A 72,089-nucleotide genomic window follows, 5' to 3' on the forward strand; every position below is an offset into this window, starting at 1 on the left:
AAACCTGAAGGTCATTTAAAAAAAACAACAATAACATATTTAATTATAATTTGTGTCCAGTCCTTGTTTGTTGGTTCTGTTTATGTCATATATTTTTTTTCATAACAGACTTTTTCCTTGTTGCCAGAAGTATTGTAAAGGAGTCCGGCTCATTGGCCTTTTCAACATCTCATGGAAGTTAAACAATTAAGTCAGTGCGGAAAACACATTTACTTTGCTTTTACATTTTAAAACCATGAAAAGATGCCAAAAATATCTTTAGCGCTGTTTTGTTGTAATCCCAGTAGAAATAGCTCTGACAGGCATTCAATAACTGACCACTTTAACTTTTTTCAGGTTGGTGTGAAGTTACCCTAAGGTGCCACAGCAGCCGTACATGACGCAACAAATGTGCTCTCTTCTCTCAATCATGTTGCCTAAAACTATATTATATTCCACACAAGGATACTATTTCATAATAATGAAAAATGAGATTTTTTGTGCCTCAATTTGTGTCAGTCAGATAAATCATCTACATTTTTAGCCATTTGGCTTCTTGGTTCAAATTTCCAAAAAGTAATTTTTAAACAGGAAATGGAATGCTAAGTAGACAAGCAGAGGTGCACACAATTCAGCTGTTTTCTTGCCGGGGAGTTATTGGAGCATATCCCTGCAGGCAGAGCAGTAAGTGGGTTGGGACACCATATACTAATCATCAGACAGGAACAAAAGAACGAACACAGAGAAATAAAAAAAGCAGAGCTACCTTGACCTCTAATGACCTAAGAAAAATGGCAGTATCTAGGTCTTTCTAACTATTGGTGTGGCATTACCGGACAGTGAAATTGGCAGTGCTATTATCTCCAAGGGGCTCACTTAACATCCCTGCACTGCACAGACTGTTGAACCTCATTCTGGCAGTGGAAAAAAGAATCATGAAATGGGACAAAGAATGAAGCGCCACTAAAAACTTTTTAATCAGAGTTCTTAAAGAAAGAGAAAGACTTGGAACTTACAGGCAGAGCGGCTGTGGATATGGCCAATCAAGCACAAAATCACAGAGAAATATGTTTCCAGAATGCTACTTGATTAACTGACAAAGAAACATTTAGCTGAAAGCTTCAGAAATGTTTCCAAAATGGTCCAGGGTCTTTAAATTGTTGCTGGCTAATTGGCGACAACAAGCTCTGATGGATGGCTTCCACAAAGATTCTTAATTACAATGTGTTTCATATTTGGGTTTTTTAACATAGGAACTTTGTCTTTGATAACAGCCCAGCATACACTTGGCATTCTCACAAGAAGCCTAATGAGCCACTTACCTGAAATGTGCTGTAATTAACACATGTGCCGCCACAGAATGAGTATGGGAGTGTTTCATCTTTAAGGCCCAGATGTTGAATCAAAGAAAGACAAAACCAAAAACATTCTCATATCTCTAATGTGTTCATCCACATGCGAACAGTCCTGCATGAAGAAAGCATTTTTCTCTTGTCATGTTGCAATGCTGATACCTGCATAATTTCCTATCCATGCAGATATCTCAAAAAAAAAACCTAAACTATTTCATCCGAACTTCCTAACATGACCGGTCAGTGTCATTTAGACAATATGTCATTTATGTTGAAGGAAAATAGTGTTTTCTGGTTAGGACTGATGATGGCATTGTTATGAATGCTTTGTTACATTACAAGCTTATGTTCCGTAACAAGCTGCAGATGTAGCCTTTAGTTCAGTCTTTACAGGACTCTCCAAGGGGAACAATAACATTGATGCTAGCCAATCACATGCTCACATTGAAACAGGCAATTTCCCTCAAAGAAATACTGTTGGCTTTGTTAATGCCACTTGCACAAACCTGAACACTCAAGTCACTATTTTTATCATGTAAAAATAACTGCTGTGAAGAAATGTACCCTTAAAGTTGTCTAAATTAAAAGTTTCCATTCCCGCAGTCTTCTATAAAAGACTGTAAGATTTCACTTTACTATCTTGCAGATAATTTACATATAAAATCCCAGGATTTGAATTTCTTTACAACACCAAACAATATTGGGCCAAAAGATCCAGAAACAACAACCTCACTCTCTGAAGCAGAGATTGAGTACCTTGAGAATGCAAGACAATTTCCCTTCCTCTTCCGCACCAGTAACTGTGCACCCTGATGTCGCTCTGTCGATCCTCTCGGAAGAACCTCTCTGCTCAAGTTGAAGCTTACAGAATCACTCCGTGAAAAAAAAAAAAATCTGCATACGCTTAACTTTAATACTTCCAGCACATTTCCTCCCTTGCATTTCAACCCCAAACTCAGCAGCGTCACATCACTCCTAAAAGGCTCTCTGCGGGGGCCAAGTGCATTTCATATTTATACCTAGTGAGAGTGTTTCGACAACATTTTACAGGCAGAGATTTCCCCATAGCCATCTCACAAAACGCTGCAACCTTTTGAACATTCAAGTCAGGGCTGGGTTAGGTGCCTGCTGTCAATTTTATTTATAAACCTCAGCGGACTCTTCTTCCATTCCGACAAGCACTCCGGCAGCTCTCAAGATGCAAACACAACCTACGAGACATCCTCAAAGGCAAAAAGGTAAACACGGGCCCGCAACAGCACTTAATACAATCACCGGGTAAAGAAACACATGCCTCAGCAACATCCCACTACAAGGATATTTTGCAGTGTGTAAAAATGTGTCTCTCGATGAAAGCGATGGAGGTGCATTGTTTTTTTTTTTGTTTTGAGAATAACATTCCAGAAATTACCTCCTGTCCAAACCTCTCATGCTATTAGCTCCTCATGCAGAAGACAAGCGTGTTATTCCGGGGCATGATGGCTCCCCCGGTGGTGCATCTGACAATAGGTTGAGATGCTAAAGTGATGGTTGCATGTGTGAGCACGCTAAAGGACCAATGAAAAGAGATGCCCTGGAGTGTGCCAGAGGAGGGTCTTCTCCTAATGACACAATGAGGCCAGTTGTGTGTTCTCAAGTAATTTGTAAGTTGTACTTCAAGCAGTAGGGAGGAATTTTCATTTAAAAAAACCAAAGGTCTTCAAAGTAGATCTGGTTTTATACATTTGCATTGTATTTTTCAGGCTTTTTAGTCTGCATTTATTACCATTGTTCTGGTGTTGTGTTGTCTTGCCTAAAACCATTTGATTTATATAGCTTTTCAGGACATTCAAAGCTTCAGAATTTGTTCTGGTATAATTTCGTGTCTCTCAGTCTTTGGAGAGCCCAGATTCTAAGCAACATTTCATGTTTTGTCTGTCCAGTGATTTCATAAGTTAATCATTTTAAATCACCTTTATGTTCAAACTGAAGTAGTTTCTACAAGTTGTAAAGGGCAGACATTATGCAAAATTGACTTTTTGATCTTTTAACCATGTTCTAACATTGTTCCCTCATCAAAAACATACCTGGAGAAGCATTTAGCTTCATTTGCGCTAATCAAAAACAGTCCTCTCTGCAGCGCCGCGATTAGTGACGTTTCTTTGATAACTGATGTAGCTCTGACATATTACACAAACTGCAGTGTTGGAAAATAGCAGAAATCCCAATGTAATTTTGTTTGTTATAAGGCCGTGGTTTATTTTTTAGTTCTGAAACATGTGATGCCAAACTAAAGGTACTCAAGAGCATGTTTAAAGGCCAAAAACAATCGAAATAATACGCAATATTTTCACTTCTTACTTGAGAAACTATTTGGGTCACGACTTTTTTCCTTCTACTTGAGCAATATTATATGAAAGTAATATTACTCTTACTTGAGTACACATTTTGACTACTCTACCCACCTCAGGATCATGATGATGTACAGTATTGATACAGCTCAAATAAATGTTTAGTTTTGATTCTAGTGGGTTTGAATCCCCCATATTTAAAACAACCAGAATTTTGGTGAGGAAAAAAGCGAAATAGTTTAAAAATTACAATTTAACAGTTGGCAATAGTCAAGTGAGGTGCACACTGGATACCCTAACCCTAACCCTAACCCAGTTTGAAGAGATGATGAGCTTAATCCCATGGTGTTTGATCAAATGTAACTAAGCTATTTTTCACTGTCACATTTCTTCTCGTTTAATCCACACGGTACGCTTGACGATCCCATTGGCGTCATCTATCATCATCATGTCGTATTACTGGGCTCCTCTGACCACTGAGCAGCCACCCTCTCGAGAAGGCTGCCTCCGACGAACATCTGTCAATCAAACATTCACACAGGCTTTTGGCAGTTCCACCTGCAACCTAGCATAAAGCTACTTCATGGATCTTGTACACCAGAATCATGCATGGACTGGTGATATGAACTCATGGGAACACACAGCACTCTCCATATGATTCTATCTTCTGCCCTGCTGGAGTGACAGTATTTCTGGATGACCTCTTGTATTATTCAAAAATAGACCATTTTGCCCCCCAGGGAAAACTGTGTCATTAAATGATCAAAATACACCTTCAATTCTCCACAAATACCAAGCATTAAAGTAAATTAGACAGTTTTAGTTAGACTCCTTGAGATGCTTTAAAACTGCGAAATGCACGACTCCTTGTTGTTTCATCTCTGCACAAAACATCTGTGTCATTTTTTTTTTAATGAATATTAAGGGATACTTTCAGAATACATGTATTTTATAGGCAGCTTATTTCCACTAGAATGTGCTTTATTAATTCTTAAAACACTAAACTCATAGGTATACTCTTTCTACCACCTGCTGCTTGTCATGGAGATGTTATTGCCTGGGCCTGGAATGCTCCACAGGGCATTGCATTTATTATCTTTTTCCAGAATGGGTGATAATTATTGCCAACCTTGATAAACAAGCATTCCTACTGTGAGTGAGGTGGTCTCTCCAAAGATTTGGGGTCTCATTTATAAAACTTTACATGGAAGTTGTACTAAACGTTTTCATACACACAAGACACAAACTTAACCATAAACATTCTCAAACTTCATTCAGCGTTTTTCAAAAGAACTGCTCATTTCCCCATCACGTTGTATTTTGTAGATCAAAAACTTAACTCGGAAAGTCACGTATGTTATTTTACGTCCGTTTTATGAATAAGACTCTTGATCTGTAACTTGACCTGATGGCGCCACCTGCTTGTCTCCGTGGCGATAAATAAGTTTAAATCCATACGCTGTAAACATGTCTATGGAGACGAGCAGGTCTAGTGACAGCAGTTTACTCTTGTTATGGTTTGGGGGTGCTACCACACAGCTTCTGAGGTGCTGAAGGCTGTTGTGAGGGCAAATCAATGAACAGTCATCAAAATACAAAGAGGTTGTGACTAAAGCAGTCCACTTTGCACAAAAATCTAAACCTGTCAGCGTACCTGGATTGACTGAGTCCTTGAAACATCGATATGACAGACAGACAGAGGAGCAGAGGGTGACTGAATGCCCTGAAGAAGTCCCACTCTGGATGGACAGCAGATTTAGGAGTGAGTGAATCATGGTGTAGTCTGGTCCAGACACTGAGAACAGAGATATTAATTGGGGTCACATCCCTGGGACTTCCTCCTGCTTCAAGTGTAATTTTTTTAAGTGATTTGCCCAAAGACTTGGTTATAATAAGTTTCCATTCCTATTTCTTGGTTATAATGATAAAATACTGTGATGGCAAATACCTAAATAAGACTTTCATTCTCCTGTTCAGTTTTTCAATGTTGTCTTTGACATTTGAGAGCATTTATTATTAAAGGTGCCTTTTGACTTTTTTTGTGTTGACATTTTGATGCATCTCACTCCCGATCAGGAAGAAAAGAAACTCTGCATAATAAGTGTATAAACATGAGGCCTGAAAAAAAATCCTGTCTGCATTTTCCAGTTCACTCTGCTTTTGCCTGCTCTGAAAGCATGAGTGCAGCAGTCTGAAAGCACCGAAGGAGGCGAGGGAGTTTGGAGCTGAAATAAAGTTTGCCCCTATGCAGAAAGGCCACCGTAAAAGTTGGATTTATAATATAACATGCTGCAAAATTAAAATCTCCAGACCAAGCTGACTGGATGGGACAAACATGCAGTCATTAAACCACTACTGAAAAAGCCTAATCTTGATACTGATCTCCTGGTAAAATACAGACCTATTTCAAATCTTCCATTTGTCTGAAAAAAATCTTGAAATAGTCAGAGTTAAACAGGTTTGTCCCCACCTACATGACAATAATTAATTTGAGGTTTTCAGGTCAGGGTTCAGAGCCCACCACAGCACTGAAACTGTTAACATCACTGAAACTGTTAACATCACTGAAACTGTTAACATCACTGAAACTATTAACATCGCTGAAACTGTTAACATCGCTGAAACTATTAACATCACTGAAACTGTTAACATCGCTGAAACTGTTAACATCACTGACTGTTAACATCACTGAAACTATTAACATCGCTGAAACTGTTAACATCGCTGAAACTGTTAACATCGCTGAAACTGTTAACATCGCTGAAACTATTAACATCACTGAAACTGTTAACATCAATGAAACTGTTAACATCACTGAAACTATTAACATCACTGACTGTTAACATCACTGAAACTATTAACATCACTGAAACTGTTAACATCACTGAAACGGTTAACATCACAAATGATTTGTAATTAGCTGCTGCCAATGGACTGGTCTCAATCCTGGTTCTGTTGGACCTCAACATTCTACTGCAGAGGTTAGAATGTGATGTAGGTGTCGGAGGGACAGTCCTCAGCTGGTTTAAATCCTATTTATCAGATAGGTACTAGTTTGTTAATGTAAACCAGAGCTCCTCACCTTGGGTTAAGTACTCGGTCCAATTCTGTTTACTCTTTACATGCTGCCGTCAGGTAACATTATCAGAAACATGGCATTAACTTCCACTGCTATGCAGAAGACACTCAGCTGTATTTATCAATGAAACCCGATCAGAGCGATCAAGTAGACAGACTTAGTGCTTGTGTGAAGGATTTAAAAACCTGGATGGTACTTAATTATATGTTATTTGAAATAATCTGGTGCATTTTAGAGTATGTTTGTTGTTATTAGTTAGAATATCCACCATCCACCAAAAACGCCAAACTACAGACAAAGATGAGCAAATTACCTTCAGACACAAAGGACTGCATGAGGACAGGCCTGTGCGATCTGTTACACAGGTGGTATTTTGGGTAACATACACTGTACTGTGCTTCACACAGAAGCATAGCTTACAAATTTATTTCAGTAGTCAGTAGTAGTAATTTAATGGTGTAGGTTTTTACTTCAAAGCATGTGTAGCGTAACACTAGGCTTTATAATCATATACCAGCCTCTAAATTAGGGACAATAAAAAACTTTAGGAGACATTACACAAACTGTGAACAGAGCCCCTCTTGTCCAGGAACAGTTTTAGCTTCAGCTCAGCCCAGCCTGGGACAAAACATCCACAGCAGGCTTATTCTATTTCTGTTAGGCCACTGCATTTGATATCCTGTCAACACTTGATAAAGAGACTTACATTTTGTAGTAAAGTGGCACAATTTGAATAAAATCCATTGAATAAAATAAAATCCCTTTCTGGTCTGCATTTATGTCCTAAACATTGATACTGCCCATATTTAACTGTTTCATCTAACCACCAGCAGGTAGCCTAAATAAAAAAAAAAACTTAACAAATAATATTTCTAATAAATAATATTTTGATAATGTTGCTAAAGTACCAATTTCCAAACTAAACTATATCAATAGTTTGAGTAATATTTTTTTTGACTAGACTAATATTTTACATTTTGTCAGAATGTCTGCCTTGAAGTAACCAATTCACAATTTCTTATTTATGGGTGATGTGGGCTCTTTTCAAAAATACATTGGCCGAGTCGAGAATTCAGTTTTTGGTGATGTATTCTGTGCAATTTTTTTTTAAAACAACAACAACAACAACAACAACAACCTCAAAACCCTTGAGCTATTTACAAAGTAAAAAAGGACAAACAAATATTTACAAGTTGACAAGGTTTTTCTGCTGTCAGGGTGTTGCCCACTCGGCGACCACACGTCATCTCTCTTGGCAGCAAAAATGGCCCTGCTTTTATGCTGTTATACATTACATAACCCAAGCAAAATACAGTTTCCAAAAAGAACACAATTTTTTCCCAAAGTAATACATAAAAATATCTCCCAGATAAATCAAAACATTCCTTCACTGAATGGACACCTCTACTAAGAGTAAATAACAAAATGCCAAATAATAAATAGCTGTGATCACATGACCATTCATACGGCGCGCAACTGTACGCCCCGTACCTTTGCCTCTGTTTGGCCAATCAGCGGGAGCTATGGGAGCGTATGCAGAGGTGGAAAGGAGCGAGGAGTAGGCTCTCGGCACCCTGGGTCCCACCCATGGAGGTCCAACCCATGGAGGTCCCACCCATGGAGGTCCAACCCATGGAGGTCCCACCCATGGAGGTCCCACCGAACTGGAGAACACAGTGCCGGGGTTGACTAAGCAGCTCCGTCACATTGGGATAATTCAGAAATTAATCAAAGCATCCATGGACTTGAAGAACAGAATCAATATGTCTAAAGACAAAAGTAGAAACACTATTTTGATGGATCTGTCTGCACTAACCATGTATCTATTATGGCACTATCCCACTCTTTTCCAATTTAAATGTAAACTTTTCATTTCAATTCAATTTATTTTTGGAACGCCCAACATCACAACAGCAGTTGCCTCAGAGGGCGACAGAGAAAAACAGATTAAACAATGTTCATAGGGACTTGGGCCATGTCCCAGCATCCTGTGTCCTTAGACAAAATGTCCCAGGGTCCGTGTCCTTAGACCCTGCTTCTCGGCCAGGAAAAACTACCAAACCACTTTGGGAAAAAATATAAACCTGGAGGAATTCCACCGTGATGGAGAGATCCGACTCCTTCAGACAGACAGGCGGACGCGAGATAGACAGTGGAGCTGGATCCACTCAGAACCAGTTCTTCCAGGCAGATGAAGAACCGTCCATATGGAGTAGAGACCGTTTCTCCAGGCAGTTGAGCAGCATCTGGATCCACAGGTCATCGATGTGCCTGTTTCACTCCCAGCGGGGAAGTGGGAAAAGAAGAAGAAAAGGCAATGAACAGATTGCAAGTGAAATTAAATATCAGATATTGTTTGATATGTTTGATAGAAAAAGTATTCGGAAGCAGAGGTAAGTCAGTAAGAATGCATTTTTTGGAAGTTTTGTAAACATGGATATATTAAAGGAGGTATGGACGATTTTTCGGCGATTTGAAAACGCAGGCGGAAGTGCGCATGCGCACTCCCCCGTGTGGACTGATACAACACACACGTGCGTTTGATTATTAGCGCGACGGATCTCATCGCATCGCTCGTCTCCCGTAGATTTCTGTCCACTTCTGCGTCAGCTCGAACTGTCTTTCTCCGTCTTCATTTTGCCCCGTACACTGAGGGAACTATATTATGATAGATCCATGCGCTTAGGCACGCGGAAACGTGGGGACGAGCCTGACGCGGCTGCAGGTGAGCGATAGGTGCGTTTTATGATTGATACGTGGCAGGACAAATGATTTATCCACGCCACGAGGAAATATGATAAAAAAAAATGCTGAAAAAAATCGTCCATTCCACCTTTAAATTAAAGATGTAACCAACACAAAATAAATCCAAACCTGAGCCTAAACAAATCCCAGGACTGTCCTATGATTAAACAGAAAACCAAGATCAAACAGGATTGACTCATTTAGCATAAAAACATAATAAACCAACTTATCTAACAGAACTATCAAGACTTGAGGTCTGAAATATAAAGGAAATTAAATACAATGTACAATATTTGGCCTAATCTCCATGAACAGATAGTGTTCAATCAATGTTTCTTGAAAGACAATAGAACTATATTAGTTTGCACTTCATTAGTAACATAACTGGAGGGAGTTACTGCTCTCACTGAGGACCCAAAAAGGCAGTTTCATTGTTAGTTTTAGTTTTAATTAGACATGTTTATTCTAGCACTGGTTTGTCTGGTAGTATCTTGCATTACTACGCTCTTCTTCTAACCTGGCCGTGGTGGTTTGACTATTTTTTTTATCTTTTTACTAGTTTTACATTTGGCGGTGGTTTTACTCCAAGAGCTTCCCTCTTTTTTTATCCTGGCCTTTTCAGCTCCACCTTTACTCTTCTTTTCCTTCTTAAACAATCATGCACGCTCCACTGCAACTCTGTGTAACTAGGATATTTTGTATTTTCATTTTTAATGTTCATGTTTTGATATGTAGTTAAATGTTAATGTAGGACCACACCTATATAACACAGGCACCTTTTAATAGACTTCTCCAGTCACTTTTGGGCTAGCGCTACGACTCCCTTTTGGGTGAAAACAAACTTCAATTGTTAAAATGTTATCGTTTTGCTCCAAAATACTACAATATTTTGATACTGGCGACTCAGCAACCATGGGCGGAGAAGTTGGTGAATATTTTAATTCAAAGCCGATATCCGATTGGGATCGTTATGAGAAAGAACTGCGAGAAATAGGGGTCGAGAGATCCGTTTAGCTTACCGGAATCCTTTTGGCCAAATGTGGCCAAAGGTGTCGTATCCCAACAACTGCAACTTTTTCAGCAGAGACAGAAGCTGCCGTCTCTCACTGATCTCTTGTAAGTTGATAAACATTTGAAACGGCTTCTGAATGACAAGGAGAACATATACTTAAATCTAGGAGCGCCTTTTCGCAACTCTCACACGTCAAATGACACATTTCTACCAACTCATTCGAATTAGCAATCACTTTGGGATTGGGCTGCACTGGCTGGCAAAAGGTGCTGGTGTTAAACCGTTTTGGGTTCGGATACAGGTCCCATATGGGCAAAACAATCCCATTTGACCTGCAGTGTCAACATAGCCAGAGTCTGTCCTCCCAGCCATCGGTCTGCAGTTCGAGCTGCCATGGATCATCAGCTCCATCTCACTCAATAAATAATTGTTATTTGCACATTTTTGTGGTTGCGTGGTACTTGGAAAAAAATGTGCACTAGAATTCCACTGGATCCGTATGCGTATGTGGAATTAACTTCCGGATTGGGAGTGCAATCAAAGAAGTATCAAATCCGATAGGAAGACTTTGTGGTCTGGGGTGGCAAAGGGGGTAGGCCAGAGATTTATGACACCCCTAGATCCACCACTGGATGTGCTTTGCACGTGAACCGGTTTCAGCTTTGCACATTAGATTGGATTACATTATAAATAAACATGACAGCACAGCTCTACTTTAGTCTCCCGAGAAGCAAGATAAGATGTTTGTTTCTGTTAGTTTGGGGCAAATCTAGGGAGCTTGTCCCACAGTTAAATCGATGTAAGAAGACCTGGCTGTCACTTGTGCCCCAGTGTGTTGAGTGTGTATGTAAAGTGATCAGCTCTGCGCAGTGTATTCGAACTGCGTGGATGCCATGTGTTTGTGTAATGATTGTGTAGCCTCCTCATACTGTAGCCTTGTGAGTGTAGATGTATTGTACTGATTGCGGTAGTTTAGCCTTCAGGGGTTGGAGCCATATTTGTTTAATATCTTTATTTGTGTTGTTTGTTCTACTAATATACTGTTCAATCAAACTCAAAGATGCTATAGTACCACATTATCCAAACAGAGCACTTTGCCCTCAAAATGCTGGCCTTTTGGTCCCAAGAGTCTCTAAAAGCACAGTAGGAGGTAGAGCGTTTAGCTACCAAGCTCCTGCATTATGGAATCAGCTCCTGTCCATGTTGAAGAGGCCGACACAGTCTCTTCGTTTGAGACCAGGCTTAAAACTTTCCAAGTGCAAGGGCGGTTAGTGCTCTTGCCACCCAAGAAGGAGATCATGGGTTTGATTCCCGGACCAGACCAACATCACATGATCTCTCTGGGTGGAGTCTGCATGTCCTCCCTGTGTTACTGTGGGTTCTCTCCGGGTTCTCCGGCTTCCTCCCACCATCCAAAGACATGCTTGTGTTAGGTAAATTGGCAACTCTAAATTGGCCAATTAGCATATTCTGCTACATACACTTAAAACATTTTATCTGGTTCGTCCAATGGCAATCTATCTATGTCCTCCATCCATCCATTTTCTACCGCTTGTTCCCTTTCGGGGTCGCGGGTGACTGGAGCCTATCCCAGTGACTATGTCCTTAAATAAATAAATAAACAGTTTCCCAGCTTCGCTGCCCAAGGAGCAACCACTGGGGGAAGTATGGCAGCTTGAGCACTATCCTCGGCTTTCTTCCACTTTCCCAATAAACAATATTTAATATTTTAGTTTACCTGTAGTCTGTTAATTGCTATTTTTTTTCTTCTTCCACTGCCAGAAGAAAGTGATACTATTTCAGACACTGCTCCTCCAGTGCCGACTGTTAGATGTCCCATCTCATGGCCCTGACTTGTAGATCTGGATGCTCCGCAAATGCCTGGAGGAACGCTCTCTACTCTAGATGAACGGTTTATCATCTGCTTGGATTAACTGTCTTGCTAGATAAACCCTCTCTCCTCCTGAGTAGTTCTGGCTCCACAGTCAATCTGCAAATGGAAGCGCATCAGTCCTGAACCATCTGCAGCCTGTCTGTCCGCGGGAGTAGGATCTGTCCTTCACTGTGGTTCTCCTGAGCTTTCTTCTTTTCCCACAGGGTTTATTAATTTTGATTTATATTTATTTGGTCGGGACAGTGCATGTTAATGAACATACATGAAACACATAATGTAAACACACCGGATCAGCCGTGGGCTAATTTGCATCCGTTCCGTCCCGCATTCACTCTCACAACACACTCTTATTCATACACATGTTTTTAGTGGTAGGGGAAACCGGAGTACACGGCGTGAACCTACGCAGACACGGATAGAACATGCATACTCAACACAGAAAGGCCCTATACCACATGGGAATCAGTCCCGGGACCTTCTTTTGTAATTTTCCTCTCCAAGAAGGAGGGTCTGAAGACCAGGAATGCTGGAACAGTTATCAATTTTCTAAATTCCTGTGAACACTGTTTAATCTGCATCTTTATTTCCCTATCATACAACTGCTATATATGTTGACAGTGGCAGTATTTAGTAAACAAAGTATCATGGTCCACTATTGGTCGAACATGCTGCTATACTGTATAAATGTGTGTGCTTTACCAATATAGGAATGCATCTTTTATGAATAAATAATAATAAACTACTATTGACAGAGCAGATTAAAGAACCAATCTACAAAGGATAGGATTTTGCGGGCACAATAAACATTTAAGCTCTGAAAAAATTAACTATAGGATTTTTTAGAAGCAACATTGATGCGCATTGTATACACAGTATAGAGATTGTAATGCACGTGGACCACTGGCAATTGCACATAAACTTATGTTTCATCATCAATAATGCACGATCAACACAGCAGCATCTCGGTCCCACTGGATTCCCAAAGGTTAATGGCATACATGCAATAATGGGCAGGTATGCCCGAAGTCAAATGATAGACCCTAACAGATAAGAAGGTCTTACTTTTGTGAAAAAATAAGAGCTTGAGGTGTGCTTGAGCACAAGAATACAGCTCAGACATTTGGTTTAAATAAAGAAGGGCCATGGAGGATTTATGAGATGATGGCTTGGAGTAACAGCTCTATGCTTCAGAGATCAATAATGTAAGACGGACCAGGAGACCGGAGTGTGTATAGAAAATGCAGGACGACTCTATTACATAATATTTGTACAGTTTAAGTCCATATCCAGTTAAGTATATTCAGTTAAACTTATAAAGAAGCATTCTAGCGTTCTAGTTAAAAAAAATAGATAGAATGTATAATGAACACCAAAAAGGTAATTCAAATCTTCGAATCAGATCTGATCTGGGTCCGGGAGGCGAGAGCAGCAGTCTCAATATTCAAAATATATAATACAATTAAAATAGCCATAGAATCAACAAGGTGATCCTTCTGACCCGATAACTATGTATATGCCTCTAATAACCAGCCTGTTTTACAGTGGTGGCAAATTACACACGTTCCGAATTGCCACAAGCAATATTGCTTGACAGATTCCTGTGTGTTGTAGATGTGTTTTGGCTCAGACTCATCCCTGACACATACTTTGCCTGTCTGAGCAGTCATACAGATGTCAGCTTCCCTCACGTTGTCCATAACACACATGGATTGGTGCGCCTGGTTGGGCTGATCCCCATTTTCTCTCAGACTCATGTGTCAAACAAACAGAGGAAAGCTATTAACTTTTGAGTTTTTCCACCACCTTTGAAAATATGTGTAGAAAATGCAACCACATTGTCACATATCAGAATGTCAAGCATATTTTATATTTGATATTCCATACACGTTGTTAACATTAAGTAGCATGTCCTTTTTGTAGCTTATTCACCATTCTGCTTATTCTTTTATTGTTGTCATCTTTGCTTTGACCTCTGGTTTTATTTGTGTATGCTATATTCACAATAATAAAAAATAAATCTTTTCTTAACAACCAATTTGCACCATGGAGTGAGATGACATATTTTACAATAAATTGACAACTCTTCAATCACTCCATAAAAGGAAGGGACCTGCCGTGCATTTAGGAACAATGGCTCCATTCCTTTGTAAGTGGCATGTTTGAATGTTTTTAGAATTTAGATTTTGTTTACATTTATGGAAAGTACATATGTTGACTGAAAATTCTTATTTCAACGGAAGAATGAATGGTCTATATGAGATTTCTATCCAATATGATACCTCAGAATTTTAAGTGTTAAAAGCCAGTGCAGCCATCCATGTGTTTACAAGAAATCAATGCGTTTCTGACAGAGATTATGAGATGAGATGAGACTGGGTTCTGCTGCTCCTGATCTCTACTCCCCAGACTAATGCAGCGGATAAGGCTCAAATCCATCACTCGTTTAATTGGCTCAAGCTGGATCTCCAAGAGTGATATCATTCTCCACGGAGTATGTACCGTTTACAGTGTAGTCTTCAATCTGCTCCCTTATCTTAGGCAATCTGTGGAATGTTGTCTCTGTTGACATTTGATAAACGCGAATTTGTCTGTTTTTATGAAAATAAATAAGAAATGAAATAAAATGGTAACAATACTGTATAACACTTACTCCTACTGTTGAGAGACATACACTAGCAAAGTGCATCCTGTACAATCCATCCTGTGTTTTGGCTGGAGTGAGAAAGTTGAAGTAGCTTACTTGATTGAATTGAAGAACATGCTGTACATAACATTTGTGTTTTAAGAGATTAAAATATGACATCAATATATGACTCACTCACTCATGATCAACACTGAGTGGAATACAATCGTGGCTGACAAGACAAACCTGCAGTGACACATTATGGTATGAGTAAGATGTCAAATAAATCTATACACTCAATCTACTTCCACTATCACAGTTCTTTTTTAGGCCCGAGCCCCAGCAGGGCGGAGGGCCTAAAAAGTTGCAACGCCCCTGGCAAGTACAGTGAACTAGCCCATGCCGAAGGCATGGATCATGCATACTTACTCCTGCTATGACAGAAATAGTCAACAATGAGTGAATGGGCGTAGCCCATTCACTCATTGTTGACAACAGCAGCGCGAAGCGCTGCATTCCTCCAAAAACCCTCCTGGCATCGTCCCGTACGCGAGAATCCATGCCGCAGGCATGGGCCATGCTTGTATCTGCTCAAATCAATGGAAGTCTATGGGGAGTGGGCGGGGCATCCCGACGGAATAGGGAGTGACGAGCGCGTAAGCGCTCGTAATGATGATTCCACCCCATGGCGGCATCGGGAAGGCTTAGAGCTTTCAAACGATGTATAATTTGTTGTTATAGTGGAAACGGCTATATTGTTTTTGCTAAAAATATTATTATTAGGCCCGAGCGCCACAAGCTGGCGAGAGGCCTATCAATCTCGTAAGGCCGTGCGAAGCACGGCTGCGAAAGTGCGCACGAAATCGAGCGCGAAGCGCTCGCCCACTTCCAAACACTCACTAACGCACTCCTTCACTCATGCACGCCCCGTGCATACTAATTAGTAGTAGGAAAATGGAACATTACCGTTGTAAACGGGCAAAGCCCGTGCAAAAGTGCGCACTAAACGAGCACTTTACATTGAGATGACGACCGCGAAGCGGTCGTCATCCCCATATAAAGCACTCATTTGCGCTAAGTAGCTCACGAATACGTTCCCCATCTCTTGCATGTTCCGTGCATATAAGCATGTAATGCAAAAATTGAACATTATTACTGTATAGAGGGCCAAAAACACAAAGTGGGCGGAGCCCACTCAAAATTAACGAAAGTACCCGTCAGTGACCAGGGACCCACACCATGAGGTAGGAAAGCGCGAGCGCTTTCCGAAAATGTATAGTTTATGATATTTGAAAAATGGGAAACATTGTTTTCGCATCGGAATATTATTCTTTCTTCTTTCTTCTTTCTTCTTCTCGGGACCAACCCCCCTATTTTTCACCCAGTGAACATTGACGAAAAGTCACAAAAATGTTCACATCTCTAAAAATCGTGCCTCTCTACATTCTGGCTATTTCCCTTTTCTAAAATAAAAAAAAATTGTCGCAAATGTACCAAAAATGCATTGAGAGATGGGAAATGACCCAAAAAAAATCTGATCGTAGAATCATGAAATTTGGCGCAGAGGTAGATGGTGACAAGAGAAGTAAAAAATATTATTACGGCAACGCCGTCCGCCCAACCAAATGTCGGCCATATTGCTTCAAAAATGGCTAAACATGACTTCGGAGTTTTTCCAAACGTCGTACTTTTACGAACTCCTCCCAGGGCGTTGGCCCTAAAAAGCTGAAATTTGGTGAAAATGCTACTGAGGAGTGGGACATCAAAAGTTATCCAAATTACATTGATACCTCTCACGGTCTCTGTGCGGCGAAGCCGCAAACTGTAGCTAGAATTTCAGAAATCTCCCATATTTAAAATTTCTGCCGTTTGCGCAGATAAAGTCCGAATTGCGTCAAATTAGAATCAGTTGTTAAACTCTTTGCCCTAAACCTACTTGAAGTGAAATAAATTCATTTGGCGCCACAGCGCCCCCTACAGATTTTATATGGAGGTTAAATGACTCAATTTTGGCATCCCCATCAAAAAAGTCAATGAGACCCATGTCATAATTGTTATGGCGTTGCCGTAACGATGACCGAAACCTTTCATGTTATTCCAATGGGGAAATCGCCAGAACATGTTTACACTTTAGACTTTCACAAACTCCTCTTAGGGCGTTAGCCCTATCAACATGAAATTTGGTGAGACTCATCTTCAGGACCATCAAAAGTTATCCACATTTTCATTCAAAGAGTCACGGTGTCTGTGCGGCAAAGCCGCACATTTTGCCAAGAATTCAAAATAAAATAGCTTTTTGATGGTAAAACAAAGGAGAGAAGATGTGACAGCGTCACAGATTCAGCAGTAGGCGTAATAAAAGGACAATTGGGGCGCGTTAGCGCCCCCTCCGCTTGCGGCGTGGCGGCGGTGTGGCGGCGGCGTGGCGAGGGCCGATCATTGCCGCTTGCGGCTATATTTTTTCTTGTTCTTCTTCAGCGCTTTGATCTCTAATTTGACCCCCTGAACATGCTCAAAAACTCACCAAACTTTGCCCAAAATTCAGAATCGGCGAAAAATTTTGTTTTTTCTGGGCCATTTTTTTTTGCGTTAAAAAATGGCGCGACAGCGCCACCGACAAAAGTCAAAATACATTGCGCCTATGGAAGACGCCCCGGGGTCAACTTTGTCGTAGAGCTACGAAATTCGGGACATGCATTCCTCTTGTGAGGACAAAAAAAAAAATATTATTGTGGCCACGCCCCCAGACTTACCCTATGGCCACCATCTTCCTTTGAAAATGAAAACACGCTGAGTTAGCCATTTTGTTCACGTCAAACTTTGACGAACTCCTCCTAGGGCGTTTTGCCCACCAACTTCAAAATTGGTGTACGTCCTCTGGACAAGTGGGGCATCTAAAGTTATCCAAATTTTTGGGATACCTTTTACGGTCTGTGTGCGGCGCAGCCGCAAAGTTGGACAACTTATTTTGAGATATTGCAATTCTAAAAATTGCTCCCATTTGATCAAAACAAGTCCGATTAGGACCAAATTTGAATCAGTTGTTAAACTTTCAAGTTTGGACCAGTTTAGGGTGACAAAATTGAAATGGGCGCGATAGCGCCCCCTACAGAGTTGCCTTTGAGTGAACATTGATGGACAAAAACTGGTTTTACACAAATGTTCTAAACTTTGCCCAAAATTCTATTTTGGGGTCCCGAGCAAAAGGCCAATCAAACTTATGCCTTAATTTTTACGGCGTAGCCATAGCCATGACGGAAACCTCCCATGTTATCCCTATGGGAAAATCGCTAAATCTCTCGAATATCCACATTTTTCTGTTTCACACTTTAACGAACTCCTCCTAGGGCGTTTTGCCCACCAACCTCAAAATCGGTGTACGTCCCCTAGACAAGTGGGGCATCTAAAGTTATCCAAATTTTAAGGATAACTTTTACGGTCTCTGTGCGACGGAGCCGCAAACATTTCCCTGAATTCTGACTATTTGGCCTTCAGAGTGGCCTATAAACAATAAAGTTTTTCCAAATTACATGATATTTTGCACAAAATTCTAATTTGCCATCCTGATCATAAAAGTATGAGAGCCAAAGTCATATTTTGTACGGCGTAACCGTAGCGATGACAGAAACATCCCATGTTATCCTTATGGGAAAATCGCAAAATTGCTCAAATCACCAAATTTTTACGCTTCACACTTTAACAAACTCCTCCTAGGGCGATTTTCCGATCAAATTCATATTTGGGGAGAATCATCTACACAAGCGGGGCATCAAAACTTATCCATATTTTGATTCTAAGTGCTACGGTCTCTGTGCCGTGGAGCTGCAAATATACTGCCACAGATGGGAAAAACGCTAAATCCTTGAAATGTTCACATTTACGCTTCACACTTTAACAAACTCCTCCGTGGGCAATAGCTCGATCAAGCTTTACTTTTGTCAATATCATCTACACAAGTGGGGCATCAAAAGTTATCCATATTTATATTCTAAGTGCTACGGTCTCTGTGCGGCGGAGCAGCAAATTTGACTGACACTTGTGTTCGTTTACCCTGGATTGGCCATGACCAATGTGTCGCCGTCTGTCAAGTTCTTTTTTAATTCAAAACACAATAAGGGCGCCATCTTTATCAAGTCGAAAGCGCAGAGTCGGAAGGCTGGCGGCCCGTGAGGGCCGTTGGATGCCGCTTGCGGCTTTAATTTGTTGTTTTAGTGGAAACGGCTATATTGTTTTTGCTAAAAATATATATATTTTTTTTTATTAGGCCCAAGCCCCAGCAGGGCGGAGGGCCTATTGCTCTCGCAATGCTCTTCTTCAGCGCTTTGAGCTCTAATTTGACCCCCTGAACAAGCTCAAAAACTCACCAAACTTTGCCCAAAATTCAGAATCGGCGAAAAATTTTGTTTCTTCTGGGCCATTTTTTTTTTCGTTAAAAAATGTCGCGACAGCACCACCGACAAAAGTCAAAATACATTGCGCCTATGGGAGACGCCCCGAGGTCAACTTTGTCGTAGAGCTACGACATTCGGAACACGCATTTCTCTCGTGAGGACAAAAAAAAAAATATTATTGTGGCCACGCCCCCAGACTTACCCTATGCCCGCCATCTTCCTTTGAAAATGAAAACACGCTGAGTTAGCCATTTTTTTCACGTCAAACTTTGACGAACTCCTCCTAGGGCGTTTTGCCCACCGACTTCAAAATTGGTGTACGTCCTCTGGACAAGTGGGGCATCTAAAGTTATCCAAATTTTTGGGATACCTTTCACGGTCTGTGTGCGGCGCAGCCGCAAAGTTGGACAACTTATTTTGAGATATTGCAATTCTAAAAATTGCTCCCATTTGATCAAAACGAGTCCGATTAGGACCAAATTTGAATCAGTTGTTAAACTTTCAAGTTTGGACCAGTTTAGGATGACAAAATTGAAATGGGCGCAATAGCGCCCCCTACAGAGTTGCCTTTAAATTAACATTGAAGGTCAAAAATTAGTTTTACCAAAATTTTCTAAACTTTACCCAAAATTCTATTTTGGCGTCCCGATCAAAAAAGCCAATCAGACAAATGCCTTAATTTTTACGGCGTAGTCGTAGCGATGACATAAACCTCCCATGTTATCCCTATGGGAAAACCGCAAAATCTCTCAAATTACCACATTTTTATGTTTTACACTTTAACGAACTCCTCCTAGTGCGTTTTGCCCACCAACCTCAAAATCGGTGTACGTCCTCTAGACAAGTGGGGCATCTAAAGTTATCCAAATTTTAAGGATAACTTTTACGGTTTCTGTGCGACGGAGCCGCAAACGTTTCCCAGAATTCTGACTATTTGGCCTTCAGAGTGGCCTATAAACAATAGAGTTTTTCCAAATGACATGATATTTTGAACAAAATTCTAATTTGCCATCCTGATCATAAAAGTATGAGAGCCAAAGTCATATTTTGTACGGCGTAACCGTAGCGATGACAGAAACATCCCATGTTATCCTTATGGGAAAATCGCAAAATCGCTCAAATCACCACATTTTTACGCTTCACACTTTAAGGAACTCCTCCTAGGGCGATTGTCCGATCAAACTCATATTTGGGGAAAATCATCTACACAAGCGGGGCATTAAAAGTTATCCATATTTTGATTCTAAGTGCTACGGTCTCTGTGTGGCAGAACCGCAAATATATGTCACAAATGGGAAAACAGCGAAATCTCTAAAATGACCACATTTTCACGCTTCACACTTTAACAAACTCCTCCTAGGGCGATTGCCCGATCAAGCTCATATTTGGGGGAAATCATTTACACAAGGGAAGCATCAAAAGTTAGTCATATTTTGATTTTAAGTGGTACGGTCTCTGTGCCGTGGAGCTGCAAATATACTGTCACAAATGGGAAAACGCCAAATCTTTGAACTGTTCAAATTTATGCTTCACACTTTAACAAACTCCTCCGTGGGCAATAGCCCGATCAAGCTTTACTTTGGGAAATATCATCTACACAAGCGGGGTATCAAAAGTTATCCACATTTATATTCTAAGTGCTACGGTCTCTGTGCGGCGGAGCAGCACATTTGACTGACACTTGTGTTCATTTGCACTGGATTGGCCATGTCCAATGTGTCTCCGTCTGTCAAGTTCTTTTTTAATTCAACACACAATAAGGGCGCCATCTTTATCAAGTCGAAAGCGCAGAGTCGGAAGGCCGGCGGCCCGCGAGGGCGGTTGGATGCCACTTGCGGCTTTAATTTGTTTTTGTCTTCGTATGTAACTGTCACGACCCCGTTCTTTTGATTGTGTAGTTTGGTTTGGGTGGGGACCTTTAAGACATGAGTTTGTGGTGGCCCCTCTTCGCTCAATACCAACACCATACAGCACCATTTTACCGCACTATATTCTCCTACAACGCACGCGCATTCGCACGCACACGCACACACGCACGCACACACGCACACGCGCACACAGAGTTTTAGTCATTGTTGCGGCCCAGAGCCAAGTTGTGACAGTAACTCCACACAATGTCATGTCAGCCTTGAACAGGACTTCCACAGGTACAGTGACAATCAAATTAGCATTTTTCTCTTATATCTTTGTTTTTTAGTGGTGAAAGAGCCAAAGACACACACGTTTAAGGATTTCAACATGAAAGTTTACTAAGGTTTTCATCTCACAGAGATATTTTTACATTACAGTTCATCTGTATTCCAGTCATCATTTACATCAGATTTAGAACAGAATGACAGATAATCCCAATAATGGAAAAAGAAATGCTGTATGGGAGGAAGAATAAAGGAATGAGGGAGGTAGCACATCCATTGTAAATAACAAACCGAACAAATACAAAACATGAAAAGGCAATATAGACGTCATATTAAAATTGACATTACCACACAGAAATGGATGGTAAAAGCCATAATATGAGACACTGAGATTAAAACAAAACAAACAAACAAATAAACATCAAATTAATTTAGCTAAGATTTCAAGAAGATCTATTTATAGACTGAAATCAATTGATACAACTACTGCTAATAACCTCAGGTTTTATTATTTGAATGGAAATATAAAGTACTTTGTCAATATTGACATGATGTATGTGTTTTTATGAACAAACCTTATCTATATAACATAAATGTTTCATGTTACAGAAAATCTAACTTCTAAAAAAGTTGTAACTAACTTACCAGCCTTTAGACACTTCAAACATTAAAAACAATTACCTTCCACATCATTTTTTACACATTCAATACATGTTTATGAATAAATAACAGTTAATTTATCTTATCTTTTACGCTATGATCCCACAGTCGTGTGGCTTAATCAATAAATGTGTAATTTACTGGTAACATTTAAAACAACTAAACAACATTAATTTAACACACTTTATAGAAAATAAATAAAAATATACATTCTTCAAGTCTTTAATTACAAATACATGATTTATAACTGTAGATGCAAAGGACAAATAAATAGGATAAGGCAAAGTATTTTGACAAAAGCACTATCTGGTCTTTTGCATCTAACACAACAGAATGTCTGTTGTGTCCCTTTGAGAGTAATGTAAAGAGCAGCGGTTCAGCCTGAGAGTCGATGAGGAGCTGTAGCAGCAGAGCTAATGCTTTAACGTTACAACCAACAATGAATTCATCATTATATCAGAAAACCATAGACTGGGTTTAGGCAGCTATATGGCAAATGTAGTATACTCTCAAAATAAAGAATAAAAAACATCTCAATTTGATCTAAATGTAGGTTCCTCTGAGATGCCTCCACTGTCATTTTTGGAGCTCAAAACAAACAGTGGCTACAAATTCATAGATAAAACTATAAAAACAGCCCCAAAGGTGACGTGAAGTGGAACTAGAAAACAATGTCCCTGTGAGTTCAGACCTGTGAAAACAGAAGAAGACAATAGAATTAGATTGTTTTCAATATGATTTCACTGGCAGTCCAATACGCTCTAGTTTTAATCTTTGTATCTGTGTTCAACAAAGGGACAATGAAATTAAAATCCAGGCCGAATGTTTCACTTACTGGACATCATTGGTATGCGAATGGGCCCACTGCTGGTTCCATCTCCTCCTTCGGTCAGTGCTTTAATCTCTATGAGGTAGTCGTCCCCAGATGGGACATGTAACTCTACCCTGGGTTTTCTGGTCTCTAGAACCAAAGTTTTACTGTTCCAGTTTGGACGATACACAACCTGAACAAAGTATTGTTTGGTTATATTCCCAAAAGATAAACAATATACTGTGATTTCAGATTATGACATCAATGAATGGAGAAAACTGTCTTTGCCTCGCACTCGTATGGAGAGTTTATCAAAGCTGCATCTTTGCAGAATGAATATTTGTAGAGGTTTAATCATATACAGGCTGTTTCCTCTAGTATGCTAAATTGATGTGGTACAATGCATGACTGTCACAGCTGAGGGGCACTGTATTACTTTGGGCTATGATGTTTTCATTTTATCACCTGGGCCAGATCTTTTAATTTTGAAAGGCCAGACTGGGCCAATCCATAATGTGACACCAGAGTGCTGGCTCTATCTATCTACTGCAATGAGAGTCATTCACATGGCTGACAGCTCCAAGCCGCTATTTGTTTCTCTACTATGCTTTCTCAGGCACACTCACCTTGTATCCAGTCACCTCAGACTCATTTTCCAGCGCCTTGACGTGTTCCCAATTTAGAAAGATCTTGGAGTTGGTCAGGTTCCACTCAATGTTCCCCGGAGGCTGACTTGGTGCTGTGTGTAATTACACAGAAACAGATTTTACAAATGAAAGCATAAATTAAAGTCATCAATAGTAAGCGGAAGACTAACCCCGCAGTCAGGCTTGATTTAATCACAGTGTGGAGGCAAGACACATTTTACTACAAGTGCCAGGCTTCCAGAGCAAGTGTAGACATAGCCAGGTAACAAAAGGTATTTAATGGTAACAGAAAATGCAAGTTATACATTTGCTTTTTAATTTTGTGAAAATGCCTGTCAATCCCGGGAGCAGAGCTGAGAGCTGCTTCAGGGGAAGGCTTGATGACTATGATTTTTTGTTTACTTAATATAATGTATTATTAGTGTAATGATGCTCTACGTTCAGGATTTGTTTTTTGTTTGAAAGTGTATTTGATAAATCGCAATAAAAGGTAAATAATAAGTAAATAGTCACTTAACCACACAACCTTAAATGTGTCCTTAAACCTTAAAAGTAAAGCCTGTATTCTATTGTGAGGACTTACGTGGCTTCTTGGTGGTTGTGTGTAAAGCAGCGCTCCCGGGTCCCAGTCCTGCACTGTTCTGGGCTCTGACTGAGATCAGATAGACTGTACTAGGCTTCAGAGCGGAGAGGCGAGCCGTGGTGTTGATCACCCTCACTCTCTCTGCATCTTTTACCTCGGAGCCTTCCTCCCAGAACACGACCTACGGCAAAGACACACACATTAACTGACTGCTGTTAAATATAATGAAAGCCAATGGTGTACAAAACTCATGAACGTGGCAATGGTAAAGTTGAGGCTGGATAGCGCCAGGAATGTTCGGTGTAAAGGTGCCCGGTACGGTGTGAGATGGATCGCCACAGAAGAGGAATAGTGAGCTTATTGATAGAAATGATTCTGGGGTTTAGCAAGACGGGAAAAGAAATATCCTGAATGTAGAGATTCAAGTGGCAAAAATAGCAACAACTAAATTTGTAATGTGCCAAAAGACTAGAATTATAACAATGTTTAATTACAATAACTTAAAGGTGCACTGTGTAACTTTTCTGGAGGATGGTCCACCACCTGCTTGTCTCCATGGATACGTTATTGCTTGTTCAACTGTATGGCATTAAACAATGGAGACAGGCAGGTTATAGGTCAGCTCTGTGGAGAAGTGACCTCATTCTCAGTAAAAATAAAATAGCAAATAAACAACAAATAAATGACTAAATGGAACGTCCCAAGCAGAAGAGCAATATTATCTTCATGTAAACCAGCGGTGGCGGACCACACAGACGTTATGTCCCCATATCAAAATATACATTTATTTTATGACCCAGTAACATTATCATCTAAAATAACACGCCAAGGTTTGCACACTAAATAGTGACTTTTAACGAGGCTTTGACTCGTGTGGTCCAGTGTTTTTAGCGGGCTAATGCTAACGGCTATAGGAAAAATACAGGGGAAAGGCTGCAGAGTGCCTGAAATGATACAGGACAATCCGAGCTAAGTGATCAACAGCATGAGAATCGAACGACGCATCTAATTCGTGAAAAATGTCTATGGTAGACCCTCTTTCAGAAAAGTTACATTGTGCGTGATGAAATTTACTCCGACCAGATCAAATGTTACAAAAAAGAATGACATAATAATCACAGACTCAAAGCCTGAATAGTCCTTTAAGCCCCTTGCTGTTATGCCCTGATGAGCACTGAGGCAGTAGGTGATGCTCTATCAGTAATACTATAGAAGGGGTTCACCACAATCTGTATTCAGGAAGAGATCATTTATGACCCCAACATGAGACAGAAAATGTCAACCAGATGGTTTGAGAGCAGCTACTTATCCAATTGGCTGCACACAGGCTTTCAGGGATATTGCTTGGAAAAGGCAGATTAGCGACAGGGCCTGGAGCTGCTGATAACCGATGCATCTGAAACTGTTTTCTTTTTCTTATTTTTTTTCTCCACCAGCGGTTTAATTATAGCAATTTATTGGAGAAGAGAGGGAGAGAAAACGTGAGCTTACAGTTTGCAGCCTCACCTCTGCTAAGACTACACACACACACACACACACACACCTTCAAAAGACTTTCAAGGTGGGACTCAAAAGATGTAGACAAACTTTATATTGGCTAAGCATTTCTAATAAACAAAATGTGCAAATGAAAATCTGTTACATTTATACTTGGGATTGTCATTAAAGTATTACATTTCAAAGCATCTTCTGACTGGTGCACTAAACTCAAGGGCTGTCCAAGGTGCAAGATAGTTAAGTCACTATCACTACACATTTACTGTACTGTAAAGACTCCTTTAAGAATACATTTGGTGTGCTTAATGTGTGAAATATAACAAATACCTTAACCCTTTCCAAAGATGGAAATGAAATGAAGATTTCCTTTATCACTTTTATTTTTGGAAAAGCTTAGCTATACTAATGTTTTAGCTGCTCATGCACAGTCCAAGTGACTCGACTTGGGTGACTTAGAAAGCTGGAGACACATAATTTATACATTTGTTCTGTAGTTGTGAACTGCAGGTCACACTTTAATTCACCTAAACGACTCTATGTCCATAACAAAGCAGTATTGAGTATGTGACAGGCGTATTGTTTGGATCCTCTGATTCGCCCAAACCACAGGGTCAAATCAATGGGGGTTAGGTTACAGCAACAGCAGTGAAGCTGTCCAATCAAACATACATAGAGAAGAGGCCAAGACAAACATCATCAGAATTCAGAAGTGATTCTGGCTGAGCAGCCCAGTGTTTTATTGATAGGTGTTAGCATTATGCATTTCAGGTACATCAAAACTAGTGGTCAAAATGTCATAAATCTCAGTAAATATATGCTAAAATATGTCTTGTTTAAACACTGTTTACATTCACAATTGGTTATAGTACATTCTGTGTGTTTTTTACAGAAAAGGTATGCCAATAATATATAGCTGATGGTGATGAATAGGTTTATTAAAACTGAAAGGCTGACAGTGAAATATAAGCACACAAACTACGCAACCACAGCCGAAGCTGAGCTACATTGCTTTGTGTGCTTGTTTATTGTTGTCTTGCTCCATGTTGTGGCCTAACAAAGCCCTCACCCGCTAAAAGGTAAAGGTCAGACCACCTGAGCACTGCCCACCATGTAATGGACGAGAGGCTTATCCATGGGTGGTATTCTTATCTAAGTCGCTCCAGAACAAATCCCAAGTGAGAGTTTGTTGTGAGGAAAGTGCTGTATGTTGTTCACACTTCTTATTTGTATGTGTCTTTAATAACTGTGTTCATGGCAGACTGTAAAGCTCTTTGGGAGACTGGCCTCCCTACCAACAGACCTCTTCATTCCTCTAGATTCCTCTGTGAAAAATCTACAGCTCAAACACACACAGTGCTGACATTTTTCAGTGTTGTCGCTATGGGCAGGCATATTTAAGTCAATGCCAGCTTATTGTACTGTCACCCACGCTAAGATTAATGTCAACTGCATGTTTTAATGGTCCCAGTCACTATATTATTTAATGGTATGTGTTACCTCATATGTAATGATCTTCTCAGGGCTAGAGCCGCTGGGAATGGACTCCCAGAACACCTCGATCTCTGAGGACGACACAGAGCGAGCCCAAACTCTGGAAGGGGCTTCAGACGGCTCTGAGGGAGAAGCATAGATGATACATTTTTACTGTTAACAATGAGCATATTCCTCATTCACATGTCCTACTCACCTTCCTCTGCAGACAGCACAGTGACGGTGCGGCTGAAGGGCCCCTCCCCTCGGCTGTTGAACACACCCACTCTCACCTCGTACTGAGACAGGGGCAGCAGGCTGTCATTCCTGTACACATATCTCGATGCATCTGGGGAGGCCATCACAGACTGTATCCAGGTGTTACTGCCCAAAGGTCGAAACGCCACAATGTATCCAAAATCCTCCCCGCTCTGTTGTTCCTCTGGAACCAGCTGAGAGAAACACACAAAAGGTCTCTGACCCAAACTGTGTGCACAAATGTAATTAGAAAACTCTATAAAGTCTTGCAGCAACTGTGTTTTATGTCTGAGCAACTCCAGAGAAGAGAGAGCAGGACAGCTAGCGCTGAATCACATCCAAAACGCATCAAACTGTCACCTACTGGTAGATTTATAACTGTGAAATTTACAGTAACGGGAGAGTCAGCAGGCAGCAAATCACAAATACTCCAATTAAAAAGCACTACACGGGAACAGAGAAAAACAGACTCTCTGAACCACTTCAACAAACATTGGTCAGATTGATTGCAAATTATGTTTACTATTCATAGAAAACCCCCACATGCTCAACACAGCATTAGATTATTGTTCATTAACAGAAAATAATTAAAATGATGTCATTTTCTGACTTTAATATTTGAATACAGAGATTAAAAACTATTATTGCAATAAGCCTATACAGATAGATAATGTGTGTTCTAAGTTCTCTCTTACCTCCCACACAATCACCAGTTCTCCTCGGGCTCCTCCACCACCACTCACACTCAGTGGCGCCACCTTTGGAGCTGCACAGACACAGACACAGCATACACCGAGTAAGATTTGGATTTGGTTTACACAGCGCAGGTTACATACTCAGCCCGGAATTAGTGCAGTGTTGACAAAGGCATCAGCGCCATGTACCGCACAGCTTTTACTCCTCATGTCAACCCGACGCGTGCAGCTCTACAGGAGACTTGTTCCAGGGCGATTCAGCAACATGGATAGAATTACAGGGATAACTGTACACTGTAGCAGTCAGATGGTGTGCAGGCTTATGTCAGGATCACGTATACTACTTTCTAATACTATAAAATACATTCTCCTGCATTTAACACAGAGTTTTTCACTGTATATCTTTCAACATTTCCTCCAATGTTCTTTTTGACCTTGAAGTCTCATAGAATTTCAAAACAATGTTAAGACGTACTGATCCCATCTTGCCTAGAACATGATTGTGTAAAAGAGGAAAAACTATGTAGCATCTTGTCTATTACTTAGTTGTTGGATACATACCTGCAGCTTTAGTTCGGATCTGTTTGGAAGGCATGCTGGGCTCACCGATGCCCACACTGTTGATTGCAACCACCCTGAACTCATACTCCACCCAGGGGCTTAGGTCCTTCACTGTTGCCTGCAGAATGTGTCCAGGAACTGGCTCTGGAACTGTAGAAAGAGAGTCAAACAAAGTTTCTTAAGTCAAATGAATCTGTTAACTGTTGCCTAGGCCACCTAACATGGCTTTTAATTAAGGCCTACTTCTTCTGCAGTTTACTTAAATACATGTAAGAACATTTTTTTCCCATCATGTTTCCATGTTAGGCTTGGAAAAATCTGAAAAATAAATACATCAAATATGTATTAATTTAGTTTAAAAAAAAAAACATGTATATCTTATTCAGTATTTGAGTAAACTAGAAATTGGCATAAACATACATTTCCCCCCTGCATATAGATGGAGTTAAACGTTGGTATGTATGTGCTACTTTAAAGGCGCAATGGACGATTTTTTGGCGATTTGAGAACGCAAGCGGAAGTGCGCATGCGCACTCCCCGTGCGGACTGATACAACACACACGTGCGTTTGTTTATTAGTGCGACGGATCACATCAAATCTCTCGTCTCCCGTAGATTTCCGTCTTCTTCTGCGTCAGCTCGAACTGTCTTTCTCTGTCTTCATTTTGCCCCGTACACTGAGGGAACTATATTATGATAGATCAATGCGCTTAGACACGCGGAAATGTGGGACAAGCCGCACGCGGCTGCAGTTGAGCGGTAGGTGCGTTTTATGATTGATACGTGGCAGGACTAATCGGCAGTCCACGCCACGAGGAAATGAGACTCAGATTTATGCCCAAAAAATCGTCCATTCAACTTTTGGGCTGATTTTGATGTCCCTATGGGAGAGTGTATCGAGAAAACAGCCTTTGAAATTACATTGTCACAAATCAATCTATGGATTTGATTAAATCAAATAACAAAGCATCTTGCATATTGGACAATCCCGTTCCAGGTGAATGCTTATTTTCAACAAAAAACAAAAATGGCTTCGCCTTATTCCGCCCCACCCACTTTTCCCTCTTTTTCCCACGTGATTCCCACTTCATGGTCCATCTTCTAAAGGGTGTGTTCATACTTGCTACCACATCACATCAACACTGGGACTAAATCAGGAACTGAACCTGGACTAAAGCAGAACTAAACCCCAACTAGAGCATGACCAAAACCAAGACTACACCACCTTTGAGCTGCTGAGCTGCTCTTGTACCTGTGCGAACGCTCTGCCAGCCGATGGAGAAGGGTGTTCTGGCCTGCACCATGTAAGTTGTAACTGGGCTGTGGTTGTCTGGCCCGGCTCCCCAAAGCAGCTGCACTGTAGAGTCTGTGATGTCGCTCACCACCAGGCTCTCCGGCGCTCCTGGAGGTCCTGTATTTACCACAAACAGACACAGACTTAGCGATCCCAAGGCCACCCTACAGAAGGTGTGGTGCAATTTAATACACGGCTAACAAAGTGCATTCAGGGCTAATGGAGACCTAAGAGTTTCTATGGGGATTATCGATCCACTGCGGTCAGAGGAACACAAGCTCTACTCTTTTCACCTACAATGCTAATTATTGATAGATTTAAGATTAAAATAATTAGACTGAACTATAATTCTGCTGTTTTTTATGTTCTGAGTTCAATTGATAAAATGTATGTGTTGAAGCTGTTTTCAGTTTTGCCAATTCAATTTTTGCCAAAGTTAATATTTTGTGATTGTCAAGTAAAAGTTAAGGTCAAGGTGGTGGGGTGGGGCAGCAGGATTGTTAACCTGCATGTTTGCGGCACAAATCCAATAAACCCACCCAAATGCATCTTTGCTTTGGACAAATTTTTTTCATTTTGCTGCGTCCTTGACAATGCCGCTGTGGCCTTTTGATTTGTTTGGCTTCTGTTACATTAAGTTCTTGCAGACAAATTGCCAGTACAGCAGGAGATGCTCTCACAGGTTATGTGAGGTAATCTTGTTTTGAAAAACAACAAAAACAAGGTTCTTGTTAAAACCTTTTTAAACGTTCGCCCCGCTTTATTCCCTCAGAAAGCTGTGTACTTCAGCCAGAAAGGCAAAAGCATAGTGAACATATAAGAGCAGATGAATCATGATTTAACAAAAGCATTGGATAATATAATGAGCAGGGCTATCACAAAACAAGGCTAAGGTTTTCATTTGAGATCTGAATGAAATTAGGTACAGCAACAACACCAGATGATGTGCAATGAGCGCTTTACTTCCTGTGGAATGGCTGCACAAATTTGTGATCTGGATTAGACCATGACTTACATAAAACACTTTGGAAGGGGCCATAAACAAGTTAGATAGGTATAAATCAAAACTTTTGATTGTTTGTGTATATATACTCAGCCAGTATAAGTATAAAGTCTAAATCTATTTTTTTCTGATTCTGATAATTTTTTCAAACATTATACCTTATTGAGTTATAACCTATGCAGTGATCCTAACGCATCATAACTGCAATCAACGCGGTGAGTCAAAAGACACGACAAGTCTGTTACTAAAAAGGAAACCTGTTACATCCCTGTTACTGACTTTTAAGAGTTCTTAATAACAAGAATATGCAATTGTGATATTTTGTAAAGTACCGGTAGTTAAGTTTAAGAAATGAAGATTCACTGTATCTGAGCCTCACCCTTTACACAAAACATTATATTTTAGATTTACCTCAGCTCTAGGTGTTCATAAATATTTAAAATTGATTTTCAGTTTCAAAGATCCCATCTACACAGTCAGTGCGCATCTTGAAAAGTTATTCAGAGACTTATTTTTACATGAAGCAGTTCCGTGATCTTGAAGTGTGAAGAGTTGCCTACTTTACCTCAGAATAAAGTAAAACGGCCCAGTCAAAAACTTTTTCAGTAACTCCTGTCAAAGTCCAACTTATTCGGTCATATCTCACCCACGCTGCTCTCGTCTAATGTTGGATTTGCGAGCTATATCCACCTGTATCCTATGAGTGGTGTGCATTTGTGACTTTCTTTATCAAAAGGTACACAATCCCCCAAAGTGTGCACATGATAGAATAAATAAATAATAAGGCATACCTCTGACAATCACGTCTGCAGCAGCTGAAACTGTGTCCAGCTCTGTGTGAACCATGCAGACGTACTTCCCAGAATGCTTCAGCTGAATGTTCCTCACCATAAGGTCACCGGCAAATCCCTGAGGACACAAAGGGGGGAAAAAATGTCAAGAGAAGTGCAAGACGTTCCTCTTTTTGCTCATAGAAAAAAGTCAGTCAGATAAAAAAGTCAGTCGGATAAAGCAATGGCGAAACAGCAGCTTGAGCAAAACAAATGAATTCAGGTTTGCATTGTGTGGAAGTGAACAGAAAAATGCGTTGTTTTTGAGACACTTCTTCGATCAGTCTTGTGTTCACACGCTCAGATAAATAGCACAATTTGAAGCTTTTCCTTTAGCCATTCGTGTTTGTGTAGTTGCACAAAACGCCGACGTTTGGGGTGAGGGTAAGCAGCGTTGTGATTACGTTGCCGGTGGAAATGTCAGTGTTCTACAGCAGTTTCGCAGGGCCAGGCACACTGACAGAGAGGCATACATCTTGTAATGGCTCTGATTTGTTGAGGGAGATATTGATTGATTTGTGTGTACACTGAGTTCAGCTCCGGGCCTGAAAATGTCATTGCTGTTTATAGGTTGCTCCTCTGACTAGACACAATGACATACGTTGCCGTGCGGGGGTTAAAGACTTGGAAATATGAGTTCACGTCTGCCGTAAACGGTGAATCAGGCGGTGGAGCGGACGTCTGTTAACTAAAAATTAGCTGGAGATGATCCTGGAATGACCTTGTCTCTGTGACTGACTGATTGGTGGGGTCTGAGGCATTGGTGCTTGCTATAGCTAACGTACTTAATCATTTCATTATTTAACCCTCCTTTAAAAATGTAGCAGTTTCTTAGTTTTACTCGTCCAAACACCTGTGTGTCAAAAAAAAAAAGGCCCAAATAAAAATATGCTGTATTTCCCATTTAAACAATACAAAGTGGTTTTAGTTTGTGCAGGTATTATCATCCCAAATCACCCAGGAATCATATTTTTTTTAGTCTTTTAGTTTTGGTGTCATTTTGAGAAATTAGCAAAACATTTGTTCTTGTTTTCTGGTTTCTTTTCTTTCCTTGTTGCCAGGAAACGTCAAAAGTATCATTTTCACAATTTAAAAAAGGCAGAGAATAAAAGGTTGGTGGATGAAACTAAAAATGCTAAAAATAAGAATTATTAGGTCTAAAGTAAGAATGTATTACAAAGAAGTATGTATTTTTTGCATACTGTATATTCAGTATTTACTATGTGATCAACGACCCTCGCAATGTCCCTCTAAAAACATAAGAAGATTCCACAGTTGTTTACCGCAATGACATGGGTGAAAACATGTGTTATAATGGAAGTCAAAAGTTTGAAAAATTACATTAAGAGGAGAGTGACTGTATTCCTAGACAGCGCATAACATATTTGTTTGCCTTTTTGATGCAATAAATACAAAAGACCTTAATTCATAAACACCTGGAACAAATATAATCATCCTATGACAGTAAAGATGGAAAAGCCAGAAAATGGTGCCAGGAAGGCCTGAGGGTTACATTATTCTGGTGACATTTTATTACACAGAACTGTATTTTTTTTAGTTTCTCAATAGAAGGATTAGCACATGAATACACTCCTAAAAGTTTCCCGTGGGCGAATGTTCTAAAATATTTTTCCAGCTAAAAGGAACCATGCCAACTCTCCTCTTCTTTCTCTGTAATCAGCCGCAACCACTGAAATGTTGCAGGTCAAAAATTCAGCTGTGAATGTGGCGTGCCGCCGCCTCAAATCACAATGTAGCAGTGCCGAGCTGCATTACACCTACCCCTCCAATCAGCTCAAAGTGCTCCTGCCGGCTGAAATCAACAGGCTTGCCGTTGAAGAACCACTTAAAACTTGGGCTCAGAGACAGGTCGCTGGACACTTCACACGGCAACACCAGACTCTGTCCCAGTGTGGCATCCAGGCTCAATGGAGGAACAATTATCTTTGTTGGCTCTGAAAAAAGATAGAGAAAGGGATAATCTTTGGTCCAAGTAGTGCTAAAGATCTGCAAGACGAAGCTAAATTAATGAGGTAATAAGGTCTAATTTGGCCGAGATAGTAAGTCTATCAGGGTAATTAAGTGTGCTTAAACAACTTGTCTTCGGAGGCCGGTGGAACTCATAAGTCAATCATGAATATTTAAAGAGAGCATTAGCAAAGACACATTTAACCAGTCAAATCGGGAAATGCAACAGCAGCTATTTTTATATTAAACACTGGTGACAGAATATTCTTCAGCTCCAGTCGAGATCCCTGACGCTGCCACGGGAACAATAACTCACAGCTGACACAAGCACAGATGACTTATACATCTGTCAAAGCTGCGTAAAACCACCGCGAATTTCATTATTCATTTCATGCTTGACTAAGTATTTTTCACTTTTAAAGTTTCAATCCAGAGCCATACTATATATCTAACAGCGGTGCGAGCCTGTGCACAATACTGGATGTCAAAAATGGCAGCGAGATATTTTCTGTGCACAATTAGTCACTGGCACGTTCTGTTTGATAAATGAGGCACGTGGAGCAGGATTGAAGCAACATGCACACATCGAATGTTTGTGTAGTGTAAGGGATATGATAGATTTGACTCTACGCCAAGTGCAGCACTCATTCCTATGACATTGTATGCCCTTTCTGTAAAAAAAAAAAAAAAAAAAAAAAAAAAATTATTAAATACAACTTTTTTTGTATAATAATAATAATAATAATAATAATAATAATAATAATAATAATAATAATAATAATAATAGTATAATAATATCATTGTAATAGCTGAACTGGTGTGTCATACCTTTACATAGGTCCAATATGGATTTCTTTGGCCGATACTAATATCCACGGCAAGGTCCACAAATTGAAATTTAGTTCAAGTATACATGTTCTCAGATATTAAACCATAGTATAATTCTTTGTAGTTTTCATGATGATCGTGTAAACTATATATGTAAGAACAACATATGTTTTATTGTATTTCTTATCTAATTATGAGTTTTTGTACCCATTTTACACGGCTGTGCATATTACCCCCCACATAACAACACTTACCCTTGACCACTACAGTTCCCGTGTTGCTGGCTGACCCAAAGTGGTTCCTGGCCACGCAGGTGTACCTCCCTGCATCAGCCTGTGTGATGTTAACGATCCGAAGGGTCCCATCCTCCATGAGCGTCAGTCTGGAGAGCAAGACAAGGCTGAAATGGCAAATCTCCTTTGAACTCTGCCAATCTTTAAACGTTAATTGGACAATATGTGATAATAAGAAGCAAATTAACTACGTCTTTCATTGGAGCTGGCCACATCGCTGTAGTCATTTGAACTTTTTACCTCCCATTTGTGGCAGTTTCAATAGTGCCTCTAAAATCTATTCTGAAAGACTATTTGCACGCCTCAGTAGATAACAATTATCTTAAGTGAAGTGAAGCAGAAGAGATTTGCTGTGGGGTCATCACAGTATTGACAGCACAATGGCTAAAACACACATATTCATTAAAAACACAACCGCAGATAGGAAAGAGTGGACAATGATGGGACCAGCAGAGGATAGGAGAGATACCACTGGTAAAGGTCTTATACCTGCAGCTCTATCGCTTTGGAACACAAGGGCATAAATAATACTATGGAGAGACTGTAGGCCTCACGGGAAACTAAAAAACAATGTAATAGTGTGCACAAGGCATGAGGGTACACCAGTAGTCGAATGGGACTCATTGTACATTAAACACAAGCTAAGGTATTTGATGTACTAGATTTGTTTATTGTACTTAGCTTGACTTGATTGATATTGTGAAAGACATTGATTCATTACCCTAACTTTCCACTGTCAGTCAGTGCATGATGGTATGACCGATATGCTGTAAGCACTTGAGCTTTTCTGAATACAACTTGTGTGTTATCTGTATTCTGAACAAACAAGTGGTTAGTTGTGTTCTGCTTTTCCCTTGCCATAAGTATCTATCTTTGCCATTGATAACTTATTAAGAAACATGGAACACCAGGCTGATAATGCCCTTATATGTGACCTTTGGGTTTAAATCAAACGGTGTAATGCAGCGAGCAGCCGCCTTAGAAATCAAACAATTTCACACCAGCTCCAGGAATAAATATGTATCCAGCCGAGTTGAGTGGAGACCCAGAGAGCATGTCTGACACTTGGTGCTTTGTGCTGATTTATTGACAAAAATATCAAACACTGAGTGATGGAGGCACACTGAGAACATGACCCGAAGGCCAATCAGCTGCAAAACATAAAGGACTATCTGCTTTACAGACAAAATGCACACTGCAAATTGCTTTTCTTGGACAAACACTAAGCCTTGCAAACGACTGGGTAATCTTTCAGGTTTTCCTTTTGAGCAGAGACGGAGAGTATGATGAATAATCCATCCTGCTGGTCACAAGTTTGGTTCCAGGTGTAAGTCTATGGAAATGGAAACGACTGATGTGGAATTGTATCCACGCAAGCCTTTCTGGCCTTTTCTTATATCTGGAAATCTTATAAATTACTATTCAAGATCAACTAAACCGCTGTAACTCAAATAACAATAATTATTATGATGTCAGATTGTATTGATGAACCACTGTATGAAAAAATGAATAATATAAATCTGATTTATAGCATGATATTGTTTCTTTCCTTAAAAGGGACTAATTAAGTGAAATGTAACACAATAAACAACTTGATCCTATAAGCCTAATTCTGGTATATTTGAGCTGAATCAGATCCCACTGTGCAGTTAATTAAAAGCAATAAAAAGCAATAAAACAGAGTTGTAATACAAATATTTGATAGCATAGCACGCCATTATACAGACTTATTGTATTTTGATCTTTTACAGGCTGCTCACAGGCAGTAAACTATGTTTTGTTTGATTCTTGAAAAACTCTCTTTAACTTTATGGCCATAAGAGCTTATGAAAGCAAAACTTCACTGGAGGCAAATGCAAACAATTCTATTTTTTGAATTAACTGTATGTTTAATCTCAACAATTCCTGCTTTGTACAAGAAATTCTTAATTGGGGTTTAAAGGGGCTAAATCTCATTGCAATGACTTTGTGCTTCTACTCAGCTCTGCTCTCTGAGAACAGGGCAGGATGTCTGTATAGAGTAAAAATACATAACTGTGGAAAGTAACAATTTACAAAAGTGTATAAATTACTGTACTTAAGCCTGAGAGGCCTTCGGAAATGAAAATACCTATACATTGAGGGTTTTCTTAGTCTGTAGGTAATCTTGGTGTTAGAATGAAGCTAAGACTTTATGCTTTCTCTCTTATGTTAAAAAAGCCAATATATTTTACAAAGAAGTAAATTAGAGTCAAACACAACCCAAAGGATGGAAAAAACTACATTTGATTTTGATCTTTTCATAATTTACAGTGTAAATAGAAAAAATCCAGGCATCCTGTGCCAATTTGGTGCCCAATTGCCACCATGTGCCATGTGGCATTGGTCGGCATCAGCAGATTCTGTCAGCACAAATAATTATTATGAGGTAAGAAGCAAACACAGGCAAATTTGGCCAGTTTTCCACATAAAATGGTTTGTTTCCACATGAATACTTTACATGGTGGAACATTTTTTATTGCATTTTTTCTTACTTTTAAGTGTGCGAACTACAGGAGAAGTTTCAAATTGAAATCTTTAAATTTAAGATTTTGTCCTATTTCCCATGTTGTGTCTCACCTTAATTCAAGTTTTAGCTATAAGTACTTTTCTTGAATACATTTGCAGAGGATACTTTTACTTCCCTACATTTGAGAGTAGGCATCTGTACTTTCTACTCCACAAAGGACTGAAAAGTAAAACAGTATTTTCTGGATGGTTTGAGGGGTTATGTTTCAGCACATTCATGGACACATTCTGCCTGAAGTTTATAAGTTTTCATTGACTTTGAGCAAACAAGATCATCACATTTCACTAATGGTTCAAAAAACATGCATGGAATACTTTTTACTCTAAACGCACAATTTACTTTGATATTTTGTGCTACTGTTACTTGAGTATCTTATTTGCGCCTGTATCTAAACTTCATAACTGTTCATATTCCGCCCTCTTTTTCCAGAACTGACATGACATGCACTTTATGAAACCTGCTTCCTCACTGCGCCTGGACTAGGTATTGTTTGTTCAGTTTATTTCTACTGAAGCCAAGGAGTTTGCTGCCTCTGACCTTAAATCATGACCTGTGCATCCTGTACCAGAGCCTGAGGAGGAGGTTTTTTTGACTGTTTTCTCTTGGCTTTTCACACAGTGACCAATCCTGCAGGAGCCCTTGTGTACATCCTCCACTTTCACACACACTGTTTCAAATGCTTAACCATTAAAGTATGTCGGGCCGGAGCTTTACAGAAGAGGATTGAATGAGGGCAAGAACACATTTTACATTACAAAATGGTACAAAGTTAATGTGGTATTAATTCTAAGCATTTGTGTCAAGACTGTGTCCGTGGCTTTAATTTCTCAGCCCCGTTTATAACTACAATAATTAGTGCTGGTTTGCTTTCAGGCACTGGTGGATTTTCTAAAAGCTGCTTATGGAACTGTTAATCCCATAATACAACTCAGCGCAGAACATGGGATTTACAAAAAAAGAGAAAAACAAAGGAATCCTATATTCTTGTTTGCTATGTGTCATTTGTTTAACATTGTACTTTCAGTCAATCATTGAATCATCTTGTGTAGCTGAGGCACCTATCCTCTCACTCACACTCTGTATCACTCACAGATAAGACTTATGAATTCTCAAGTGCGTCAGACTTAATAAAGACCTAATACCCGATAGTCAAGCTTACTTCTCTGTGTCCTTAAGCAGCTGGCCCCACCTCCACCAGAAGACCAGTGCTCGAGGAGAGGCAGCGGGACGACACTCGAGGAGCAGCTCTCCTCCTTTGTGCACCACCGTGGACTTCCTCACAGGCCGCTGGGTAAAGTCTGGGGGGGAGGCTGAAGCACCAAACAAAGTTAACACTGTTTTGTTTTAGGTGTGCCAAAGGACACCAGCATTGAGGCTAAAGGTCTCCTGAGTTGGCTAATGCCATTTCAATTTCAATTTCAGTCAATAATATCATTTTAATGATAGGCTTTCATGTCTTTACCAAGATAGAGCCTAGCTCCAAGTGTCCCAGAACCAACATTGTCACTAAAGTTTGTTGTTGTTCTTGTCATCCAGCCAATACAGCAACTTCACATGGTTTATTTACTTTTTTTATTATTGCAATTTCTTACCAACAACCTTGAGCTCTGCACTGGCATATACGGCTCCCACGTCATTCTCTGCCACACACTGGTACATGCCCGCATCCGACAGGCTGATTCTAGAGATAGACAGTGTCCCAGACTCTGCCTTGTGTCGGCCCTGTAACAAAGTACACTTCAGTGATGCTATGTATTTAACACATTTACTTGTGTGTGGCAACACATATTTGCATGTAATAGTATGGTATTTGCAGCACATACCTGTGATGTCAGAGGCTGTCCGTTCTTGAACCACCTGTACGTTGGCCTGGGCTTCCCCAGGGCCTTACATTCCCACTGCAGTTTTGAATCAATGGCCATCTGTGTGTCTTTAAGAGTCTGGGCCCAGTGCAGATGTTCCACGTCTGTGGAAATGAACAACTATTATGAATATGAATATATATATATATATATATATATATATATGTAGGCGTTAGAGTAAAGCTATTCATCAGCTTTAGTGTTGTTTAAATGCTGTGGAGACATTTTACTAGTTTTAAAAAGGATTTATGTGAATTATTATTACATCGAAGCATCACAAATGTCACTTGTACCTTAGTTTAAACAACAAACAGAGTAAGTCTCGTACCATAGAACATAAGTTGTCCTCTGGCGGCGTTTTGACCTCTACTGTTCTGGGCTACACACTCGTACACACCCGCATCCTCAGGGCGAAAGTATGGGATTTCCAGGACCCCGCTGGAGTGGTTGATTTTAATCTTGCCAGGGAGTGGGTTTCCGTCAGCTCTTCTCCACAAGATGGACGGCACTGGGCTGTGGAGGTCACAATAGACGGTCACTGGTACTTCAGGTGAAACACAAGCTGTCCACACACTTTGTCATAGAAGGACACTCACTTTCCTAAGGCAAAGCACTCCAACTTCACTGAAGATCCCTTGGAGACACGGAGGGACTCAGGGAAACGCACCTCGATCTTAGGTTCATATTCACCCATCACAGCTGCATTAAAAATCAATACTGTAAATGAGTATTTTGACGTGTAACGCAATTATTTTCAAAAACAAATCTGTGTAAGGAAAGCTCTACACAAGCTTTACCTTGGGTTTATTTATTTTAATTTGTAATGTTTATTTTACTGTGTGCTGCAAAGTGATCTGTCACACCACAGTGCATTCATTATCATTTTGCCATGTTAAAAATATCATAAATGACCTAATATGGCTGTAGTGTTAGTATATTTAGTATATTTGTGTAGAATATAATAAGCTCTTGTGCGGTGGTCAAGTGTTACATATGCCGGGCTCCAAGTGAGTTCAAATCCCGACTCCGACAATTTACTGCAAATCCTCCTCTCTAATCCCCCATTTCACACTCTCCTCTTCTGTCTAATAAAGCCTACGAGCGACAACATCTTAATAAAAATGTAATAGTAATTTTCTAAGCAAATAAAGCCTTTCAGAAAACACTTTCCGAAAAGTAGGTTTTTGCAGTAAGTAAATATGAATTATTTATTTTGAAATGTAGCTTGAACCCTGACCTCCAGCAATTGTCCTGGACCATAGGTGACACAAGAGCTCTTTCTGATTTTGTAACTGTCTTTTTAAATATGTCATTTTTCTTGTCACACTGATTACGGATTACAGCATTAAACTTCGTCTAACCTTTTTAGATTTGAAGCAGACATAACTGTGTAATTTTATGAAAGAAGGTTAAAGCATGTATGCATACTTTATGCCAAAATCATTCTAGATTTTTTTTTAATGAAAAGTGTTAGTCACACAAGGACAATTTAAACTTTTTTGTTTAAATTCCCCCAAAATTTAACACAACTTCATTGGAAAGAAAATATGTATACGTCATATAAGATTTTTTTGTACACAGTTGAGTAGATTGTGTAGACAGTTAATAATGTTAATAAAAACGTTATTTAGAAAGTGATTTAAAGTGAAAATGGATGGCATGTCAAGTACCCTATAACCGCTCAATCAGAGATCAGAGGTTAAACTTTTAACTTTAGCCTTTCTGTTTCTCTACAATTAATCCACTAAATGCATTCTGAAAACATGCACAATCATCTTTATTCATCCCAATAATCAAAACCACAAAAAAATATAACATCAAAATATGTGATGTTACTTAATTGATTATGGCTGATTTTTCGCCTGACTTAAAATTACACACAATTTTGAGCTGTTTCTGAATCCTTTGTCTTATAAACAAATGGGCGGGCACTTTGTGAAGCTGAGAGTCTGTGGTTTTAGCTCTCGGTTCTCTGATTTACTCTATTTGTAAGTGGTAACACGCTCTGCACAGAGGGAAATTAGATTTAACTGTAAACGTATCAATAAAAGCATTTATATACCGGTAAATCACACAAAGTGGCAGTGACAAGCTAGCCAATTCAAGGCTTGATTTTAATTTGAGCATTTGGAGTAGAAACTGATTCTTATTCATGCCAGCCTGGTTGATTTGACTGTGAATGAGATTTATAGTTTATTTTTATGTTTTACATGCTTTACATGCTTTATAGTTCCCTTTTATCAGATGGTTGACAAAAACGGAATAAATGAGGACTTCTGGGAACCCTCTACAGCTTAACATGTTTCAAACATATTTACAATATTCCTGAGGATTAGATTAGTTTAACTTTGTATTATATATGATATGGTTTTATTATGAGTGTAACCTTTTCAGAAACACAAATCCATTGAGTTCAAAATAAATATCAAACAACAGCAAATGTGGGTAATAGATCCTTGCCCAAATATGGTCTGTGAGCCTATTGTAACTTTAAACCCCAGTGAAGTTTACATTTTGGTAAACATTTGAGTGAGTGTCAGGCTCAGTGAACAGTTTTGATGATGTGGTACAGAACAGCGGATGGATGAGCACAGATTACTTCTCTGTCTCTGCCTGGGAAATCTATAGGTATAAACTATCCTGACAGGGAAACCACTCCGTCTCTGCTTGTCCAAATGTGTGCTTTCATGCTTGTAGGTACGCTTTCTTGCATAACTGACTCTTTATATTTCAAAATGGATTTACTGTTCCAAAAGACACAGCAAACGTACAAACAGTCAGACGGAGATGACAGGCCATTTATCTCCAGTTCTGTCTGCGCGCGTTCAGCTCTGGGCCTCGCGCTTACTTACCGTCTCTGCGCAGGACCACCGGGGTGGGAGAGCTCAGCACACTGGTGTTGGTCATCATGTTCCTCACAGCGCACGTGTAGTTGCCTTCGTCCGACCACTCCACTTTGGCGATGTACAGGTTTCCCGTTCGCTGAGAGACGAAGCGTCGGGCATCCTGCTGTAGGAAACCGCGCTGACCGTTGAAAACCCACGAGTATTTGATCTCTGCAAAATATAGACAGTGAGGAGAGTGACATTGTATGTGTCTTGTGTCAGGCGAGCAGCATGTACAGCATATTCATAGCATTCATTCATTGTCATATCTGATCGTTGTAGCTCAGTTATATCCTTGGATAACATATCACAAAATAAAATAGATGTATATAGCCACTTCTATTCTATGCTGACAACTTTGGGGACATTTAAGTAAACAACATACTCAAGTAAGTCATTATTCCTAAAATAACTGATGTGATGTATTCTGGTATCCCCAATTTGACCAACTACCTGAGAAATGAAACAGATTACAGAAACATTTATTGTCTACTGTACATTTTTGGAGGAGAAATAAAGCAGATTTAAAAGAGGAAAGGCGGGAAGACTGGAGGGTAAATTGCTAAAGTGCGGAATCCCATGTGTGTGCAGGATTGGGCTGCGAATGAAGGCTGGCGTGAAATTGCGCTGGTGGGCATGGAGCGGCTACGGCAGTCTGGGCCACTTTGAGAGCTCATAATCAGCAGCACACAGACAAGCGCGGGGCCGGCTCACAGCTGTGCCACTGGATAAAGGCTCCCCTCTATCCACCAACACACTTTATTAGCCACTGATAACCTGTACGTAAGCGAGGAGGAGGAGGATGAGGAGAGGAGCGACGAGGCACTGGGAGCAGAGGGGTGGGGAAGGAGGACTTTAAGGTTATGAAGCGTGGCTGTGAAACTGGAGAAGAATCGGTCAAGCAAGCTACGGTTAAAAGATAAGACGTGGGGGGCGGCTAGGGTTCAGACAGAAAGTCAAGTAAAAAGACACAGTGAAGTCATTCTGAGATGTTGTACGGATGTAGGAACACTAAAGATCCCTGGACAAATTGATTGTGAGCCTGTTCAAATTGGAAAGCGCTAGATTACACCTTGAACATTTATTCAAAAAGGTCACCGATTCAACACAATACACGTGTGCTTGGATGTAAGAGCGAGCAATTTGAAATGGTCGGAGAAAAGATTGCGTTTTGAAGATATTTTTTTCAAGGCAAGAAGGGACTGTGCCTTGTATTTTCTTTCATTTTGTGATTTGTTTTGTGGGTTTAATTCCATGTACTATGCATTATTTGTATTGTTATTGGGCATTAAATATAGGTCTTCAAAAAGCACATATTACACCACATCAATGAGGCGTTTCCCTCTTCAGAAAGTGAGTTAGAGCTCTATCTACTGGCTGCAGAGGAAATTGCACAGGGGATATAAACAAACCTAGCTTTCCCCTGATATGCTAATGCGGCCACACAGTTTGACAGGCAGATTTCTCAAAAGGTCTGTCGATGATTTATGGACTTAAAAACAGCGCAAAACATCTTGGAGCTCCACCTATGTCGCCACAAAACTGAAACATTGTGAACCAAGCGCGTATTAAGATAAGATAAGATAAGATATTCCTTTATTCAAATCAAGTCAAATCAATTTATTTTTGTAAGGCCCAAAATCACAACAACAGTTGCCTCTGAGGGCCACAGGGAGAAATGAATCAACAATGTCTGTGGTGGCGATGAAGTCAGACAATGTCTGTGGTGGCGAGGGACGATGTCCCAGGGTCCTCTGTCCTTAGACTCTCCTTCTCGGCCAGGAAAAACTACAAAAAAAAACCTCTTTGGGAAAAAAGCGTAGAAACCTGGAGGAGTTCCAGTGAAGGAGAGATCCGACTCTCACAGACGGACAGACGGACACGAGGGAGACTGGAGCTGGACCCACTCTTCAGGCAGATGAGGGACCGACTGAGGCGAACTGGACCCACTCTTCAGGCAGATGAGGGACCGACTGAGGCGAACTGGACCCACTCTTCAGGCAGATGAGGGACCGACTGAGGCGAACTGGACCCACTCTTCAGGCAGATGAGGGACCGACTGAGGCGAACTGGACCCACTCTTCAGGCAGATGAGGGACTTTATTGTCCCACATGGGGAAATTTCATTGGTGCAACGCAGGTAGATACAGAGGTAGATACAGAAGAAAAGAACAGAAAAACACTTTCAGTAGAAGATCTCCTATAAATAAATAAAAACTCCCATAGACAAATAAATAAATAAATAAATACATAAATACCATTGCATGTGATCACGACAGTAATTGCACATGAATATGTGTCACGACAGCACATAGATTGCACGTGAATTTCATAGTAATTGCACATGAATTGCACATGAATTCCAACAGCAATTGCACATATGACAGAATTGCAAATGGTTAGGTCAGTATTGCGAGTGTTCAGTACTAACAGTTTTTGTTATAAAGTCTGACAGCAGCAGGAAGGAAAGACCTACGGAACCTTTCCTTCACACATCGAGGGTGGATCAGTCTCTCACTGAAGCTGCTCTCCAGAGCGGAGAGAGTGTCCTGCAGGGGGTGACACTCATGGTCCAGCATAGATGTGAATCTAGCCAGGACCCTCCTGTCCCCCACCTCCTGCACCGAGTCCAGAGCACAGCCCAGGACGGAGCTGGACTTCTTGATGACTCTGTCCAGCCTCTTCCTCTCCTTCTCTGTGATGCTGCTGCTCCAGCAGGTCACACCATACAGGAGGGCCGATGCCACCACAGAGTCGTAGAAGGTCTTCAGGAGTGGCCCTGTCACTCCAAAAGACCTGAGTCTCCTCAGGAGGTAGAGCCGACTCTGGCTCTTCAGTTTGTGGTTCAGATGGACACCCAGGTACTTGTATGAGTCCACTCTCTCAATGTCCCGTCCCTGGATGTTCACTGGTGAGGGGGCAGTGGGGTGGCGTCTGCGGAAATCCACCACCATCTCCTTGGTCTTCCCCGCGTTGATGAGGAGGTGGTTCCGCTGACACCAGTCCACAAAGTCCTGCGCCAGTCCTCTGTACTCCGCGTCATCGTCGTCCGTGATGAGTCCGATGATGGCAGAGTCGTCAGAGAACTTCTGCAGGACACAGCTGTCCGTGTCATGTCTGAAGTCTGCAGTGTAAAGGGTGAAGAGAAAGGGCGCAAGGACAGTGCCCTGGGGCGCCCCCACACTGCAGGTCCGAGTGTCAGACACACAGTTCCGGGCTCTCACAAACTGGGGTCGGTCTGTGAGGTAGTCCAGGATCCACTCTGCCAGGTCATACTCCACACCAGCCGTCTCCAGCTTGTCCCTCAGGAGCAGCGGCTGGATGGTGTTGAAGGCGCTGGAAAGATCGAAGAACAGAATCCTCACAGAGCTGCCAGGCTTTTCCAGGTGAGAGAGAGAGCGGTGCAGCAGGGAGATGACGACGTCCTCCACTCCGATGCCAGACCGATATGCAAACTGCAGTGGGTCCATGGCTGAGCTCACGGTGGAGCGGAGGTGGTCCAGGACTAGCCGCTCCAGTGTCTTCATCAGGTGGGACGTGAGAGCCACTGGCCTGAAGCTGTTGAGGTCTTTTGGGCGCGGTGTCTTAGGCACAGGTACCAGACAGGAGGTCTTCCAGACCTGTGGTACCACCCTCAGCTTCAGGCTCATGTTGAAGACATGCTCCATAACTCCACACAGTTCATCTGCGCAGGACTTAAGGAGCCTGGGGCTGATGCCGTCAGGTCCTGCTGCCTTCCTCACTTTAATCCTCTTCAGCTCACTCCTCACCTGTGCTGCTGTGACAGTCAGTGGTTGGCAGGGGGACCGTGTGCTGGGGGGATGGGTGAGTCCAGGCGAAGTGGGGAGCTGATGGTCCGGGGCAGATAAGCGAAGAGGAACAGATGCAGGGCATTGTCCAGCTGTGGAAGAGGGAGCATGCAGCCGTGCAGGGGGAGGGGCGGGTGACCAATCAAACCTCAAGAAGTGAGCATTTAAATCATTTACCCACTGTAGATCCCCCTCTGTCTGGGCAGGGAAGCTAGATACAACTCCAGGCATGATTTTGATGGGGGGACTATGTATTAAAATAAAAAAATAAATCTGTTTTGCTTTATACAGAATGTGTAATTAAAATACAATAGGGCTTAAATGAAAGAAGGCACGGTCATTATAAGCATTAAAGCGATTATGTTAAGACAAATCTCCTTTCAAATCTCCTTCTGTTTGGACATAACATTTCTTAACGTGCACTATTTTGTAGAATAAATACACCCCTCAACGAAAAAGTTGTGTAGATGACAGTAAATCACAGCATATTTATGCATTAGGCAGTTTTGCTCATGCTGTGAATAGACAAAGCCCCATTTAATATGTCGAGGATGATATTTTGTATAAAGTACTCTACTGCAGAATAACTTACCTCCATAATATGGCGGGGGTCCACAGAGCAGCACAACAGCCTGACCCTCCCTCACTGATACCGTGTTCCTCGCCTTCCTGCTGAAATTCTGCAAAACTGAGGAATACAAAATGAAGACATAAGTTTGAATGCTCTTATAGGTTGGGGAACGTGGATTGGAGGGTGAAAAGCAGAGAAGGGCACTTGAGTGAACAGACTATTTCCTGTGTTCAGACTGAGCCTGGCCCAGAGCCCCCTGTTAATATCACGGTGTGAGATGCAGCAGATAAAGAGCACAGCTGGACCAGAGGGCACACAACAAAGATCCTCACTAATGAGCTGGAGATATTACTTTCACCTTTAATTAAATGCCACTTTACCACACAAGAGAAAAAAGAAAAAGAAAACAATGGGAAGACATCAATGCCAGGTCTTACAAATACCAGCCTGATCCCGCGAAAGACAGAGTGCAAGCATTTGAACATTGTCAGCTTGTGGAACTCTAAAAGCATATGTTTATTCTAGACTTTTTATTGGAGCTAGACAATGATTTCATGATTTAAAAGGTCATTCAATCCAGAAAGCTTTGTCAATTGGGCTCCTAAATAGCTCCTAAATGTGATTGCGATCAGTAATTATCTGTATCGGTTAATCACAACTGCAGTGCTTCACACGCAGAATGTTAGTAAAAAATAAACTTTATTCCGTCAGGCTGCATCTGGTGGAGATCAATCAATGTAATAATGTTTTTTCAACTGTCTACAATTTATACTTACTGAACAATATGATTACTGGAGGTTAAATCTCTTCTCTGTCAACGTGTGCTTAAAGGGAGGACATTTCACAAACTTTACCTGTCCCAGTGGTTACGTCAGCTTAAGCTTTTGTATGGTGCCATTTTAGATAAATACTCACATGCAAACTGGACTTTGGCCTCTCTGCTGACCACGGTACCGAAGGTGTTGATGGCGATGCACTGATACACTCCTCCGTGATTGATGACATGGGGGTTATTGATCAGCAAATTCCCCTCCACAAAGCTGTAGTGGCTCTCCAACTCTGGTTTTATTTCCCTCCCATCCACTTTCCACCTGCAGACACGTATCCAAAATGATTTCATTACTTGCACTACTATTTTTGCTGAAGAGCCACTTTAGTACTGCACTGTTGTTCCCTGATGGTAAAGTTAGCCTTCTATTTCAAGAAACAAAATCTGCTAAAGTTGTAGCAAATCGATATGAAAATGAGTTGTGGCACAACTTTGAGCCGTTTGAATGGACTTAGTATCCTTTATGGCCACACTTCCACTCACCTATAATGCGGAGGTGGGTTTCCCTTCGCTTTGCAATTAATGAACACCTGCTTATCATCACTGCTCAGTGGGAACACGCTGTCGCTGGGCTCCTGGGTGAAGACGGGACCGTGGCGAGTGTCTTCTGTTGAGAAAGCACATTAACTGTTACAATGGCGCCGAACAAGTGACACTGAATTAATGCAAAAAATAAATCACTCAGCACTCAGGAAACAGAACACAAAGCCAACAAGCATATAATTAGCTGCCAACACGGCTCTTTGAGTAGATTGTACGTTTAATAAGGCCTCTTGTGTTTGTGTCACAATGCAGATAATGCACAATGATGAGAGAGCAATTATCCAAAGATAACCCCCACAGGATATAGCTTAACTGGCATTCTCTGCACAAAGTGCATGCTTGAAACTGCTGATTTATGACATGTATTTGTAGTTAAAATGTATACATAAAAAAACAAAACATATTTCAGATGGGTGTTAAGGACATACGTAGCCTTGCATGAAGGACACAAACATCAATGGGAATTGTGCATGAAAGATTTTCACAATTATGCGTTTTCATAATGATTACACGTAAAAATCAGCGACTCTTGGACTGGTGCATACTGTCTGTGTCCTTGGGCAAGACACTTTAACTGCCTTACTTCAGTGTTGAAGTTCACTGGTATATGAATGACATGCAGTCATGAGTCATGAGTAGATGCAAGACAACGGATAAACCACAATCCAAATGTTTACTGCATATATGACATATATTCATATATTCATATATATGACATATGTTCATTAACACGCTCTGACCAGATAAACCTGTATGTACCTACAGAATCGTTACAGTAAAGTATCAGAATCAGACTCAGAAAAGGTTTAATGCCATTGCTAATGAACAGAATTCACAAACACAGGAATTTGCTTTGGCGATACGGTGCAACATAAAACAATGAACAATGATAAAACAACCTATATTTTAATTGCATATTCACCATTTTATCCAAGCATGAATGAGAAAACTGGACTATCTTTTGTAAAACAAAAATCTAGCCCTTACATTACTTACACTTTTGTTTCATCATGTTTTTTAAAATATTTTTTTTCTTCTTTTTAAAGTCATGAATAGTTTTCTCTGGTCAGTTGCGTTAAAATGAAAGAATTAATACTGTAATTACACAGCAGGTGCTGCTTTGCTTTGGCTGAATCTAATTATTGCGTTGGCCCTAATACAGTTGTCTATATGCAGCTTGTGCCTGTGTCGGCTCAGTGGAGCTCGCCGTTTTAGTTTGCTCCAGCCAAACTATCAATACACAAGAGTAATTAACCGGTGTTGCACTAATTAGTCCTGTGAAATTCAAGCATTCCCCCTGTAGATGTACAAGCACGCATTCACAACAGCGGTGCACTGTATCTTCCTTCAATGCCATCTGTAGTAGCATTGCTGGAATTGATGACATGTTTTCCAGTTGTAACAAAAATGACATAGAATTTAGCTTGAAACTCACCCACCTTTCGTATTTTTTTTGTGTGTTTGATGGTGGACAGTGTTTAGGAACCACAACGATTTCGTCTGTATGAATGCAGGTGATGACCATCATTGTGTCTTTTGACTAAATGGTGTGTCAAATTTATAAAACTAATGACATATTTTATAAACCACAAATATACTATGGAGCCTTTATAGGGGTTTCTCAATAATAACATTTCCCATGTGTAATCTAACTAACTTTAACTAAAACTGAAATGTGTCTTAAATTATATTGACATGACAACACAATTTCCGTGAGACAAGCCATGACCAGATTTTGACACAAATGATAATGATAATAACAATAATTATTTAGAATATCATTTAGAATCAATAAGTTCAGTTAACTTAAGTTAAGTTATTATATATTTTCCTGTCATTATAGTACCGGTATTACTTTTTGGAACTAACGCTTCTCTTTGGCAAAGGCAGATGTAAACACATGAGGAAAAATATCTTTCAAGATCATTTTCCACATCTATGCCCAATTTTGTGACCATTTTATTTCAAGTGCATGAAATCTTGTCCCATCCCTGGAAACTACATATATTGTTTTATAAATCCCTTATAATCTGTTATTTCCACCTCATAAATGTTGTTTTTGCATATAACCTTGGCTAGGACGGCGTGCGCTCCCTCCCACATCACCATCATCACCCTCCTAATGAGAGTGGGAGTATGTGCCTCGGGTGAGGGGCTTGTTTTTCCCTAGCCTCCCGGGGAGTTGCTTCATTTTTACTCGACTTGCTGTGTCCTTTAAATTAAACAAATTAATGAACCTTTAATAGGCAGGCTATTGCACCTGGGAACTGACTGAGGGCTGGTTTGTGGTGGAGAATGAGGCTGTTCAGAGCAGAGCAGTCGGACCGCCCGCACACACAACTGTTGGGTTAGACTGTAAACTATATGTGTGGTACAGTGTGTATACAGGCATGAGGCATAACCCCTGTGTGTTTTCAACAAAAAACAGTGTATACACAGATGTACTGACATTTTTAATCAGTCTGTTTGTAAGGTTGGTTACGGTACACTTTGTTACCCCATGTGTATTTTTGCCTTTGACTCATCCTTCAGTGCCGCTGGGCCAACTGACAGGAGCAGTGGGTGCCACAGCGCAGCGCTCGAGACCCAACTCCAGATCTTGAAAAGGTTTAGAAGACTTAAGACGGGAGAACTCTGCTGTATAAAATGTTATCTTAACTTTGTGTAAGAAGAAGAGGACATTATCTTAAGTGGGAAAAGTGTGACATGTTTGTTGTATCCTTGGGCAAGACACTTCTCCCACTTTGGCTAGTATGAATGTAGTGTATGCGTGAGAGATTGGTGGTGGTCGCAGTGTCATGAGTTCGGTTCGGCTCCCGACTGACAATTTACTGCATGTCCTCCCTTCTCTCTCTTCTTCTCCCCCCTTTTCACATTACTTAACAAAAAAATAAAAAATAAAATAAAAATGCATTGTAAAAGGCTTTGGGTATCAAGAGATGTGCAACATAAATCCAACGCATTATCATTATTAGTCACATGCACATTATATTGTCTTTGCATTTAGACTGTTCTGGAGAGATTTTTTTTTTACGAGTACATCTCCTCTGTTCAGGATGTTCTGCATGTATGAACATATGAATACACTGTGTTCTTGGGAGCAGAAGATAGAATAATTTAGTGTGGTAGAGAAAATGGCTGGTGTGATTTTTTATAATCTTGCTTGTATTTTACCGCAATGGCAGCAGTTAGATACAAAAGCAGGGTAATTGCATACTAAAATGGGGCACTAAAATGGCCTTAGAATGCTTTGTACACCACTACCATGCAATAAAGAGACAAAACTGTTAACATGATGCTCCAACACAGTCTCTCACTGAAGTAAATTTCTTCCAATGTTCTGTTGGGCATGAACATTGGCTTTTAAATTGAAAAAAGGTTACAGGAAAAATAACATGCAGTGTAAACTTTGGAATCCAAACACAATCCCAATCATTCAGTATCTCTGTCATTCTATAAAATCACTTCTCAGGCGTGCAAATGTTGAAATTGGACTATTTCTTATGTATAACTAACATAACTTGAATATTTTTACGAGAAGCCAGCAGAAAATTCCAGCATCTCTCATGAGACTGCTGTGATTCTCTCTGAAATGAAGTGATAACCTTAACCTGGGACCGAACATGAGTCCTCCTTCCTTTGAGACGTATTATGCATATGAGATGTGTGTCATGAGGGGCAACTCGAATCCTCACCAGCCAGGCACGTTCTGAGTGACAGCAGGATTAACAGTTCCCATGGCAACATCATCTTCACTTCCCAAGGTCAGAGTGGGTCCCTGTTCCCATCCAGCGTCCGGTAGTGGAGAGGTTCTCTGGATGGACTGGACTCTCTGCAGCTCTGCAAGGAAACAAGAGGGCATCTGACTTAGGCCACTTTTAGAAATATGTTGATCTCGCTGTTTCTTGTTCTGCGTTCTATGTGTGTTGTTTTAATGTTTCAAAAAAACATAAATGTATGAGCTATTGATAAAGGTTTGATTATTTTGTTACAGTACAAAAATAAATCTGCTAATTCGAGAGACAGCAAGATTTAACAGTTACAATACAGTATTTATGCTTTGTGTATCTGCTGCATATCAGCCAATCATTTTTACCTTTGGGCTTTTTATGTGTTTTTGTGGCTTTTTGGCATGCTTTTGGGCACCTTGGTATTTAGTATAAAATTAAGTCTATGTTTAAAGGACACATCTTATGCAAACTTATGTCTACGTTACACACAAAAAAGCAAAACTGACAACAACTATTTTTCAATATACTGTAGATAAAAGTCCATTTTATCTATCACAGTCAGCTCCTTTCAGAATACAGCCACTTTAGATGGTTTTTTGACCAAATTCTGGTCTAAAGCTGTCAATGTGGAGTTAGTTTAGACTAGTTTATGTTGGGAATAACTAACAAGGTCGCACTTCAGTTCAAACGTGAACAGATAAGGGCAATGTGAGGTGCGAGGAGAAGGAAAACATACGCCGCGGTAGTGATGTTGTATTACACGAGTATGCAGTCATACAGACGAGAGGGCAGTTTGTTTGAGGATGAGGATGATTGATCTACACACAAGTGTTGAGTTGTGTGAGTGGCGTGAGGCACGTGTGCTGTCTATCTGGGCGTTTCTGTGCTCACTCCACATGCATACATCGTTCTACTACGAGGAAAGGCTGCAGTGGACAAAAAAATAGATCCATGACAAAACCACGCTTATTTTTCAAATAGCCCAATTGTGTGGGACCTGGCAACTATGAAACAGCTCTGGAGGGATCCTCCTGTTTGTGTGTGCTCTGACCATTCATGGCTCTGACTGAGGCAGCGCTGGATTTAATACTCTGAACTCAGCTACAAACTCAAGAATAAAAGTGAACATCAGCGCAGATCACACCAGTGACAACACAGGAATTATTGTAGGCGTGGAGGAGAGAGAAGGTTATAGTCAGCTAACGTTAAGCGCTGCTACTGCTGTTGACAACAACATGTGGGATTATTCACTACGGACAGTCGTTTGCAGTCAGGATTAAAATAAATCTTATTTGTGAAGAGTTGTGACCTGATGGGGCCTGTCTGAGCGGTGAGTGTTGCAAATGCTTTCTTTCTTTCATTCACTTTGGTTAGCTCTTAGCACATAATGTGCTACCACAACATTGTAAACATTGCCTCTGTTCTCTCATTGGCCTCTGTAATGCGATTATGGCTGTATCCGTGTTTACTGGACTGACACTGACATGTAAATGAGTTGTGATAAGAGGTGTTAATGGTCTATATTTAAGCATATTAGTTACTGCGACACACACATATTAATTAGGCTCAACGCAGGCTCGTAAATTCACTTATATAGTTTAAGTAAAACATAATGTTGAATTAACAGCCTTTAAAATTCACTGTTAAGAGGCAAAATGACAATAGATTTCACCTTAATAAACCCAATTTAAGATAAATAGAGCCTAAGGATATATCTACATATCTACCGACTACCTCCAACTTCCTTATATATCGGGCCTATGGGCCCCCCCAAACATATGGGTCAGGCCCTATTACAAACTGCATAGACATTGGGGGCCCTCTGCTGTCAACTAGGAATGAACAATAACAAAAAATGTAGCCATGTCATGTTCATAATCAACACAATTCGAGTGCAGAAAGACTCAAACAAACCGGGTGATGGTTTGTGGACATAAAAACTGTGCAGGAGATATGCATGTTGATACAGACATATATTGTGATATTTTTAAACTATATAATTCATCATAAATTGCAAAGTGAAATACTTACTGAATGCTGCATTAAGGCTGAATCTGTTGAAAATGTTAATTAATCATAGGACAGAATACGTAATCAGAATACGTATTGTAGCATGAGGTACTAGGCAATACCCAGCCCAAGACCGTACTGGGATCAATATCTGAGGACCTCTACCCATCTGTTGTGAAACCCAGATTTTAGTACATAAGAGTGCATAAGGTAATGTGATCTGTACATGAACCTGCAAAGAGAACAACACTGGAACTCCCTGTAAAAGTCTGTTTCATAAATAATTCATTGGACCAAATAAACAGAGCTGTGAGACCCAGTGCCAAAGTGCTTGCTACCAGCAGATACACAGACACTTATATTCAGTACGTGCCGCTTACACTATCCCTTAGACACTGTGAAAAGGAAGTGGGTCGCAGCAGTAACTAGTGAGCAATGCACTCAAATACAACATTAACCTTCTCTTGTCATCATATTTACTCTTTTAGGGAGTCCAGTCCACCAACACGCTCGCTGTCCCAGATAAATGCAGCAAAAAGTCACTGTGAGTGCAGGATAACACAACAATAGGCAATAATAGACAACTACAACATAGAGAACAGAGCAAAAGAAAGGCCACTGAGCATTTAATCTAGAATTTAAAGCTTCATGCTCTCTGAAATACATGATTTGGGGGTTAAATAATTTTTTGGTTACATTTCATCCATAGTGTTCAATGACAACAATTTGGATCATTGCTAATGTGATTAACAATTTAAAACAACATGTTTTACAATAGGAAAAAGTCCTAAAATGTTGCATACAACAGGAAGCCTATATAAATACTGTAATAATAAGTAATAAAAACATCCAGTGACACAAACAGCAGAAACAGGGAGTTTGAGCTTTGAGTTTGACTTTCAGCATTTTCTTATTTTTAGGCCCAAAAGAAAAAGAAAAGGACTTTATGTCATAAGTTTAACAGAACAGTACTCGGGTTCTGAAACTGAGCCTGAAGTAGTACTTCCTCAGAAACATTTGGCTCTTCAAGTACACTTTAAATACCGGCCATAAATGTCTGTCCACATATGTAAATGACACCATGACGTGAGCAGACAAACTGGATGCAATCCGCTCAGTGCGTGACGTTCCCAAACCTTTTGTCCTTTCTTGTCTGAAGAGCAGCGATAAACACCAGTGCAGACAGATGGATGGAGCAGGTCAGCACCCTGCCCTGTTCAGGAGGAGAAGCAGGGTAAAAGAAACATTAGCAGCAGATCCGGCACTTTCAACTGTCTCCCGCTGATTTATTCTGAGAAGACAATGCAATACAAATTACGCCGGCTCGCTCCTGTCACTCATCTTTATTGATTTGGTATCCCTTTTTTTAACCTTCTGCCATCTGTTTATGTCCTTGTCACGGGTCTCAATCAAATGTGGAAGCAGTGATCAATATCCGGAGATTTGCCTGATGGTCTTCTCTGATTAGATGCACAAGCTTGATATATTCCACCAAAATCCAATAAAGAAACTTTAGTCATATTACAGTGGAAGCTTTATACAGTATTCTGACCCCAGAGGTCCAAAGACAATGGAATGTTTCTACTTTCCATAAAATGCTGTGCTGAGGCTACCATGATGCTCAGATTCACACTGTATGGTAATATCGCTCAGATGCAGGCTTTTTATTTTGAGCAAACTTTAAATCAATACAAAATGTTTTCCAGTCATTTTGTCAAAATGCCTATAGGTGTGATCAATACTGCTTTACCGCACCTTTAAGTAATTCTGAATCGATATGTTTAAAATTCAAGAGACTGTGCCAACGTCTCTGTGAGAGGAGAAAATGACAAATGAGGCTCAAAGTAGTTTGTGGATCAAAAACGTTCACAAATGAAAAAATAAATAAATAATATATATATATATATATATATATATATATATATATATGCATATACATATATATATATATATATATATATATATATGCATATACATATATATATATATATATATAATATATATAAAACTCTCACCTCACCCTCCGCGGGTGGTCCCCTTTTTATATATATATATATATATATATATATATATATATATATATATATATATATATATTGACAAAGGAGTGTATTGTCATTCTTTTGCAGAATGAAGATCAACAGGCATGTTATTCCAATCCGAAGGAGCTTTAAAACAAAAGGCCTGTTTATCTTTTTACCAAAGGAACTCGAAAGAGCGGCAATTTTAAAAGCATGTGATGATCATGATGATGGTGCCAGGTACTGTTTCAGGTAACAAGAAAAATCCTTGTGGATGCACTTCAAGATCAAAGTAAGTCAATGGAGCGGTCTCCTTTCTTTTTCCATCCATGCCTCACCTTCAGAACTATTCGCAGTTCTTTCTGTTCATACACAATATTCCTTGATAGTTGAACTGGTATCTGTAAAGGATTAATTTGGTTGTTCTTGTTCAAATAATTACCCAGGGTGTGTCCTAGCAAACGCCTACCCCTACATATCAGCATGTCTTGTGATTTGGACTGACACTAATTGTAAGTGTTCACATATGAAACATGATCATTGTGTATTGAGTATTTACTGATTTGATTTCTTCCATTTCAACCTGCCAAGCGTCTACTCACAGCACTAGCCTAATTACATTATGTTGGATCTAACTACAGTGTAATTCAATAACGTTTACCTGCATCGTTCATTGAGATATCTTAATTTACGACACATGAGGATGAAACATGATCTATGTGGTTTTTAAGCAGCATAAGTCTTGTCTTCTTCAATTTGCACCACCTTTTTACCACATTCAGAAACAGGCTGTAAGACCTTGATTGTGTTCCGCCACAGAACAATACCTCTTATGCAGAAAGTGCAAAGGAGAAGAGGCCACATCCCATACGGTGCACATAAGGGAGTAAGCTCTCCCCCTTGCACGATACCACCACTCTGTTTTAATGATGCATTGGGCCTTAACTTCCTTGGGGAGGATGTGTTTCCTGGACATGGGCCAGAATTTTAAAGTAGATGCTTTAGAATCATGTGATTAATTTCTACAGCTCTGGAAAAATACAATGGTAATAATTCTTGTACCCAGAGGATTGCGGTCGCAGGTGTTGGAAATACCAAATGGGATGAAGCCAAGCTAATGGTGCCTGGAAGGTAAACTGTCTGCCAAAGATAATAATAATAATCCTTAATACTGTAACCACCCAGCATAGATAATGAGCTTCCCCGCCCCTTACTAGCTCCATATATTAAGATAGCTGTGGAGGAATGATGCTAGCAGGCAGGGCCATCAGCTCAGATAAATGTATGCATCTGGACCAAGGTATTGCTCGCTTGAACGTTTAGCAATGATTAGCGTGCCACTCTGGAATAGCGTAACTGGCTAGCAGGGGAGAAAATGGTGACAGAGAGGATAGAGAGTGTCCTGTGAACTTTGGTGGACTGCGTTCCACTTCATTACGCTCGGAGTAATTGCATGGACACGTGACAGAAAAATGAACTTCTGCCGCCATGAGAGGGGTAATTAAGGCTCTTATTGAGTGGAAACATGCCAGCCAATCCTTTATAAAGACACTAGTTTATCATGGCTGCAATGTAATGTGGCTATGGGGATGGCAATGGGGATGACGGAACTCAGAGGAAAAAGACAAGACCGAACAATATTCTACAGCAGAATAGAAAACACTGTATTATAACATGTATTTTTCAAAGCTACAGTAAAAAAAGGGTTCAGTTGCTTTATAATTGACCTGACTTTTCCTACATTGCATTCCTACTAAACATAAAATATACATCATGGTGCACATGCATATGCAATTCAATTATTGTTCAATACTTATTTTCATCCGGTGACAATACTAATAAAACAGATGCTAGAATTATGAATGCGCTAGTCAATAAAACTAGTGTAGATTTCTGAATTATTTTATATTTTATTATATGCACAGCTAAACAGTTGTTTAGCTGTGCATATGACTGAAAGGATTTTCTTTGCACTCTTCTCTTTTATGACTTAAATTGTTTTTTAATTAGTTAATTTTGTTGTATCTGTAATTTCTTTGTGATTTTAATGCATTTTTCCTGCTGTGTGAAGCACTTTGAATTGCCTTGTGTATGAAATGTGCTCTACAAATAAACTTGCCTTGCCTTATTTTTCAAATCTAATCAAATCCTCCTCCATTGAGTTATTGTTAATCAAAGTCTATTTTGTTTCTTTAAGAAGGATGATGAAGCTGCACAGAAGGTCTGCTGTCAATCAAATGAATATTATACCGAAAGAAGCTCGGAGAAGAACATAGAGAGCTCACATTTTGTCGGTTCAAAGCCATCTCTGCAAACAGGAGAATATGTGAAATTTGGACCTGAGCACCGATGAGCTGGGTCTTTGAGGAAATGAATATCTCTGAATACACAAAGGAATATGATACAAAGAAGTAAGTAATGGGTTTCAATGATACCGACCAACAGTGAGATGCTTAGTTCAGCTGCGAGCCGTACAACCGACCACCGAATTGACAAGGATTTATCGGCTCTGACATTGAGCCCAGATTCTATTCTAAGCATTGTTGACAACACTTTGAAACGTCAATGGTACGTTTGTCAGCAGTAACAGTATAGCCTCATTGCTAGACCCACATATTCAGTCGTTCAATTGCACTTGGACATCCCATAACAGAAGCGTATAACTTTTGGTCAATAATCATTCCTTATGCAGTCCAGAAATAATGAATCAGTTCATTTAATCCAAATTACCAACACATTTTTACTTACATCTTTGAGAACTGAGCTTTTCAACCACACATTTAATATAATAAACACTATCTGGAGTGCTGTAACCAAGGGCCATTCTAGACTTCCAAATTCAGGGTTGCTCAGTACTTAAAGATCTTGAACACACATGAGTGACCAGTATAATTCATTCATTTGATTAAGCTTATGTTGACATTTTTATTACCCCAATGAGAGAATCAGTTTGCAAGATATGTGACCGCCGTGCTCATTCTAATCCAGTCTAAAGTGATGACACTAACCCAAATCATTGAGTGTTGCAACGTTAACTTCAGATGATTCATTACGCAGGCTCAGAAGTAGATGTAGAGGGAGGCTATCTTCGTACCTCCCTCTACAGCCGCTCATTTAGCAGCCTCGCTTGCTCCGTGTGGCGTGTGGCCTATGTTGGATCACCAGCTGTGCCCCATTTCAAGACCGGCTCCTCCAAGAACCAGGACTACAAAGACCTCAGCGGAGGCCACTGCACCCAGCACCTGTGTCTCCTCAACACACAAAGGAATCGCCACAACCTCACTAGCTCCAACTAGGACGGCACTTTGGAAACTATGACATTAGCATCTTTGTACAAATGCTGAGATAGCTAGCAATGAGTACAATGTCACTTTTTGGGTACAGTTTAGAGTTTGATCTGAGGGGGAAAAAATGATTATTTGACTTTTATATTCATTTATAAGGATGGATTGCTGTAATCTTGTGAGACTGAAGCTTTTTATGAATATGTTTGAAACCTCAAGTTCAGATCTGATAAATGTTCTATTGTAAGATCTGTTTTTCATCAAAAATAAGAGAGACATTACTCCAAGATAGTTTTCTTTTATGAGTATTTTAATGTAAATTCCGATATACATACTGCATTATCTCTTCTGACCCGTAACCAAAAAAACTGCCTGTACTTCCAGCCAAAGATAATACTGGAAGCTGGTGATTCCAAACTTACATCATAAATCAATGGCTCAGAAGGACGAGAATAGATTCATTATCCCTCAGTTTTGTCCCTGGGATTGGTACGGAACTGCAAGTACAAAATGTGAGACAATTTCCATCAAGGTCTAAGATGATCAAAAGTATATTTTGAAAATGAATTCTGTCTCCTTCTTAAAATTAAATTGAACTTTTCTTCTAACAAGACGGTGGTATACCAGCGATAGCTCATTTACCTGAAAAGTTACATTGAATTTAGATGATCAAATGTGTTGTGTGAGGTGTTTTGTAAAGTTTCTCCTTGCACAGTGTTTCCAAGACAATAACAGAGCTACAATGACACCTTTCAAACCATGTTGTGTTTTTGTTTACTTCCTTCAAAGATTTCGGTGAGTGAACAGGCCTAATTTATCTGTAAAACAAACCGCTCTCAAAAAGAAGAAAGATGCAGCGAAATTACAGTTTTCATGGTGATGATATGACAGTCCTGCGCCTCAAAGAACTGCAAAACAATTTTGAGATGAGTTGTAGAAAAGCATGAAAAGCTGTATTTGGAGCTTCATTGTAGAACAGCGAAATTGTTTTTCAAGCAGTCAACCATTAGACAAAAACTCAATTCTCCATTTCCTCCCCAACAGAGAAAATAGATCGGATTCATTACACTACTGGACTATGCGGACAATTTGAGCAATGTTACTCATGGACATTATCTGATTGTTTCTTTCTCTCTATAAACTACATTTATTTCAAACAGCTGTACTTTTCTTGACCACTATATTTTGTATTATACGTTAGGGTACAATATGATTACAGGAGACTTGATATGCAAAATTGACTTAAAAATAAAACACTTTTTACAATGTTATAAATGTTTTACCGTCTCATCTACGCCCACAAAGTTGTGTTTAGAATTATTTTCTTTCTTTATTGAAAGCCCCATTGAAATGTTGGAGGAGAGTCAATAACCTGACATCATGGTCTGGTTTGCTGTTTAAGCATCGTAAAGAAGCAGGTGGAAGTCAGTGCTGCTGTTTTCAATGGGAATTCAGTTGACCAGTGAAGCTATTTCAGATAAATTGCTAAATAAAATGCATTTATAGTGTGTATATAAAATATAAAATAATGATCCACAAGTGTGATATCTTGTAAATATAGCAGACAGTAACATAATAACGTTGAAGAAGAGAGCAGCACCTTGCAGCAGACATTGACAAATCATAGTTTCCAAACCAAAAGCAAAGTGTGGATGATAATATGCTGTACGTGCCACATACTTCACACTCAACTATTGTACAAAACTAAAAGAAAAGCTGTGACGTTGATGCAGCATTTTAAATAAAAAGAGTTGCATGGACTTTATTTAAAAGGTGTTGTCGAGTACTTTCTTATTATTGCAAATGGTGAAAAGAAGGCTTCAACTTTTCTCTGCCACCGTCGGCGAAGCTGTTGCTGCAATGGCACCCATGAGTTTGCCTTTCTGCCCGAGGACAGCTGTCAATATTGCCCATTGTTACCAGGGGAGTTACAAACATCTAAAAGAGCCAGAACCTGAATTATGCATGTACATTTTTTTATGCATGCACAGTTGTGAAATATAAAATATTTGATCTAATAATAATTTATCTTTATCTAACCAGTGGAAAGTTCCACTGAGATTCAGAATCTTCTTTTCAGGGGAGTCCTGGAGCATATTGTACATGTTTTTGGGGAAACTGGAACACCTGGATGAAACCTACGAAGAGACAGGGAGAACATCCCAGAGCCTTCTTACTGTGAGGAGAGAGCGCTTACTACTGCACCATAATAGTAAAAAGCTGTAATAAAAAGCCATAGTTAAAATATGAGACCTATGTAGATTGTTCATGAGCATTCATTTTAATGTGTCTTTGAGCACTGTGATTGTCACAGGGGAAGATTATAGCATTCAACCTGTGAAGCACTAAAGTCCAAATTCAATTTGTCAGGATAAAAAGGGCCTCAAAGCTGCTTAACACAACAATGATCGATAAATCTGAGGTCTCGTAGGCTGTTGGCATCAAATGATGGTAATCCTTTCACTCACTTTGTTACGCTCATGAAAACAGAGGCAGGTATTCTCTTGTTGATTTAAGCTTAAACCATTAAAAAACAACTAAGTCAATCTGTTATTATTATTAACAATATTCATATCACATTTTTGAAAATGTCACTGACTGTATGTGTTTTTACAGAGACAGATGTTGGATAATGCAGGGCTGTCTTTTTCAACTGGCGGCTTGCATGCAAATGTGGCCCAATTGAAATTTGATTTTTAATCATCTAATATATGCTGTATATAGGGCCCAGTCCCAGTTGGTCTATTATGGGTGCAACCAATCAAATCCTGTAGCTGGGATCAAAAAGGCTTGCAGTGGAGGTGCATTGGGGCTCTCTGTGTTTACCCTTAAACCGGGCCTGTCATCACAATCTTCATGTTTCAAAGAGAAAGACTGTTCGAGCTGACTCAGAAGAAGACGGAAATCTACGGGAGACGAGATCTCTAATATAATCATAATAATATGAGATGCTCTAATAAACAAACGCACGTGTGTGTTGTATCAGTCCGCACGGGGGAGTGCGCATGCGCACTTCCGCCTGCATTCTCAAATCGCAGAAAAATCGTCCATTGCGCCTTTAACATACATGAAACACCACCCAGGAATAGATCCCAGGACCGTCTTGCTGTGAAGCGAGAGCACTAACTGCTGCGCGTCGAGCAAAATGGAAATCCAAACTGGAAAATTATAAAGTAATAAGTTGATGATACTGCAATATGGCCCTTTTGGGACACTTTTTAAAAACGGAAAGAAACTTAACATTGCATTGTTCTTTCACTCCATACTCTGTGATATTAACAGCCCCGGAGTGGACTCATCCAATCCAAACCACCATCAAACACTCATTCATACAATGCATGGTGATATTTTAAACTATAACTGTCATTATTCACTTACAATGATGTGATTGATTTCAATTGAAAGGACATCAAGCTACAATATGAATAGTAAAGTTTGTGGATACAATAAATCTCTACAAATGTTTGGATATTTCTTTTTGTATTTGCTTCATCTTCAGGCTTCGCCAGGCCTGCTAGTACGCAACTTATTTGTTGACATTGGTAATCTGAACAACACATAATGTCCCACTGTCTGTGAATTCTGCTTTTTCAGCCACTTGATGAGTTGTCTGCTGTTCAGGCCTGTGTCACCCAAGGCTTAGGGTTGCTATAAAACATGTACTAAAATTCCTCCAGCTAGGTTTGTCCTGACCAAGCCTCACTCTGGAGATGGGTCACTGTGGCAGCTGCTCACTGCTGATGACAGGTTGCCCAACGGCGATGAAGGATGGGTCAAATACAGAGGACGGATTTCTCCATGAGTTTCAAGTATTACTGAATCTTTGTACATGGATGGGGATTTGTCTACTACAGTTCTTTCTACTTTGACAAAACAAACAAACAAACAAACAAACAACAAAACTTTCAAATAAAGAAAACTAATGTAAGCGTCTTTGTTTTATATTGATCTTGAAATAAATTCAAACACAAACTTTAGCACCTTTCCCAGTGCAGTTGGCAGCCTATTCTTCATGTGATTGCCCCATTAGACAGACTGGGCCCCTAACTGCAGTGGCACTATCTGAGGAAGTGAGCCGCAGTCAGCACTCCACTCAGCTCATTTTCACTTCCTTGTCGATGCTTAGCACTGGAGAGCACAGGCGTCCTGTGGTGGCACCTTTAACATCCTCTTGTCATTTTAATTGATGGCAAAATTGCCACTGGTGATCATTAATAAGCTGCAGCTCGGGGGCCTGCAGGTGGCTGTGTGAAAAAGGCTCCTGCTCATTCATCATCCGCCAGGCTTTCTGTTTGGGTTCATCTCTGTACCTCCCTTTATGCTAATGCGTTTGGCCATCTTCTCTGAAGCTGATTTTGTTATTGGTTAATGATGTGAAAGTAATGCTAATTCTGCGCTATGAAAAAAACACTTTTTACGGCAAAAATTCAAGAGGAAGGTAATAAATGCACCTATTTGTGTGCCCATGAGACCTTCAATTCACATTTGTTCTAGTCTATTAGACTCACGTGGAATTCTTATGAATTTTGGACCATATTCACGCCCAGTTTTTTGTAACCTTAGCAAAATTCCAAGTAACATTGTTTACCTAAATGGGGCAGCGCATCATACAGTTGTTGTGTTCTCGGGGACTAAGACTGATTTGCATTTCACAGACAGTGGTTCAGACAGCACTGGGGCAGCCTCCCACAGTGCACCATCCAGTTGAAAAACAAAAAAACAACACATTGTTTCGTTTGAGCAATTTTGAAAATAATCCTATTTTTCTCAACAAAAGGAGAGTTTAAATAGCATAAGTTATCCATTTAGGCTGCGTCCCAGTCTTTGGAAGCAGTTCATTGTATTTTTTTGTATTCAAAGATATAAGTAGAGTAGATTTACAGCAATGCCCACAATCTACCCTCATTTTTTTTTTTGTTCTAACCTTATATTGAAGGATTGAAAACACGAGTATGACTTATTCACATGACTTAGCTCAGTTAAGAAAAAGCCTGCATAGGCTGAGGTTATAAAGTAGAATACATGAAATGACAGTAAGGTTTACTCCACTGCTCCCTGAGATTTATCTGAGCCTCAAAGAGAGAAGTGATCTTTTGCAATCCAATTATGTAAAGCTGTCAGGTCCCCTTTTCACTCTCCCTGATCATTTGTAGGAGGAGTAAACAAAATGTCACACGCATAGGTTTGAAGATACCAATCTACAGTACATTGTGTGGCTTTGGAGACTTTGTTGTTGAGAGTATATTCAATCTAATCCAATCAAATGCTCGTGTGCCAGCAGGCGACCGAACATATGTGGGTATTTACAGACAGATAACATTGTTTGAAGAGCGTAGTGTCAAATCAATGCTGAGGAAGATAATCATGAGCATGAAAACAATACAGACAAGGACAAAGAGAGCATTGCCAGATGAGAAGCTGATTTGCATAAAAGGAGTTGTATTAAGGATTTATTTGCTAATACACTTAATACTTTTCAAAGCCTAACATATTCCCACATTTTCATAAAAGAAGGGGGTTAATCTTGAACACAATATTGTACATGTATACAACTGACTATGTGGTAGGAATAGACAACACATAAAGAACTAGTCACATCTCGGAAGGACAAAAATGTAGTGTGAGACCAACAAACTTACATTAAAGTATGATGTATGTGCTGTTTGAGTGCATTCAATGGAAATGTCTTCCTTTTATTCTAATCCAACAATACCTCTCTACTAGTGACGAACTGAGACCCTTAACTGCAGCAGCACTTTGTTTAAGAACATACAAGTGTGCCAATTACTCTTCTTTCACCCGTCAAAGCTCGCTGAACAATTTAAAGTTCCACACCAAGCCCAATTAGGTTGGTGGCAAGACTTATTGAAATGGAACTGCTGCAAAAGAGAACGAGAGGCACTGTGTTTCTGGTGAAAAAGAATGTCAATCAAACAAGTGTGGTTATGTTCCAGCAACAGAATGGAACCTTCTGACTCAGAAGGCGGAGCAGGAATTTCTAGCGGTAACACGCTTCGACAAGACTCACAAGTAGTCGAAACACGTTGGATCACAAATAAATTGACTGTAAATCAGAACCTCTTTTTATCAAGAATAAAGAATCCAAGCCTACTGATCTGATGAGAACCTGTTTTTGTTGCAAAGCATCACTCCACTACCACTGGTCTGGTTCCACAGACCAGTTAAGGGATCATCTCAAAATAGTTTGAGATGATCCCCTCCCCCCCTCAAAAGACTAAAAAACTAACATTTCTGGCATCACATAAAATGTATTCGAAAAAGAAACATTAAAACATAACAACTTAACAATCATCACTTGAAAACACGCTCTCAAATGAACTCTCAAAACTTGAACAATATAATATCATTATGTCACATATATACATAATATGGCATCTGATTCATACAGTATGAAGTATTCTGTCCATCTGTGAATATGTCTTGTCGTTTACGATCGGGAAATTTCACTTGCTGCAGTACGACGTCCACGTTGATAAAACGATGGTAGTTTGATAGACCTTGCTCACCTCTAGTCCCTGAACATCCTTTGGTATGTTTATCAGTAGAAGTTATGAACTCTCCAAATAATGTCACCTGTCACGGCATGTTTGTTTACTCAATCCACATGGTCCACGGGCCCTACGGCACATCACATTCAACCGCTACGCCAGCCCCATGCACCAGCCCCATGCACCAGCCCCATGCACCAGCCCCATGCACCAGCCCCATGCACCAGCCCCATGCACCAGCCCCATGCACCAGCCCCATGCACCAGCCCCATGCACCAGCCCCATGCACCAGCCCCATGCAGACTCAACTCGCCCAACTGGGAAGTGATTCAAACAACGTTTCTGATTGGCTACTGTAAATTGCTATGCCCGTTACATTTCACAACATGCAAAGTCATGAGTGTCTGATGTCATGGCTGTTGGCCTAATGCTCGTTGCTGAGAGAGAGAAAATGGTTGGAGAGATATTGTGAGAGGAAAATACCAACACTTGGGAAAACAGCATTTTCTGAAGAAAACAATAGCTTTTGGCCAGTGTCTGTGCAGACGGCTGGCACAGTACAGGCAAATGCATGATGGTGTGCAGTGACATCATCTCCATTGATGCTCCCGATCATTAATAGCATACAGTACAAAATCAATCACCATGGAAACATTTTGGAATCCAAACATTATGTTAATTACTAATCTTTATTTTGTGTCAATCTGATTTACAACAGTATGAATTATCACGGTAAATCATTTCTGTTGAATTATTTTAGAATAAAACCTGACAATGTCCTGACATTGTTCGAATATTTAGTATTTCTGTCCACAGTCCAGTGTGTTTAAAAATAACAATTGACCAGAATTCTGTACACAACAATAATAAAAACACAGCAATAAAATAGACACAGAAAAAAAAAAAAAAAAAAATACTTAAACACTGTACACTGATTCAGGTCAGACAGATTATGAGGAGCAAGGCCGTGGAGGCATTTAGAAACAAATAAAAGCATTTTAATATTAATAGGATAAGAAACAGGAAGCCAGTGCAGGGACATTAAAACAGGTGTGATAAGATCTAGTTTTTTTGTAACCGGTCAAAAAGCAAGTGGCCTGATGCCGGGAAAGAACAGGTTTTTACTTTAGCGAGTTGACAAATTTGAAAAATAACTACTGGTAGTTTGAACAACTGCTCCAATCAGAGCAACATATTTAAAATCACTATCAGGTCTCACACCTGTATTGGACCTGGATCAATACAAGTTTCACATTGTATCAGGGAACCAAGATCACCACTGGCACTGTTTGTCTCACTAGGTCCAAACACCATAACTTCTGTTTTTTTTACATCCAATGTATTATTTACTTAACACACGCTCTGAGTTGTTTGGCCCTATATGCATTTTCTTACTTAAGGGGCACATAAATCTGCATGTCATCCGCATAAAAATGGAATTAAATGCCATGCTTCTGGAAAATTGATCAGAGAGGGTGGAGATACAGTGAGAAAAGGAGCCCAAAAATGAAACCCTGAGGCACACCACACGTAAGAGGAGCAGCGGAGGACTCAGCAGAACCAAGGCGGACACAAAACATATGTAATGTGTTTTGTTTGGACCTCATCCATTCCAATGCAAACCCATGTATGCCGACACAATGTCAAGTCGAGACAAGAGGACCTGGTGATCCACTGTATCAAAGGCCACAGTTAAATCTAACAGGACCAATATGACACTGTATCCACAGTTAGTAGCAAGCAGAATGTTGTTAAAATGAGGACAGGGAGTGATATGCAGCATGTTTACAACACAGCTTGACTATACCACAAGTATTATGATAAATAATAGCCCAATATGAATCTTGGAGCGATAAATGACAAAAAATGTATCTAATATACCCCAGAATTCTGGAACTAGCCATTGTTAAAGTGTGTTGCTGTGGTTGGGGGCTTGATCATAATTAAATGTTGATAGCAGGAATTATACATTTACGTTATATTATAATTCACTCTTAGTATACCGTGTGTGTTGTAATGGTCGGACTTCACTAAAACAAGGACAAAATGGCTTTAGCATGCAATTTATAGTGTAGATTCAACACCACTGAAAGTCATTTTGTTGCCGAGTCATTCAAATGTGGGGCATGGAGGTGAATTTAGAGCATACAGCTGACTGTAAATATAAATAATCTAATTTATCAACATGACTTTTGTTTCATGTGTTTGACGTCACGGTTTATGTAACAAAAGCTGGTGTCCTGCACCTGGAAAACCTGATCCTTATCTCTAACTGTCCTGAACTAACGTAAACTTCTGTTTTACAGCTTAGATTGAACAATGAAACATGGACATACATGTTTGCTGGCTATAAATTGAATTGTAAATCAGATCTGATCAAAGTGTTGTATGGACATACTTAAGTGGCATCACGTGGCTTCTGCAATCACACCTTTAATAAAGAAACTCAGAATCCAAATTATTACTGGATCTTTCCGATTAGCCAAATTTGTTCATTTCCCAACAAGCTCTTTGTGAATTCTTCTCTGTGGCCTATAGGAAAGATCAAAATCATAGTGGTGCAGTGGTTAGAGCACTTGCCTCACAACAGAAAGGTCCAGGGGTTGACTACCAGGCGTTGCACAGGCTTTCTGTGTCTCAGGTTTCCTTACCACTTCAAATAATAAGCTTTTCTCCTTTGAGGCCAGGACTCCCCTGGAGGGAAAATCTCTGAAAGACTATCCTGGTTAAATAAAGGTATATACAAAAAATTAAATGAAATAACATATTGCATTGTTTTGGAGATATATCATTTAACAGGCACAGACATCAGTCTGATATGGGGTTATTTAAATTCTCTACTGGTCCAATGTAGTAATTTGATTTGGTAGCAGAGCATCGCAGTGACCTTTGCTTTATTCTAGCTTGTTTGAGCTGGAGAACTTGTAACCTCTGACATCTGAAGGCCCCAGACAGTGGCTTGACACGAAACATGACAACTCACCTGGGCTGTGTGGAACTATAATGATCTAACTGAATAAATATACTTTCAGACAGTAAAAAAGTACATGTAAGACTAACAAGGGACCTGCATTTTCATGATGAAACAAATGGAAAAAAATCTTAGACATGAGAACCAAGAGTCAAACAGTAATTCTTACATGCATTTATTAAAGAAAATACTTGTGTTGTGTTGTTGTTTCCTCCATTTATGAGTTAAATGTGTGAGTTCTTGTTTATATTATTTCCTACAAGGGAGATGTAGGGTACAAAAAATATATCCTTATTTTGTTTTGTTTAATCAATAAATCCTATTCAGCCCATTTTACAAAAGGAAAGGAGTTCATCTTTGTCGTATATCATTACTTAAACCTTATTGAAGTTACTGAAGGCACATGGACAAATCAATTAACCTTTTGAACAAATCATTTAAAATAATCTCACTTAAGGGTGCAGAATCTGAATATGTATGCTGAAATGATAATGCAGTTGGGGAAATGAAATATTAAAGCAGCCCTGAGGCTAGAATGATCTCCCGGCTTCAGAGGATATAACATGCATTACTACTAATGACCACCACATGAATGTTTAAATGTTTCCAAAGGTTACACGCCCTGAAGAACCGTTCCAAAGGTTATCCGTGCTGCAGGGCTGGAGCCATGGCCCAGTCAATGTCCTGCAGTATTAGGCCACCAAGCCCGCTGCTCCGTTAATACTTTTCAACAGGCAGGAGTGGCCAACACTGATTACACTGGAGGAGCTTTGGCTTTAGGGAGGCTGGCCTTTGTTTTCCCATGTCCAAGCACTTTCTGTTTTTAATTAAACAGCTGAATAATTAATAGATAGGATGCCCACTCAATCGCTTACCATCCCTACCTAACACTTTCCCTCATGTCTGGGAGAGGCATTAAAAGTGGTTCAATTCAAAATGAAACAAATGGGAACTGCCTTTCTAATCATAATTCCATTGTGGCTCCTAAAATGTTTATTGCTATGAAAAAAGGGAGATTAAGTTGTGAATAACAAAACTATGTCTCAAAGGGGGGACAAGGTCAGTAGTTCTTTCTGAAAGCTTTTGAAACAGTTTGTATTATTATTTAAACCTCTGATTCTCAGTGAAAGTGAAATTATTAAATATAAAATATAAAAAGGCAAAGCAAATTATTTAAACAAAATTTCCAACAAAGTATGTTTTATATTGAAACACAAACGCACTCTTTTTCTTGCTTTTCTGCATTATTATCATGATTTTTACATATTTTAGATATTGTTTGTTGAGGGAATATTATTATGTTTAATGTACAATAAATACAATGAAATAATAAATTTATAATAATATATAATAATATAAACATGATCAAACTGACAGTGGGTAATTATTATAACGTATCTTTCTTCCATTATCGAAAAAACCCTTCAAGAACAGAACAGATGTTTGCCCTTGCCTTTATGTGCGTTTATATTTCCGTATATGACCACAATTTGTCGATATCTTTCTATTGTTGTTTCAGTAATATAATTCACAATTTGCAGAACAGTGGCCCAAATGAAATAAAAACAAGCAAAAGCAAACTCAATTTTTCTGGAAAGTATTCTTCTTTTTCAGTGAGATTCTTCGGTTTGGATCCACTTTAACCTTGAAGAAGATATATAAAGCTAGTTGGAGCAAGTTCTGGGAACAACTCTGGGTAGTCTGCCCCAGTGGCCTGATGATGGATGGGTTAAATGTAGAAAATAAATTTCCCAAAGGGACAATAAAGTGCATCTCAACTTCACTTGGTGGATCTTACTTTCTCTCAGCACTGCTTCACTGGCAACAGACTGCTGAAAAAACTCTTTTTGCTGATCGCATTTCAAATATACTAGTTGCAAAACGTGGAATTTACAGCATATCTTTATCTCAGGTCTCCATTTTTACATAAAACAGAAGGAGAATCCGCTACATACGTACATCTGTGAAGGAGCATTTTCTGCATTTCTTTTTAGCATCGAAGACTTTGTCACTGATAGCTCATTTGTTTTGCTCTACATTCTGAATAAACGCATCAGAGCAATAATCCTAAAACATTCCATTATAGTAATGAGTTTATCATCTTGTAAATCTGTGGTGATAACTCAAACGCATTACTACTGTGTGTTTTTCTAAATACATTAAAGTCATCTTGAATCAAGCCATTGTCTTTCCCGAGCCACACCAATTGACACCCCGAGGTGTCTGTTATGTTTCCACAGTGTTGCTTGTGTTTGGGTTTTAGTATTCATCAACACCAGCACACCTAAAGTTCAGACTCTACTTTATCTCAATGTTATGACAAAAATGTTTATGCAGCTTTTAGAGTAAAATCCACAACATGCATTATGTTCATCTCAACCTAAATTTCTTCCTATAGAAGTGAATTTCAGGGCTTGTCATCCAGAGCCGTGGCATATTTATAACCGTTATTTGGTGCAATAAGCCCGGGCAGCACCTCGTCTCTCAGGGCTCTAAGTAATTTAAACACCAGCCTCATTGGGACCGAAGCAAAATATGAAGCTATAAACACGGGGCCTGTGCAGACGGCAGTATTGATTGAAACAGAAGTGTATCTGTTTCCCGGGACAAGCATGTGTGACTGCACTGGGAAGGCATCTTTGAAAGTGAAGATTAGAGATAATATACTTTGGTCAAATATGGTAACACTTGGTTTTCTTTTCATGTACTGCCCTTAATAAAAAATGAATGTTATCTAGTTATGTATCTAGTCAGCATTAAAATGTATTTTGTAATGTATTCCATTAATCTGGCTAATTAGAGTACTGCATTTAAGAATACTTGAGTTGCATTATAGTGTGAAAACGTGACATAGGTTTAAAACAGTTTTTTGTTTGATAATTTGTTAAGAATTGATAAGACAAGAGATCTCACACAGGCACCCACTATAAGAGCTGTGTTTTCCATGTTTCTCACAAATTCAGTGCAGTTCAAAGCCTAAATTTCATGATCAAATACTACAATCCTCTGATTTTAGAAAAGTAACTGTATTCTGAATACCATCAAATGAAAGAGTAACTTTACCAGAAGGTTACACAAAAATAATATTCTGAATATGTATTTTTGGTACACATGTTTAGTTACGTCTCAACAACTACATCAATCACACACAATCATCAAACATAAAACAACACAATTTTGAACCAAATTAGAATAAATCAAAATACAATGTTGAACGCTAATTTTGCGTACCATGTTTAAGATAAGATAAGATAAGATAATCCTTTAATATCCACACAAGGGGAAATTTCGTTGTTACAACGCAGTAGAGACAGGAGGAAAGGACAGATTATAGGAAGTTTCAAGACACATGTTTCCTTAGATATTCAAGAATACAATATGTCCTTGTTTGTTCTCTCTTTCCCTGTTTCCTGTTTTTACATAGACATACAACATGTTCAAATATAATGTTTTCTATTGCTCCTTGCGTGGTATGGCATTCCTAATGAAAGTTAGGCTTATTTCAAATAAGCTGAATTGACCACATTCATAGGTGCGGCTGCTTGTGCTGCTGAAGGGTTTTATATCTGCCTGAGCGA

General features: G+C 39.8%; 1 protein-coding gene across 2 annotated transcripts; it reads right to left on the reverse strand.

The window, feature by feature from the left end:
• Positions 1-21,865: 21,865 nt before the first annotated feature.
• On the reverse strand, positions 21,866-51,828 carry cntn6 (contactin 6). 2 transcript variants are annotated; one of them, XM_072451881.1, is made up of 22 exons: positions 51,681-51,828; positions 47,926-48,049; positions 47,529-47,704; positions 46,635-46,730; positions 42,201-42,404; positions 39,945-40,047; positions 39,677-39,861; positions 39,310-39,452; positions 39,079-39,208; positions 38,646-38,796; positions 34,900-35,027; positions 33,632-33,804; positions 31,811-31,928; positions 29,975-30,133; positions 28,723-28,872; positions 28,162-28,232; positions 27,426-27,660; positions 27,236-27,351; positions 24,242-24,422; positions 23,638-23,750; positions 23,036-23,204; positions 21,866-22,891 (listed from the first exon to the last, which is right to left on the reverse strand). In XM_072451881.1, the coding sequence occupies exons 1-22, from the start codon at positions 51,733-51,735 to the stop codon at positions 22,806-22,808; spliced, it is 3,066 nt and encodes a 1,021-aa protein (XP_072307982.1). In that variant the 5' UTR covers positions 51,736-51,828; the 3' UTR covers positions 21,866-22,805. The 2 variants fall into 2 exon arrangements, with proteins under 2 accessions (XP_072307982.1, XP_072307983.1); XM_072451882.1 differs by having other exon boundaries at positions 47,926-48,046; positions 51,681-51,822.
• Between the last annotated feature and the right edge of the window lie 20,261 nt (positions 51,829-72,089).

Source organism: Eucyclogobius newberryi, unplaced genomic scaffold, assembly GCF_026437365.1.
Source record: "Eucyclogobius newberryi isolate DKJ021-1_F unplaced genomic scaffold, fEucNew1.0.hap1 SCAF_19, whole genome shotgun sequence".
Lineage (NCBI taxonomy): Eukaryota > Metazoa > Chordata > Actinopteri > Gobiiformes > Gobiidae > Eucyclogobius > Eucyclogobius newberryi.

What these genes read in the sequence shown, in the direction of transcription:
- cntn6 (XM_072451881.1), bottom strand. Translation starts at nt 51,735, where the DNA reads ATGATGTTGCCATGGGAACTGTTAATCCTGCTGTCACTCAGAACGTGC. An exon ending in AGGACAACTTATGTTCTATG is followed by an intron (nt 39,453 to 39,676) that starts GTACGAGACTTA and finishes TCATTTCCACAG; the next exon opens with ACGTGGAACATCTGCACTGG. An exon ending in AGAAGATCATTACATATGAG is followed by an intron (nt 24,423 to 27,235) that starts GTAACACATACC and finishes TCTTTGCCGTAG; the next exon opens with GTCGTGTTCTGGGAGGAAGG.